Raw genomic sequence first — 72089 nt, forward strand, 5'->3', positions numbered from 1 at the left:
TTTTTTTAGTGTTTTTATCATAAATGGGTGTAGAATTTTGTCACATGCTTTCTCTACATCTATTGAGATGACTAAGTAATTTTGATCTTTGATTTTATTTATGTAATGTATTTACTAATTTGCATAGATTAAACTATCCTAGCATTCTTGGGATAAGACCAACTTGGTCATGATACACATTTGTCTTAATATGTTGTCAAATAAAACTCTCTAATATTTTATTAAGAATTTTCGCATCTAAGTTCATCAGGGATATTGTTTTGTAGTTTTTCTTTGAGGAACCCTTATCTCCTTTTGGTATAAGCATGATACTGACTTCATAGAATAAATTTGTGAAGTTCCATCCCCTTCTATTTCATAAAATATTTTGAGGAGTATTTGTATTAGTTCTTTGTTAAAGGTTTGGTAGAATTCAGCTGAGAATCCATTTGGTCCTGGGATTTTCTTTGTTGGAAGTCTTTTTAATTACTACTCTATCTCATTGCAAATTATTGAAGTATTTCTATGACTACTTAATTCAATTTTGTCAGTTATATGTGTCTAGAAATGTGTTCGTTTCTTCTATGTTTTCTAATTTAAAGAAATAAAAGTTTTCAAAATATGTCCCAATGATCCTATGAATTTCTGTGATGACTATGGTGATTTCTCCTTTTTCATCTCTAATTTTATTAATTAAGATATTCTCTCTTTTTCCTTTGCTTAGTTTGCCTAAAAGTTTATGAATTTTGTTTATGTTTTCAAAGAACCAATTCTTCATTTTATTGACCATTTTATTGTTTTGTAATTCTCAATTTTCTTGAATTCATCTGTGATCTTAATTATATTCCACCTTCTACTTGTTATGCAATTTTTTTCTTCTTCTACAAGGTCCTGGGGATGTATAATTATGTAGTTTATTTGAGATATTTCTTATTTTCTTTTGTGGGCATTCATAGCTAGAAATTTTCCTCTTAGAACCATGTCAATAGTATACCTGAGATTCCAATACATTATATCAATTTGTTTCTCATTTGATTCAAGAATTTTTAAATTTGTCCTCTGATTTCTCCTATCACACATTCATTATTCAAAAGTGAATCATTCAATCTCCACATATTTTTATAGTTTTCATAGGTTTTTTTTTTAATTTCTAATGTTATTATATTATGCTGAAATAAAGGGAAGGAATTATATCTTTTTTTTTTCTGCTTAGAGTTGCTTTATGGCCTAAAACATGGTCTGTTTTGGAGGAAGTTCCTCAAACTATGAAGCAACTATATTTGGATGTGCTAGAGGAAATATTCTTTAGATATCTGTTAAATCAGTTTGATTTATAATATTTGTCAGGTCCAAAGAGTCTTAACTGAGTCTATGTCTAGATGACTTATCTATTGGAGGAAGAGGTGTGTTGAAATCACCTAGTATCATTGTATTGTAGTCTATCCAAGATATTGTAGTCTACTTGAGGCTTTCTTTTGAGTAATGTCTCTTTTATGTAATTAAGTGCATCAATATTTGTGGTATAAATTTTTATATCTTGTTGAATTGTTCCCTTTACTACTATGAAGTGACATTATGTGTTTCTTTTGATTAATTTTAGCCCAAAGTCTGAATTGTTGGTATCAGTACCTACTTATACTTATTTTGGGACTCCATCCACATGGTATATTATTTTCCATCCTTTCAGTTTTAGTCTATGTCTGTCTTTGCATCTAAGATGAATATGTTGCAAACAACACATACTTAGGTCTTGTTTTTAAGTCCATTTTGCCAGCCTATGTGTTTTAAGTGGAGAATAAGACCATTTACTTTCAATTTTATTGTAGAGCAATATTTATAATTCCTGACATTTTAATTTTTTTCTAATGTTTAATTTGGTCCCGTTTATCATTTGCTTAGTATTAGTACTCTTCAAGTGAGATTTGTTAATTTGTAAGGTCGGGTGTTTGTTTTTGATTTCCTCTGGGTGAAGTATTTCATTAAATATTTTCTGTAATGCCAGTTTTGTAGTCATGAATTCTTGTAGTTTCTGCTTATCATAGAAAGTTTTTATTTCTTATTCAGTTTTGAAGGAGAGCTTTGCTGGATATAGAAATTTTGGTTAACAGATTTTTGTTCTTTCAGAACTTAGAACACATCATTCCAAGCCCCCTTGGCTTTTAGAATTATACTGAAAAGTTAGAAGTAATTCTGATTGTTTTGCCTCAAAATGTGAGCTAATACTTTTCCCTTGAGGTTTTTAAAACTCAATCTTTTCTGTATGATAGGCATTTTAATCACAATGTGTCATGAAAGTTTTTTTTTTTTTTTTATCTTGTCTCTTTGGGATACTGAATGCATCCTATATCTGGATGCTCATCTCTTTCTCAAGGTTTGAAACTTTTTCTGTTATTAGTCCCCTGAAGAATTTTTTATTCCATTACTCTGCATCTCACAACCCTCTTCAATTCCAATTATTCTTAAATTTGTTCTCCTAGAGTTAGTTATGTTGTCTAAGAGTTCTTATATATTATTGTCCTGATTACCTATTTTTTATTTAATATTGTCTCAATGTTCAAGGTCAGCCATTTATCTTTCAAATTCTTAAGTTCTGTCTTCAGCATACTCTACTTTATTAAATTTTTAATTAAACATTTTCTTTTATTTGCTGTGTCTTTGATTTCCAAGGTTTATATTTCATTCTTTTTCAATATATCTACCTGCTTTTTAAATTTTTCATTCATATCCTGTACTAACTTTCTTAATTTATTCAATTTTTTCTGTATCCTCTTGAAATTAATTAATAATTTTATAATCAATATTTTCAATTTTTTATCTGATATTATCCTCATCAATATCTTTGGATTCAGTTGCTGGTGAATTATGAACTTTAGCAGGCATGCTATTATCTCATTTTTTTCTTATTTCTTGTATTTCTATGTTGAGTTTTTTGCCTCTGTTGGAATGAATTTCTTTTATCCATATGTGTGCATCTTTATAGGGCACAATTTTTCTTGCAAAGTTTTACAGAGTGATTTAGATTGAGACTTCCTAATAGGTGTAGTAGCCACAGACTTTATGTTAATTCTTTGTTTTGCTGTAGGAGTGGATGTCCATGAGTGGCACCTGAGCGTCCACTGTTACCCATTCCTACTTCAGGCTTGGTCATTAGTTTGGAGTTTTTTCTCTTTTATTCTTTGAATTATATCTACAGAGAGGTTATCATAATTTCTATATGGAAGTGTCTTTGAATGGTTGAATATCAGGAGCAGAGTCTTTACCATTTTAGCTTCTCTTTAGATTTCCAGTTGTAAAGTAGTAGAAAAGCTGAAAACAAACAATAATAACAACTAATACAAACAAAATAGACAGCTTTAAAATAAAGCTGGTCCCTACTCCAAAATGAGTAGTAGGAATAAGCACAGAAATAGGAATGGTAAGATCAGCAATTGCCAAAAGAAATAATAATAAAACCATGAACTAGACCTGGCACTAAAGCAAGCAGCAGGGCCACATGTGATGGTGCACAACTGTAATACCAGCAGGTTGGGAGGTTGAGACAGGAGCATCATGAGTTCAAAGGTAGTCTCAGCAACTTTGTGAGGCCCCTAAGCAACTTGGTAAGACCCTGTCTTGAAATAAAATATATTTTAAGAAGGAGCTGGGGATTTGGCTGTGTTAAATCACCCCTGGGTTCAATCCCTGCTACCCAAAAAGGAACACAAAAGGAAACAACAGGTTAGAATTATGTCATCCACAGCACTAATAATCACAACAGCACAAATGGTCAGGGAAGGAGTTATATAAACCAAATAGTTCTAAAGGGGAATAAAAATACAGTTTATTAAGAGGAAAGAAAATTTGATAGAAAGGAAGAAGAGAATTTAGAATGTTCAGAATATGATCAGAGAGAATGCTGAGGAATTTAAGAATTGACAGCTATAAAGAAGGCAAAAGAATAAAAAGAAAGGGATAAGTAAAGGGAGAGAGAAAAAGAGAACTAAAGAATTTTACTTTAGTAGGAGAAGAAAACAGAAAGAGAAACAAACAAACAAACAAAGCCAAAACTAAATTATTCCAAAATAAACAAACCCCAAACCATAACCCTCAAAATACAAGACAAGGAAAGATAATGGTCAATATTAAGAAAGATAAATATGAGGAAAAAAAGAAAATATAGGTATATGTATATATTGCCATAAACCAGTCAGCACAACTAGAACACCTCAGTTAAATATTAAATAATTAATTAATTGAAGTAAAAAATAATTTTAATGAAAAATGAAAGAATCATTCTCATAAGGGTGGTGAGAACAGTTGATGAGAATGGTTGGTCACTGCCCATGCCCAATTTTCTTTTTTTTCTGTTTCTTCTTGATCTAGATACTGAGGATGGGGAGGTATGTACAAGAGCAGCAAGGGCTGGGGGTTGCTAACCCTAACCCCTTTCTTTTTTTTTTTTTTTTTGCTGATCACCAAGTTCCCAGCTGGAGTGGCCTAAATTTGAAGCTAGTTGAAACCTCTCTTAACTTTCACTCTATAGTACATGGTAGAATAAAATGAGAAATGCTATGGATTGGAGAGTTTTGATGGCAAAGACCAAATTGTTACACTCCCCACATGGGATTGCTACACAATTCTGTGAGGGGAGCTCCATTGACTGAGGCATAGGTCCAATCAAGCCTTGGGGATTTTTTTGCATGTTATCTGCTCTGGAGAATTTATATGAACACCTTCTAGAGACTGGAAAATGCCAATTCCTGCCGGAAGTTTGGATATTATGAACTTCCCCAAAATTCTACTCACAGGACCGGGAAGCCAATCCTACATACACTTTGCTGCACACAAATATGGCCTTTCCATATTAGTCCCTAAGTATCCACACCAGCCTGTTCAGTTTCCCAACCCTCTTCAGCTGGTCGTGTAAACCCCCAGATTCAAAGGTAAAGGAAGTTCGACTCCATTTTTCTGACTTGATTCTTCCAGGTACAATGTTCTTTGTTTCTGTTTCACTCATGTTCTTTTAGGTGCACCCTAGGTCACACTTTAGTCACTTTCCTGGACATTATGGCAATATTTGCCATGATCTCTCCTGCTTCCAGACCAGCAAGCTCTAGCATGGTCTCCTCAAGAAGACTCCTGTCTCAGCTTTCGATTTGTGAATTGAGAAGAGCACTTTTCCAAACACTAGTTCACTGTGCAGACCCTGAATCAGCTAAGTTCGGGCTACTTCTCTGATCTACAAGTTTTTCCATGCCAAATATGTCCTTTGTGTTTCTCCTTCTATGTTAAACCAGTTCTGCTGTGCTGTCACTGGCACAACCAGCTGGCTTTAGTGCAGTCCCTCTTTCTTTAATGTACCAGTACTGAGTCCCTAAGATATTTTGACTGTCCACTATTGAATTTTAATGAAATCTCACTTGCACCTTTCTTGCTGAGAATCCGTTCTCCTGCTGATTGAATCTCGAACCATGGAGCCACTGGAAATGCAGTCTTTCTCTAATATGCCATCTTGAATCTCCTAATGGCTACTTTAACAGGGTAACAATAAATGAGTCAGGACCATTCAGTGTTTACACATTTTTTTATCTCTAGCTAGCTCAGCTTTTATTTTTTTCTGTTTAATGTAGTTAGTAATTGTGAGTGCTGATTCATACAGTGGTTTTGATATTGTAGGGGTTATATGAGGAGATCCACATAATCTCTGAGAATGGTGTCTGGCACTTCATAACCACTCAATGAATGTCAGGCATGAGCTATTGTTTTCTGGTACTGTGTCCTCACTCAATGAATGTTAGGCATGAGCTATTGTTTTCTGGTACTGTGTCCTCATAGCTTCTCTTGTATTAAAAATCTCTCTCTGCTAACTCTTTTTGTTGTAAATTTACAACTATTCTCAGCCTCTTAAACTATGAAAGAAGGATGCATAATACTAATGTTGTCCTTTGTCTTGCCTTTCCCTCTTTAGTTACCTTGTTTTCTACTTTTCATCCTTTACATAATTGGTCTCCAGTAACTGCTTAATTTCCTCATGTTTTATTTGGTCTGCAAATTCAAATAAACCAGACAACAATTGTACCAACAAGATACATTTATTTATAATATAACTCAGAAAGAAAAATCAATATATATATATACACATATATATGTATATATACATATATATATGTATGTATATAAAATTATAAATAATGAACCTAGGCTCTCTCCCAAGTTTCAACCATTTGATTAGCACACACGCACACACACACGAGCACACACACAACACACCTTCAACAACAAAAACCCAACTATATGTCCAATTCAGTGTAAAGCTTTGTCTGATTTAATCCTTTAAATATTCCATTCAAGGAGGCATCATTTCATTTAGAGTCGCTGCTTTGGTTTGAACCTGTTCCACAAAAAGTACATGATAGGAAGTTAATTACTAACCACAGTGTTGGGAGGTGGGACCTCATGGGAGATGTTTTAGTCATGAGGACCCCACCATCATAAATGGATTTATGTCAACTATAAAAGGGTTTGAGGATGTATGTTCTATCACTTGCTTTATATCACCCTCCTTTCTTTCAATGTGGGATGACACAGCAAGAAGCCTTCACCAGCTGCCAGTACATGGATCTTGAACTTTTCAGTCTCCAAAACCATGAACCAAATTAATGTGTCCTTTATAAATTGCCCAGTCTTAGTTATTTGTCTACAACAGCACTAAGACACTCATTCCCCTTCACACTTAAAGGCCATTCCCATGAATGGAGTGAGGGACTTGCATTTTCTCTCATTAGCCAAAGATTTAGGATCCTTTCTTTATTCTTCCTCTGGTGGTCTTTGGCTCTTGATTCTCTGTCCAGTTGTGTATTGCTTACTCTATTGGAATCTGCATCTGAGGTAAGTTGTCATCTAATATCTTCTGGCCTGGCAGCCCTTCCCAGCAGGATCTTCCTAGTGTTTTTTGACCATAGATACTAGCCTCTGGATGACTGCAAAGGCCTCTGACTAGCCTTTGTCTCAGCCCCACTCTCCAAGTCACAGAATTTTACCAATGCTATTCTCAAATCCTGGTCCATCATTGTTACTGTTTGACCGTGTTTAACTATCTAGCATAGTTATCAAAAACTCTTTTGAACCCTCTAAATATATACTCAGAAAGGAGAAATCAGTAAATGTTGACTACTTTGCCTTCCTACTCTTTTTTTTTTTTATTCAAAGTGCCTTAGAAATGAAAAAGGGGTGGGGTTTTCTTTTTCTTTCCAACTGTAACTTATATACTCCAGTTAATGCATAAAGATCCTCTCTTTAAGACTAGGAAGTTCTCTATCAGTTAAATCCTGAAAGATCAGTTTTTGATATGCTAATATAAGATGATCTTAGCTAACGATGAGATAAAGTCTTTCATGATCTTACTTAAAGGTCAAATATTTTTCTTGAAATGGGTCAACTGGCTTAAGGGCTCTATAATTTATATTTTGTGTGTGTGTCATGGCAGGGGTTTGTGGTGGTAGACTGATAAATTGAGCTTACTTTAAATTGAGAATTAAAACTGAATCAGTTTAATGTTTTATAGCTGTAGGCACATGAAAATATTCACAGCTATTCAAAAATCCATTTATATTTCATATTCTGTTCTCTTAACCAAGAAAAGTTCTATTTTTATTTTCCAACTGTACACTTTTTCCTGTCCTTTAATCTAAAAATCAAGTGTCACCTTTTCTTTGAGGTACTCTTGGCTTCTCACCCTTGGATTTCCTGATTTCATATGTACCCCTAGTTCTAATTTATTGAATTGAGTCAATCCCCCTTGTTTGATTTAACTTTTTTTTTTTTTTTTTTCTGGAAAAGGTCCTTTGAAAACAAAACCATTTGTCTCCTTACACCTAGAATGATTTCTGCACAGCATAGACATGTGTTAAGTACATACTGACTTTGTAAATTTCTTTATGACATTATAATTGGGTTCAGGAAACACAGAATAACCATGCAGAGTGCTAAAAATAATTCAATTTATTTAATGTAACAACATAATAAAGATCACAAGACAGTATTTGATTAATAGTCAAGTGAGTAATACAAACAATAAGTACTTGTAAAGATTGAAGGAAGAAGAGAAGGCTGTAGTCCAGGATGACAAAAAATATAAATGGGATGTTGAGGTAAGCTTGAACTTGAAATTCTGGAGGTTAGTCCATTCTCATCCAATGTCTATTATTTCATATACCCTTCTTTATTAAAATTTCTGTGTCTTGTTTAAATATAGGCCTATAACTAATAACTTAGCTCTGTCATAATACAAAAATGTCTTGAATTGCAGCAGTTTGGTAGAAAAAATTGCTTAATCATAGATTTATGAGGCTTGATGATTCTACTTATTTAATATTTTTCCATAACTTTCTGTTATCAATTCATCTAATTTTCCACCACAATATCTATCCTTGCAACTGACGTCTTTACTATTGCTTCAATTTCACTACCATGACTTTTTTGCTACTCATTCTCTGCTTCCCTTTTTGTGTCTTTTGGAAACCAACACTATGTCAAATTCCTAAGCCCATCTTCTGCTCTCAGGCATTTCACTTTTCATTAGACTCTTTTCTCTTTCCATTCTGCATCATCCATTTTTCTTTTGCTGCAGTTTTTCTCATGGATATGCAAATATGATCAGCAGTAATATCTCTCTTATCTGGAAAACCTCTGGAGTTTACTGACCCTCATCACAACAACCCCATCCACTTCCTTTCTTTAAGATTAAAGCACAACAGAAGTCTCCTGTTTGTGCTTTCTTAAACTTCTCTCCTGCTACTCTTTTTTAGAAGCTTCTCTCAGATTTTAACTCATTTTAACTCAGATTTTAACCCATTCTCTCTAGCCAAACTAATAATGTCCATCATGCTAAATCACTGGTCAGTTCTCATCTCTTTTCCTACTTGACCTCCATCATTATTTAACATAACTGATCACTTCCTTCATGAAGTACTTCTTTCACTAGGCTTTCAAGACAATGCCTCTTCCAGATTCCCTCCTTAATCATTTATTCTTGTCAAGAAATTTGATGGTTCATCACTATCTCCCAAATCTCTATGAGGTACAATATTTTGGTATTTTTTTTTAAATCAAAATTCATTCCATTTGCAGTTTCATCTAGTTTCCTAGTCTTAGATGACACCAACACACTGACAAAACCAGGTTTATCTTTCAGGCTCTGACTCATTCTCTGAACTCCAGATTTACCTACCCAGCTTCCTACACAACTGTCCACCTTGTTACATAAGTTGCATCTTACACTTAACATGTTGGAAACTAAGCACACAGAACCTTTCTCTATTCCCATTATAAGTTTCTTCTCCTACCTTCTTTTCTATGTTAAGATATGGCAAACTTTGCTTAAAATTGCTCAGACTAAGTATCTGAGACTTGCTTCTTTTTCTCACTTGTTCTACATTTTTGTGAATCAACAAATTCTATAAGTTCTACATTTAAAATATACATAGATTTCAAACCCTTTTTAGAACCTCCACCACTACTGTGATGGCTTATGTCTCTAAAATCTCTCATATTATTTTTTCAAATTACTGCAGCATCCAGAGAGAGTCCTTTAAAGTATGTCACATAATATTCTTCTACTCAAATCACCTAATTGTCTCTGTGTCTCACTCAGAGTCAATTTGAGTAAATGGTCTTGTAGGTTCTACAAAATCTGCCTTTGGAATAATTACCTATCTGACTCATTCTATACATTGTCAAGTCCGTTCCAAAATGGTCAGTGCTTCGCCTTGTTCCTCAAGGTTTTTGCATTTTCTATTCCTACTGCATGGCAATATTACTCCCTCAAATATCTCCAGGGTTTGTTCCACCAAATTCTTCATATAACCTTGCATGGTCACCTGATTTTATAACTTTTCAGCAAACGTTTCTCTTCTGTAGCTTAATGTACAACTCACTTTTAGTGATCTTCAATTATTTATAACTAACATTTTATCTGTTTTATTAATTTGCTTATCATATGCTTCTCTTTAATATATAGGTTCTAGAAAGGTGAGAAATTTTGTCCATTTTTCCCATTAATGCATGTCCATTATCTTGAACATTAAATAAGTATGTTTGGGTAGAAATGAATGAATAATCACAAATGTAATATGAACCAGTCTTAATGTTTTCTATCCATATAAAGAAAAAGAAAAACAGGAAATATGTTTTCAGCTGTTTTGTTCATCTTTTTATATGAAATATCTGCATGTGTTAAAGATTTAAATTCATTAAAACCCTGCATTAACACAATGTAAAGTTTGTAAAAGTCTACTTATTTCCATGCTTGCTCTCCCCAAATTGTGAGTTGGGGAAATTAGATTTTCTTGTTCTAGATTTGGTCAAAAATCAAAGTGCTATTAATAGATTGAAAAGATTTATTAATTCTTGCCACTGTAATTTATGCGCAATCTGGTTATTGCTGCATTTAAGATTTTATACTTATAATTTAGGGTTGGCAATTAAAATATGCACTTCATAGTATTATTGTGAAAATTAAATGTTAATTTGTTTATATCTCTTCTCCCCTGCAACAATACATAGTACTTACACTCACATACATATATTCACACTTGCTTGACTTTTGTAAATGAAAAAATGTGATCAGGCTTACAGTGGTAAGAGTTGTATAATCCAAAAAATTTAGGTTTTGTTATCAGGACTGTTCCATACTAACTGGGTAATGCTTTATGAGTTTCTCACCTCCATGTACTCCATTCATACTTCTTATTTACCAAGGGATGGCAAAATGATCACCTCAAAGTTTAATTACAGATAAAGAGCTTACCACTATGAAGGCTCATATTTATATTCAGTAAATGTTACTGTATTTCTCTCTCTACTTCAAAATTAATCTTTTCTCTTCTTCACACCTAATCACCATGTTTTGGAAACCTCTGGCTGAGATTATGCAATGTAAGAGAACAAATTTCTAGAGTATCGGAACATGTATTTCTGTATAGTATTTTTGCCTACTTTAAAACAATACTGATTTTCTTCAAAAATAATTTGATGGCAAGATTTGGAAGACTGTCTAATCAACCAAGAGTGATGAATTTTGATACACATTAGATAGATCCTCAGCGCCCAACACTAACAGAAGTGACTAAGGAAAGTTAGAACCTGACCAAAGGATTGTTATACAGCAATTTGTAAAAGAGTCCCAACAGATTTTGGAGTAAATATTTAAATTATAACATAGAACATGTGAAACTGCATAGGGCATTTCATTGAGAAATGGCATAAAAGAAAGTGCTAAAATTGTCTTAAATCAAAAGATGCAGGTTTGAATCCTTACATGCCTGTCTGACTTTAGTTGAGACTGTTAACCTTTTTCTGTTCAGAATCTAAATTTATGATATCCAAATTGTGATACTTTTCAAAATTGTTATAGAAATGAAAAAAATAATTGTTCAGAATATGATTGGTAAAACCTAAGAAGTTACACAGATATTAGCTAAATGACATTATTACTAAATAAAATTGGTTATGTTGTGTGCATATTTGACCTAATCGTTAGTAATTCAAAATTATTTGAGAACTGATCCATTGAATTATTGACTTCATTTTGAAAAGTAATGTTTGATCACCAATTATCTATTCTAATTCTTAATATGAAATGCTTGCTTTCTAACAATAGTATTATAATTCAAAAGAATTCATTAGAACTACAAATATAGCCTCTACCCTCATAAGATAATTTGCATATTGCAGAAATTTGTTATTTTTTATTGAGGTGAAGATGAGGTAAAAGGCATAATTAGAACACCATTTTGCTCATAGGACAACTCTTTCCTGAGTGTCTACTTTGGCTTTGACACACTGAGTCTAATGTCAAGCTATTAATTATTGTTTAGAATGTCTGTAGGTATTTTCAATGATTACTTTTGGTTTCAAGAATGGTAGCCTCCTTGCTTTGTACACATTCTGAAATCATAGAGCCTTAGTTTTGGTTATGACATAACACTCATTGAGTCTCTTCTACCATTTGATGGGGCTTTCTTCTCTATTTGAAGAAACATTTACACTCATGGGATAATTCAATATTCAATTACTTGATATCAAATAGAAACATACGACATATTAGGCAAATAAAAGCTGTATTGACTTTTTGACACATGAGGAAAACCCTAAGATCAGCTACTTATGAAGAAGGAGGATTATTTAGCATACAGTTTTGGAAGGTCAAAGGCAGGTACCTGTATTGGCTCAGTTCTGGAGAGGGTGCTTTCTATGGCATGGCCTTGTGGCAGTGGGCAAAGGGAGGAGCAAGAGACATCTGGAAACAGGAACCCAGAGAGCTGTGAGGGGCTGGACTCAGGCTTTTATAGCAACCCTCTCACAGGAACTACTAGCAGGTTGCGCAAGAGAACTACCTTAAGCAGTTCCAAGGGACCTAGTGATCTCAGCAATTCCCACTAGGTCCTGTCTCCTAAGAATTCCATCAGTTTCTGTATCCACCACACTGACCACCAAGTTCCCAATGCGTGAATTCTTGGGGGACAAATTGCTACAAAAATCTAACTGATTTTTGCTATTTATGTTTTGTTGATTTATTTAGTTTTGTTTTGTTTGGGTAAATCTGGTATAGACTAGATTTTGCTAATCTTAGTAAAATTTACATGTACTTAAATATATTTTTAAAAACCCATGCAGTGATTTCAAGCTATTACCATGGCAACTATTTGCATCAGAGTACTATTTTTTTTCTCCCCTGGAGCTATTTCTGTATCATTAAATTCTTGATAATATTTTATTATTTGGTATCTGTTAAGCCCATATGAATTTTAGTGTCTGATTTACTTAACAAATTATCTAGGACAAAAGACAAAACTTATAGAACAATAAACAATACTATTAATTAACTCATGAAGCAGGAAATCACTATATTTTTCAGTAGTATTGTGTTTTCAATATACTACCATCAAGTAATTAAATATGAAGATATTCCATTATTGGGAAATGTATCCTTTTTCAAAGTTATTCATGATGGTGAAACAAAAAACAGAAACTGGGACTAGGAAAATTGAAAAGTTCCATTTATTGGAGAGGCTTTTATTCTATTAAAACAAAGTAAAAGAGAATGAAAAAAATATTGTCTAACAGTATGTAAAAGAAAAAGAAAGTTGCTGTGGCAACCACCTGCCATTTGTTTTATTTTCTTTATTAGACTAACAGAAGGTGATTACACAGAGAAAAAAATACCCTTTTGATTTAAGACAATCATTTGATGGGAATAAATATTTCTATTTTCTCCTCAAGTGCTTATGAAACATTATTTTTATTTGAGTACTACCTCTCTGCTTTAGGGATTGATGAGAATTTAAAGGAGACATGGGAATTCCAGAGACCCAAGATAATTTTGGTTGATTTTCACTTTTGCTCCTAGTCTAGAAGAAAAGGAAGGTATAAAGAGAAACAGGTAAGAAGGAACCATGAGTTGATTTTGCTTCCGTGGGTCTCATATGTTCTAAACTCTAGAACTTAGGTGAGTTGTCATCTATGCATATACTAGATCACTGTCACATCCCTGTCCAATGACATATTAGATGCACTGCTGAACTTTATGACTTAGATGTTGAACAGTATGCAGGTTCTCCTTAATGTTTTGTCCATATGCTCCTTTTGCCACTTCTACCTGCTGATTTAGTAAATAGAATCGGGCAATCATTATGCCATTATTCTATGTCTCAATTCCCTGCTTCTCCCTGCTTCTCATATAGTTACTGCACTGATAGCTTTATTAAATAAATGAGTATTCATAAGCCTATAGTTCTAATTTATTCTGGATGTGGTTTTAAATTCAAAAGCCCTAGCGTAGTAAAATATAAAGGTTGGAGGAGAATAATTTCTAGATTTTTAAATAAAATATTCAATTTACTGTTGTTTCAACTAATATTTAAATTCATTCACTTTTGCAAATCACTGCTTTTTTGAGGTTCTTGAGTAGAACTAGCTTTCATAGGTAAATGAGTTTAAAATCATCAGTATTAATTTAGACATGCAAATATCTGTTCTCCATATATTTAATTCATTTTGGATACTAGTAGTAGCTGGAAAAAACAATTTAAAACTGAAGACTTTCTCATTTTAAGTGACATTAAATTGTTTGAACAGTTTCGAGGTTATAAATTATTATAAAATACTGGACAGATAAAGGGATGTTTACCTATGAGGCGGTGATAACATCTCCCATAATATATAAATATCAAATATTCTCGTATGAACGCAATTTTCCCCTTAAAGCAAAACTATTTTTCTCTCTGGTGCTGTATGCAACAGAGTCATTTAGAATGCAGTGACTTTTCATGGGAGTTGCTGAAACATGTTCAGTTTATAGTATGCTAGTTGCTGAAGTTATCTTTGTCTCAGTCCAGTGGCTAATAAAATTACAGTGTTAAGCAGTATTAAAGAAAATAGCTCCAAAAATACAACTTTTAAATGGTACTTTTCCACTGCCTCTAACTTTATGCCTGACTGGAGATCATCAAAGCTCATCTTGTATTTCTTGAGCTTTCTTTTTTTGCCTTCAAGGGATCCCTAATTCCTAAGTCCCAAATATACATACCCGACCTGAAGTTCTTCTTATTAGTGATTATGTTTTTCTTCAAATCATTGTGGCCTTCCATCACTTGCCAAAATTCTTTGCTTACAAGAATGATTACTCCATGCCAGTTTCTGGACTTTATGGCTGCAGTTATTATATATTTACACTTCTTTTTACCAGAACTTTTTGAATTGTAAAGCTGTTTATTTTTGCAGTATTGGAAGCCCATGGGAGACTAGCCAAAATAATGTGAGTTTATGTGTATGTGTGATTTCAAAAAATAATTATAATACTTAAATTTTCAATTTGTAGGAAGCAGGAAGAAAGTGAGTCTGTAAAAGTTGTTGTACTTCTTCAATCTCTTTCTGTGCTATCTTTACATGTTGATGACAACAGTCTATGATCTACAATCTGAACAAATCTATAGATTGATATGAAATAGATGGACAGATATCAGGATGTGTGCAAAGATTTAAATATATCGATAGGAATCAAAAAGTAGTTCTATTTTTTCTAATTTCGTCAGCCTCCAGCTATGTACAAGATGACAGACAGCATGTATTTTTCTTGAGAAAGCAGTGACATTTGTTATTTAGTTAATGATCTCAAATGAATAATAATAATAGAATATTGTTCAGTTACTCAGTATAAGGATCCAGACATGGTAATGGTAGAGGTGATGTGTTTATTTTTAAAAGAGAAAAAAAATCAAGCTATTTTAATCAAGTTTAAATCAGAAGATGAGGGAGCTCTGAAGTCAGTCAAAATTATAGACTTGTGTAACTTGTAATGCATTTGAGCTGTGTGATTGTAGAGATGTTATTTATCTTTGAATCTCAGTTTTCTCATTTGTATTATGGGAATAGTAACAAAAACATTCTATTGTGGGAAGTAATGGACACATGAAGATCAGCACTCTAAATGCCTAATATAAATTTTAAAAAATACCATACTTGTATGTCTACCTCACATCACCTCCACCAGCAAAACCACCATCATCCCTCATCATTGTACGTTTAAATTGCATTAGTATTGTCGGTTTGACCATCGAATATTACATTTAAATGTTGACACAGGGCTGTTGCTGAGAGTGAGGACTAAAGTTAGACTCTGCTCTTAAACCAGTCTTCTGCCACAAATTGTATGACTTTATTGTTCTTCTCTTAATATCCCAAACCTCATCTGTCTTCACTGTGAAGCTGTATTCACAGACCCATTTTATGTGATTAAAGTGGAAATTTATAGATAAATTGAGTTCCTGCCACAGTGGGAACTTTGGTGTTAATTTTAATGACTATTATTATCTTCCTTATTTTTTAAGATGGTGTTTGCAATCTTCCTTCTTGCATCCTCTTGTTTCAGTTACTACATTTCATAGATAGGGCAGTGCTTCGGGTAATAACTGCTAATTAGGGTGCTCCTGAGAGAAAATGCTAAAGAAAGAAGCAAATGAGGAATTTTTTATTAAATTTTGCATTCTCTTATGTGTTTAAAAACATTATTAAACTATAATTTACATATACTCCCCTTTTATGAGTGTGTAGTTCCATGAGTTTTGCCAGATGTATGTATCGTTGAATTTACAGATTGCAGATGTTTTAGATTGACTTTTGAGGCTAATGATATAACAGTTTTGAGAAAAAAAGTAACTAAAAATTCAAAATTTTGAACCATTAGGATTTAAGTTCCCACACTCTGAAGGATTCAAAATAATTTTTATAACTTTTACTACATTATCTGTTATTATAGGTAAAGTAAGAACAAAACATGAACAAATTTTTTTTGTAAAAAAGTGTGCTTGACTTACATGTGCTTATTTTAAAATTCGTTCTTTTTAGGTATATATGACAGTATATTTTGACATATTTATACAAACATAGAGCACCTCTTATTCTAATTAGGATCCCAGTCTGTGCTTTCACCCGATGTGGAGATTCCCTGTGGTGTATTTATATAAGTACATAGAAAAGTTATGTCAGATTCAGTCCGTTGTCTTTCCTATTCCTGTCTTCCTTCCCTGCCCTTCATTCCCCTTTGTCCAATCTACTAAACTTCTATTCTTCTTCTCCATTTATTGTGTGTTAGCATTGACATATCAGAGAGAACATTCAACTTTTGTTTCTTGGGATTGGTTTATTTAGTTTAGCATAGTCATCAGATCTGTCCTTTTTTCTGGCAAATGTCCTAAAGTGATTCTTTTTTACGGCTTAGTAATATTCCAGTTAGTGTGTGTGTGTGTGTGTGTGTGTGTGTGTGTGTGTGTGTGTGTGTGCGTGTGTGTAAAACACATTTTCTTTATCCATTTATCTGTTGAAGGGCACTTTGATTGGTTCCATAGCTTAGGTATTGTGAGTTGAGCTGCTATAAACATTGATGTGGTTGTATCACTATAGTATTCTGGGTTTACATCCTTTAGGTATATACCAAGGATGGGATAACTGGGTTAAATGGTGATTTCATTTGAAGTTTTCAGAGGACTCTCCATACTGCTTTCCAGAGTGGTTGCACCAATTTCAAGTCTCATCTGAGAAGTATGAGTGTACCCTTTTTCCAACATCCTATCCAACATTTATTGTTACTTGTGTTCTTGATTGTTCCCATTCTGACCAGAGTGAGATGGAATTTCAGTGTAGTTTTAATTTGCATTTCCCTAATTGCTAGAGATGTTGAACATTTTCTCATATATTTGTTGACCATTAATATTTCTTCATCTGTGAAATGTCTGGTTCAGCTCCTGCCAACTTATTAATTGTTTTTTTTTTTTGGGGGGGGTTATGTGTGTGTTAAGTTTTCAGACAGTTATCTAATACTAGACAAAGGTGTCATAAACATACATTGGAGTAAAGATAGGCTCTTCAACAAAAGGTCCTGGGAAAACTGGAAATCCACATGTGGCAGAATGAAATTTAACACATATCTCTCACCATGCACAAAACTCAATTCAAAGTGGATCAAAGACCTAAGCATTAGATCAGATACCCTGTACCAACTAGAAGAAAATGTGGGCTCAACACTCCATCATGTGGGCTTAGGGACCAAGTTTCTCAACACTATTCCTAAAGTGCAAAAAGTAAAATCAAAAATCAATAAATGGGATGATATCAAACTAAAAAGCTTCTTCCCAGCAAAGAAAACAATTAACCCTGAAAAGAGAGAGCCCACAGAATGGGAGAAAATATTAGCCACCTGCACCTCAGATAGAGCATTAATCTCTAGGGTATTTATATCTTTAATAACAGATATCTAAGACATCTGACCCATTTTTTTTTTTTTTAAATTCATGCAAGGATAAGTAATGTAAGAAGTGAATCTCATGCCCCATTTTTCAATGAAGGCCGGATAGGAAGTACAAAGTGATGGCAGAAATTCCAAGTCAGTTTGCAGATTTTAAGAGAGAACCTGGTGGGAGGATGCATAAAAGTGGCCGGTCCTACAGAGTGCCCACCTGCACAGCTTGACTCAATAGCAGGAAGAAAGAGATGGACAATCTAGAAATACAGGCACTATATTGAGTGATAATACTTGGATATTCACTAGAAGCACTAAGCATCTAGGAGAAATCCAGGTTAAGGAACCTGAGACCAAGGGTCATTAATGTCTAATCATTAAAAAGAGATTTACATTGCCCAGTTATTTATGCAGACAGAATTTTGATTAAGAGACATTGCTCATCTCAGAATATATCAGTCTGAGTAGATGGCAGTGACTGAGGATCACATCTCTCTCCCACAATGCTTTAGCAATTAAATAGAACAAACAGACAAAAATCAAGGAAAAGAAGATGGGAAATTCTCTGGTTATTGAATTCTTGAACTGATCAAGCTTAAAATTTCAAGCTCTGCTGCATTTGGAGCTCAGAAAATAAGTTGTTTTATTATAGAAAATAATTTTATTTGCATACCTGTGTCGTGGTATGATATTTCTATTTGGTACATTATTAACAAAAATAGATCTTTGGAATAAGATGAGGAAGAAACAAGCATTTCTTTCAACCTTGGGAAATTTTCTTACATCCCAAAGGTTTGGAAGGAAGTTGGCATTAAAAAACATACAGAGCACAACAACGAACAAACAAAAAAAGCCCTACAACAACAACAACAACAAAGGAAGCAGAATACTTTGTTCTTTTGATTGCACAGTACTTTATTTTTGTGCCCGTCATCCAGTTATTGATATGTTGATAACATATCTAAAATTGCCTTCCCTTCGCTGGACTTCGTTGATTGCATTTCATGTACTCATCTCATGACAAGCTTTAATTTTCTGACCACTATTAACCCTGGGTTTTTTCCGGTTTTTTTCATTCCTTTTTTTCTTTTTTTTTTTTTTTCTCCAGTTCACATATTTTTCTATCTACTAAGCCAAAAATGTTGATGGCAGAATTTTAAACAAAGACAAGAATCATTTTTCCAGAATGTCTCCCTTGAGTGCTTGGGAAACGAGCACTTAGATTTAAATGTGAATTACAACAGAAATGAAACATTCAGAATATTAAAATCTTAAGCGAGAAGCATATTAAAAGGCAAAAATACTAATAAATGTTAATGGTCTCTTTATGTACTCAAGTGAATAAGGCAGACATATATTCCAACATTCAGAAAATAACAATAAGTCTCTTGATTATGTATCAAAGATATTAATTTGATTTCATGACTTACAAAGTGGGAAATAAAAGTAAGCCCCTATCTCTGTGAGTACTGAGGGTCTTTTTATTTTCTCTTTGAACATGTATATATCTGTTTTCTGGAAATGTTCCCACAATCTTTTGCTCACTTTTAAAACTCTGTTTCTCTTTTTATATTGAGTGGCATTTTTTAAAAATATTTGATTGCTGTGAATTCTTGATTGGATTTATCTAAGTACTTTCCACCAAGTTTCAATATTTTATCTACTAAAGGAAAATTACTTTAGCCTTAGAATTATATTTCTTTCAAGTGAAAAAACAAATGACATTTGAGAAGATAAGGATTAGTGAAATCTGCTACTCCTTTTCTCTCATAGAGGGCTTTATAATATGTATCTATTACCTACACCTCCATTCCCTTCTCATCTTTCCTGCAGTGGAGAAATAATAAGGAAGGAAACAGAAAACTCACCATTTAGTTTAGCTCATGAAAAGGAACAAGCTTACTAGAAAATATTTTTTTTTTTTCTGATTTATACTGTGATTTATGCTGTGAAGATAAATTATTTGGCAGTGAGTGAGTGGTTTATTTCGACAATAATTTGGTGGAATTAAAAGAAGAAATAAATGATTCAATAAACTATACATGGAAATTTCAATACTCCTTTTTCAGTTATTGATAGGACAATGAGACAGACACTCACTAAGAACACAGAAGACTTGCAAACTGCTATAAACCAAATGAACCTAACATAAATAGAATATTCCATACACAAGAGTGAAATATACATTTTTTTCAAGCATGCGTGAAATAGAATAAACAATATTTTAGTCATAAAGCAAATCCCTATCATTTAAAAACAATTGAAATAAAATAAAGTATGTTCTATAAAATCAGTGAAACTAATTCCCAAAAAAGAAAAATATGGAAATCCCCAAGTACATAGAAATTAAACTACACATTTATTAGTAACTCATGTATCAGGGGAAAGAATCCCAAGGGAAATTAGAAATTATTTTTAACTGACTGTAAACAAAAACAACATCTAAATTCATGGAATGCAAAATCAGTGATAAGTAGAAAGTTTGTTGTTTTAAACATATAGTTTGAAAAGCAGACCTACAGTTAATGATTTTAGTATTCACCTTATAAAACAAGGAAACAGAAAAATAAATCAAATCCAAAAATGCTTAGAAGGAAAGAAAAAATATAAACACAAAATCAATAGAAAATGGACAGAGAAAATCAATGAAATAAAAATTAGTTCTTCAAAATTATCAAATTGATAAACTGCATAATTTTAATTAAAAATAAGGTAAAATTAAGACAAATGTATTTATAGCATAACAAAATTATAGTAACTTAAAAAGAAACAAATACTGGGAAGTGATGATGGAAATAGGCCTGAGATTTCTTTATCAAAACTATAAAATATAGAGGATAACAATTCAATAAGACAAGTAAAAATATAATAGTCATGAATAATTTCCAAGATTTTACTGTGCAATGGTTCTTTGGTTTGGACAATATATACCATGCTATGTCAAGGCTTACTATAAAGAAGTATTAAGATGGCACAGTAATTATGTGGTAATAAACAAAAAGACTAAATGGAATAGAATCCAGATAAAGTTCTACACTATGTGATCACCTGATTTATGAAAAATATAGCTTTGAGATTAATAAAAAAAACTAAATAACTATAGTTCAAATTGGATATCCACACAGAAAAAGAACTAAGACTTAGTTCCTACCACACTGGTATATAAACATAAATTTAAGAATGATTGTAGGTGCAAATAAAAAATGAAATTATTCAAAAACATAGAAAAATATCTTCATGAGATTGGACAAAGTAAAACATTTACAAACTGGTCACAATAATAGGATTCAGAAAGGATTATTATTTAGCTTTTTAAGAATATATATCTTTCAAGAGACTATTAGGTCCTTCAACTGGTGTGTGGACATCAAGGTATTTGCACTGTTTATTGTGCAGTGAGAAAGAGGAGGCCAGAGATGTATGCAGGAGTCAAGAGCCAGACTCTGGAGAAAAGAATTGGTAGGATTTTCTGAGCTGAGATGAACCCTTGAAGTTTGATCATCTGGGTGATCAGAAGCCATTAAGACGTTTTGATCACGTTCACTCGAACTCTTTCTGGTATTGGAAATAGTTTTCAAAGGAACAAAATCTCAGAGAATGGGTCTCTGAATGCACTATATCATTCCAATCTCACTGGAGTTCTCCAGACTGTCATTAGAAAACTTCTTGATGAATTTTAGTTGTGGAAGATCATTTGGCTCCTTCTGAACTGAGGAACAGTACAAAGAATAAACCCAGGAGTTGTGTTCATAGCTTTGGGATTATCTCTGTTTTGCTTAGTAGGGGTGTTTCTCTTATGAACTCTTGTTCAGAGTGAATTTGGAGATGAAAACTAATGACTGGGCTTTGTTTACACAAGAAAGTTCAGAGCCCTGGACTAAGCATTCTTCCAGAAGCACCTTGAAATTACTAACAGCATTGCTCATCGTTTGTAAGGATTGTTCACCAGTCTCCTTAGAATTAATAAGTAAATGAAAGGAACAATGAAATTAAATGGCCATAAGATACACATGTGCCTATTTCCCAGTATATACTGAGTGAATCTGTATTGACATGTATACACTGTGAACTATAAAACCCACCCTGGTGAAGATGGATTCTTCTTGGAAATATATCTAACATATATGACTAGAATAAAATAAAACGACTCTATGTCCTTTAAAAGGTAGCATTGTGAGCATAAAAACAGGTAAGCCACAGAAGGAAAGATTTATTTGTTTTTCGTTTACTTAACAAGGGACTTCTTCCCAGCATAGATAAGAATTCTAAGAAGATGATGAGAAACAGACATAAAATCTAATATAAAGTGTGCCAAAATTTGAGCAGATATATCAATGGAAATGTTACTTAATAATCATATGAGAAAGCACTGAACATACTTAGTCATCTTTGAAATGTAAATTAAAACTATAAGAGAATATAGTAGGCCTTACATATTGTGGAATCTGCACCCAATTAATTCAACCAAATACAGATTAAAAAAAAAAACGATTTATTAGAAACTTGTATCTGTACTGAATATGTACACATTGACATTTTTTTCTTCTCATGATTCCTTAAACAATGCAACTAGTTGCTTAGCATTTACATTATTTTAGATATCTTTAGTAATCTTGAGATGACTTAAAGGATCTCTTATCCTATCAGAATGTATACATCACAATGCAAATACCACACAATAAGGAGTTTATAAGGAACTTGAACTTCCAATGAGATTTTGTATCCCTGCTGTGGTGGGAGGTGGTTCCTAAAACCAATTCCCCTGGGATACTCAAGGGCATTTCTGCTACATTGTCCATGACTAAAACTTAAAAATTGAGAATATCAAGTACTGGCATAGGTGTGCAGTGAATTCATGCATTGCGGAAGGTAATGTGTATGACTATAATTATTTTAGAGACCTGCCCATACTCCCTCAAATTAAGCATATGCTTATTTCATGGATAAAATATTAGTGTTTATATTTAAACATAATAGACAAACAAAACAGTGTAAAAGTAGTTTCACTCATGATAAATAAATAATGGGAATGATGTTGCTATACTCTAAATGGGTCCCTTCAACATTTAAATTGAAACCTAACTCTAATTCTGGTGATACAAAGAGGTGGAGCCAAGTGATTAAGCCATGCTGGCTTTGCCCATCTTAAGATTTTTATCATGTGGTTATAAAAGAGGTTGAAAGGATCACCTCTGCCTTCAGCTACCATATAAGGACACATTGTTTATTCCTTTTGCTATGGGAATACATGGCAATAAAGTGCTGTCTTTTAAACAAAGCGTGAGTCCTTACTGGACACAATCTGTTGGCCCCTGATACACATCTTCCCAGACTTTAGAACTGTGAGTAATACATTTCTGTTGTTTATAAATTACTCAGTCTAAGGGATTTTCTTACAGCAGCTCATCCATTGGAGTAAGATAAGCCCTAATGTTTAATAATATTAAAATATACAAATAAATATTAGTATATTTTTATGAAATAATAATACGATGCTTCTCAGTGGTAAATGGGGTTACATACCAATTAAGTTATTTTAAGTAAAAATTCAATAAATATGCCTAATTTCCAAACTTCACACCTTTGCAACACAGTGCATTGGAAGATAACAGTTTTTTACTCTCTTCATTGCATAATTGACTGGGACCTGCAGCTTCGTGTCATGGGTCAGCATCATGAGAGAGTAGCACATCACATATTGCTAGCCCAGGAGAAGATCCCAATTTAAAATTTGAAGAACTGGTTCTACTAAATATACATCTCATTTTAATCATAGTAAAGTTAAAAAAACTTGTGTCAGGCAATCATACATAAAATGCAAAAATGAAAAAATTTCTGGTACATATAAAAACATGTATGAAACTCAGAATCTAATGAGACAAGAATGCAATATACAAAGAGATCCTTGCAAGATTATACTGTTTACATGGAGTTCAAGAAAAGTGAAATTGATCTCTCTGAAGTCAAATCAGTAACTAATTTTGAGGGAACATGAGTACAGAGGGCCTAGAAGCAAATTTTATGTGGTTGAGAAACTATAACTTAGAATTATCTGGACACATAGATGAGCTATACACTTAAAATCCATGCAATTTAATTATACTGTTAATCAATAGAAGGAAACATTTTGAAAGAAAGTATCTATGATATATATCCATATCCACTCTTATTAGAAGGAACTCTAAGATAACACATTAAATATTTTTATGTTTTTCATGTAAAAATAATATTTTGTTTTGTCAACTAAAGGATTCTATTCATGCATATACACAATATTTAAATATATATTTTATTTTTGAGTATGAGTGGGCATGCTTTGTATAATATTATATGTTTTTTATTAAAGAATAAACAAAAATATTGGTGATATTTTTAGCACAGAGGTGCTGGGGAGGGGTAGAGGGAGCAATGTATTTATGTTTTATTTTGTGTTTTTTACTTTAGTGTGCTTTTAAAAATAATCTGAACGAATTTCTGATATTAATTTTGAACAACCACAACCTCCAAAATTGAGAAGGGCATTTTTTAAACCTCTAATAAAAGTTATGTTTCCATTTAAAAGTAATTTTACTATTGTTGTTATTAAAAGAGGACAATATATTGATTACTTTTCTTTGCACGCGGTTAGACAACCATTTGCCAGATAGTTGCGAAGAAAATCCATAAGATTATTCTTCTAATGACTAAGTTGATGTATTATGTGGGTTTTCCCTTATCATTCTGGTCTATTAATTGTTTAACCTTCTTCCTTTTACAATTAAATTGTTTTATTTATTGCATGGACACAATATCTAGCAAATTCTTAGAGTGTACACTTTCCATTTGTGACCAAACTGAACAAGATATTCTCTCATCTGATTCCATTGTCCAGTATCTCTCATCACCTGAATGTTAGGGTAACATAATAATTAACTCTCTTGTAAAAAATGAATATGCATTGTTTTCAGCACATGTCATTATATCCACAAAATATTAGTAAAATGTATTTATAAGCTTGTTTATCAAATAACTAAAATAATTTTAATATATAATTTCTATGATTGGAATTTTATATTTAAGCATATAAGCAGTAAAACTGATGTATTGTTTCCTTGTTTTGTGAAATTTGAAGAATAGACTAATTTTTTATCCTTTTAATTGTATACTCAGTGGGAAAATCTAAGTATGGTTACGGTGAGAAGATTGTATTCAAGGTTGTGTTATATTTAAGGAGTTAAATTTTGTGAATGCATGATGAGGAATATCTTTCCAGAAGAAAATATTAAAACAGTATTTTTGTCTACCTATAGAAGTTTAGTTATTAACAGATTAAAATTATAAGATTCAATATCTGAAATTTTAAACAAAAATTTTATAGAATGAGTTAGTTTTATATTTACTTTCATAGACATATCTATATAACATGTTTTGAAGCAACTTTTCTGATTTATGCTCAAATGTAATAAATGAAATATGTATATGTGTGGTATGCATGTGTGTGTGTTTTCTAGTGTGCTTCAGTGTGTCTTTGATCATATGTATATAAAAAGTCTAGAAACATCAAACTGATTAATGGATACCATTGAAAAGGACAGTCGGAGAAATCAATGTGAAACAGAAAATCTACATTAAAATCTGTGAACTTACCTAGTGTTTGAATTATTTCATAATTAGCAAGAGTCTTGCAGTATATTTCTTATGACAATGAATATAAATTAAATCTTACAGGTGCTTTGCGATTTCCTAAACCATAAATGCAAAGAAATTAGAACAGACCTGTATTGAAATAAAACCTTAAACTGACAATGTCTTTATCAGTCACATACTGTCAAGATGGTCTCCACCACTGGAACTTAAAAATCCATTTTTGAAAACACACTATGATGCTCTGTTTTAAAAAAATAAATATGTAATTTTCCCCAGTTTGAGAGAAATGATCTACAAAATCCCCCAAATCAGAGATGTAGTTGGTGTTGTGCAGAGTGCTAATTTATCTCTGAAGGCCCTCCTTCCTGTGTCACATGTAGGTCACTTGCACTGAATATTTTGACAAGTGTTTACTTACTGTGCATGCCTGAAATGGAGATTTTTGGTGAAGTGGTTGGAGAAAATGTGCAATTGAGAAATGACAAGAATGGTTCTGTATCTAATGACCATTTCCTTGAGCTGACTGAAAACAGAGGACTTGAACTTTCTGATAAGAGCAGCCACTTGGAAAAAACCAGTTCTTTAGCTGGTGAAAAGCTTAACAGTTGCTCTCTTAAATGATCTATCTTTCATTCTCTGAAATACATCGACTGAATCAAGCAACAGCAATCAAATACCTGTTTCCAAGGAAGTTTAACAGAATTGCAGTATGGCATCTCACAGTGGAAAATTAAATAGAAGATATAATGTCTTCCAAAAGGGAGGATACAGTAGAAGGAAGTTATATAAAGGAAGAAAAAGAAATCCTTGACATCAAAATCAATTTTTATTTCTACTCCTCTAAATTATTAATTGAGGCCAATCATAAATTTAATACTGTTTTGCACTCAGGTATTAAAACTATGTTATTCCTTGCTTCATATAATTTTGTTCTCAAGGCCGTACAGGGCACAGAAGAATGATTAAGTTTAGCAATTAATTCACAACCCTGCATTCAGTTTTCATTGAAAGAGTAACACTTCAATTCAATACCGCTGTAAACATGGCCTGCATCATCTGACTTCTGTTTATTTTCCATCCTTTTCTTCTACCTTGTTCCTCCCGTCACTAGATTCTGGTCACTCTGTCTTCTTTTCTATTCCTACTACATACCCAGCTCAATCCTCTCTTAGCATATTTAGATCTGCTCTTATGCAGACCAGAGAGCTCACACTCTGGATTTTTGCATATTTAACTATTTCCAGTCTTTCCCGTCATTTGTCAAATATTATCTCCCCAGAGAGTCTGGGTCAGCCATCCTATTTAATGATGTTTAACACAATTTTTCTTTCAACTATCAGTTTTAAAGTTCTATGGATCCTTTTCTGAAAATAAGTAATTTAATCAACTTTTTCTTTTTTTTGCTTATTTGCTTATTCTTCCCATGTAGTCTTACAGTTGATATAACAAGATTCCCTGTTGTTCACTACTTCATGAATATATATTATGATATTGGTTAATAGTTTTTAAAATTTGATTAAAGAATAGGTTAATAAATAGGAAATGTTTAAGTATGATGAAAATGGAATTAATTGAGTGTCATAGACATTAGAAGATGAAATGGATATAGTGACAGGAAGCTAAGGAATGAGGGACATAAAACTGAAGACTGCAGGAAGAAAAAAATGTCCATAATTTGTTATAATAAAGCATTTTAATTCTGACTTACACATTGAGGATTGAGATATGCTCTGTCCTATTATATAATATCTCAGAATTGACAAATCTTCCAGCTGAAGAAAAGAATAAATAAAATACTAGGCAAAATTGTTCTTTCTATCTTTTGAGAATCTGTCCCTGTTCTATTTTTTCTTGTTTTTCTTCCACATTTTTATTTCAACTAAATTTCACGCAAATGAAATTAACGATTCTTGAGTATAATTCAGTGGCATTTTGTTCATTCACAGTGTTATGCAACTCCATTTTACCCACTTTCTAAACACATTTGTCAATACAAAAGAAACTTCATAACTCTTACTATTTCATATTTCCCTTTCCCCTGGCAACAACCAATGATGGTTTCTATCCTCACAGATATATCTATTTGCTATGATCTGAAAGTTTTTGGTTGTCTCAGACTCAGATTTTGGAATCTTAGCTCTCAATGTGACAGATTATGAAATGGGGTCTTTGGAAGTTGATTAGGTCATAAGGGGAGAACCCTGAGGATAGGGATTATTGCTTTTATGAAGGAAACCGGAGAGAACCAACTTGTTTTATTCCACTACATGAGGACCCAGAAGAAAGGCAAAATCAGTGAACCTGGAAACCAATCCTAATCAAACACCAAATCTGCCAGTTCAATTAAATTATATGATATACAGCCTTTAGAGTTTGATTTCTTTTTAACAGATTGAAGTTTAGAGCTTCATCCACATTGTAGCATTCATCAATACCACATTTGTTTTTAAGACGGAGCAAAGTTCTATTACATGCAAGTACCACGACTTATCTGTCCATCCATTGAGGGATACTTATATCAATTCCAGTTTTTAGATAGAGTGTACCTTCAAACTAAGGTGTAGCTTTAAAGGGATGAGAAATATATACCCAAATCCACAAAAACATAAATATTGAGAGTCAATGATAAGCAAACTGCATCAAGAACTGCAACTTTTTTATTGTTATCTATCTTTTCAGAGAAAGCAAGAAGATGGTTTTATATTGGACAGTTGATTGATTGATTGGAGTCTTGCACTGGGGTTAAACTCAAAAGGAAAACAAACTGACAAACTGCAAATCCTTATTTCAAAACCTTGGCAAACCATTTCTCATATTTAATTTTCTTGCGCATATATTATTGTGTGTGTGTGTGTGTGTGTGTGTGTGTGTGTATCCTTTTTTGTCTTCTGAACATTTATGTCCAAGCTTGAAATCTAAAAGATGTTTGACAAATAACATGATATGAATGAATAAATGTACATGTGCTTGCATAACTGAGAAAGGGAAAATTTGATGAGAGTGTAACTCTGAGATTTGAGTCAATTGTGGTAATTTTCAAAGAAGAGGAAAGTGTAATGAGGCTTTGTAACTGCATGCTAGGCAGGTTCTAAAAGGAACCCTTGTAATCCCTACTTCCTGATAATCACTGCCTTATATAAAGCTGTCGCCCTTAAGTATAGGTGAGCTGGGTCAAGTTACCTGCTTTTAATCAATATAATAGTATGGGACATCATTGCCTAGATTACATTACACAGTATTATGACATTTATCTTCCTCCTTCTTCTTCTTCTTCTTCTTCTTCTTCTTCTCTCTCTCTCTCTCTCTCTCTCTCTCTCTCTCTCTCTCTCTCTCTCTATGTTTCCCTATTTCTTTTAGCACTCATTCAGTCTGATGAACCACCTGCCATATTTTAAGCTACCTATAGAGAGGACCACACAGGACATGAAGTAGTATAACCTCTCTCTAATTTTCACTAAGTAACTGAAGCCTTCAGTTCAACACCTCACAGGAATTGATCCTGCTAACAGCTACATGAGGTTGCTTGGAAACAAAACCTTCCCTTGGTGAGTCTTGAGATGTTTGCACTTCTGGCCAAAAATTTCACTGCAGCTTGAGAGGATGTGGTCCAGAGGGTGCAGCTTAGCCATACCTGAAGCACAGAAACTATGCAATAATGAATGCTTTTGTTTATCCTCCTAACTTTGGAATAAGTTGTTACAGAGAAATGAATAACTATGTAGAGATGATATATAGATGAAAGAAAAAATTGGCTTCTGTGTGGGGCAATCACAAAATCCATGTAAGATTTGAGCACAATCTATGTCTCTGCAGTCATTTGTGAATAACTGACCTCTTTGAACATTGAGAATTATATCTATATGATTTAAGCTCTACTCTAGATCTTAACAGCAAATTCTATATAAACCATACATCAAAGGATGTTTAAAAGATTAAGTTGTACTAGGAAAAGAATTCAGTGATTTGACTTGTATAAACTAGGGGAGAGAGATTTGGGAGGGAAGGAAGCATCTACAGTGAATTATGAAGTCCTCTTTAATATTCTGAAAAAAATAATAGAGAATAAAATTTCATTACTTGAAAAATTATCTGGCCATTAATATACAGGTGGATATAAGAGATCATGTTGGGAGACATATATATATATATATATATATATATATATATATATTTTTTTTTTTTTGGCCCCCAAATAGGAAGACTGATTTGAGCATCTTTCCCCATATGTTTCAAAATGAAGTATGTGAGCAGCAACACTTGTCCTTGGAAGAGCCTAAGATGTCATTTTTCCTTTATTTCTATGATTCTGCTTTGTTCCTCTCCTTGGCCATCTATTGAGGGGATATTCTAATTAAACAATAAACCTGGGATATTTTGGGAAGGAGAGGACTGATATGCAACCCGATTTTTTCCATGAGATGCAATATTCGAGAAACCTTAGAATGTGGACCCTGGTGGGCATGACCAAGATCTTCCTTTTTGAAATAATATGCGTTGCAGATATTTAAAATAACCCTCAGATACAATGACCTATTAGGCCTCAGAACTCAAAGGGGTTATACTCCTTTGAGGTTATGTTTTATGACAGGATCAAGATGCAGATTAAGTTTAGCAAAGAACCAAGAGTGCCTTGACCAAAAGAAAATGAGTAAAATCTTCTAGAAGTTGTCTCTGATAGAATCACAATGGATCATCTGAATTACTCACATTGGCTACTCAGTCTTGAGATCCCTCTGTGGTTAATCTGGAGTAGCATGGCCCAGGCCTCCCAGCAGAAAAAAGAGACATACCAATATTCGCAACATTAGAATCAACTGTACATTATGACTTCGATCTCTAGGTCCATAGATATTCTTTTCAGTCAGGATTCTATGGCTTAGTTTATCTCCCAAGATCTAGTCAAGGATTGCTCCTGAGTGTTGCAGAGACAGTGACCAATTCTGGAGACTCTGCAGGAAAAATTCAGTGGAATCCCTCAAAGGAACAGGCAGTTTATTAGAGATGAGTTAGATACCTCTCTGCAGAGAGCATCAGTGCTTTTACATAGTCTAGGTTTTTTAAGGGATTTGGGTTTCTTGGTTCTTGCCCCAGATTTTGCATATTCCTTCATGTGGTTATTATCCTTTGAATAGCCCTCAACAAACTTTCTTTCTGGGGGTCGTGATGACTTAGTACCATCAGAGTGTCTTGATAACCTGGTTGCAAGTAATAAGGTCTTGAAGTAATAGTTTTCTCAAGGAGTCACAATTAACTGTAGCTGGGAAGGCTGACATATTAGGCCCGTTTTCCCATTATTTTTCTCTATTGATAAGGTTTCCTTGTTATCTCCAAGTCCTGTGACTTACTGATTCCCTTTGTTGTGTATGTATGATGTACTTCATGTGAGTTTCTACCCTACATTGTCCTTTCCTACTCACTTGCTCGTGACTGCCTGTCCACCTACCACAGAAGACTTTTGGAATATTCTGGAAATCTCTGGTCTATTAACTTAACCCTTTACTGTATTAGCACATTGGTAGCTACCAAATAAAAAGAGGATTCTGGACTAGGAAGTACACTTCTATGACAAGACCCTTGGGGTTTAGAGAAGAAAAGCAGGACCAGTTTACTGAGTTTGAGTCCTCAGGATTTGTTTTAGTTCCATGTGGTACATTCTGGAACATTTACATGTGAATTAAAATAGTTTTGCAATGGATCATTTATATTATGAAGCTCTCGTGGGATTTTTCTTCATGCTAACCAATTATTTGACTCTCTGGACACAAACTTGTCCTACAATTCAATTAATTTCTGGCACACTCTGTCTGACATTAGCATCAGATCTGAGGTTAAATGGCTCAATCCCAAGAGATTGCTCCAGTTTCAGATACTAATTGAGTAGGCTTCCTCCTTCCTGTATTTCTGACCTACCAGTTATACATCAGGGGTTCCATGACCCCCAAATTCAGTAACTTGCAAGAACAATTCAAAAAATCCAAGAAGTCATTTTAGTATTACTGATTAAAAAACTGGTGTTGGGAGAGGAAAGAAACTCAGGAGTAAACAAATGGAAGAGATACATAGGGCAAAGAAGATGGGTAAAATGTTTCCATGTCTTCTCCAGCATGCCATCCTTCCAACAGATGAATGCATTTATCAGCCCAGAAATGCTCTGAGGCACATTATTTGGGAATTTGTATAACAACATCCTTACCGAGGCATGAGTCATTAAATCATAGGTCATTGGCAATTATTCCCAGCTTCTCTTGAAAACTGAGAGCACAGTCCAACCTCTAATCAAGACTTCCTCTTCTGAATCTACATAACAACCCAGCCACCAGTCAGCTCATTAGGTTTCAAAAAAACTGTTACCACAGTCTCTTCCAATAGACTTAAAAGCTCAAGTGTCAGTATTCTGGATTGAGAACAAATAGTCATGAAAAGATGCTTCTATCTTCCTATCATTCAGGCAGTTACTAGTATTTTAGGAACTGTGTACCAGGATGTGGGAATGAAACCTATGTATATATTTCTAATTATATCACACCATCGTGAGCACCTAATCTTTCTAGAATGCATTCCAGAATCAATCCTCTAGTATATTCCTTTATTTCCAAAAATAAAACATATAATGCCAGTATTTGTATCTGTTAGGCAATGAAGAAAAGGACAGATTTTTAATTCTAGAGAGATCCTAAAGTCTACTATGCCAAGTACAGTGCTTAGCACAGAGCTTCACTTCCACTTAGAAATACAAAAGAAAGCCCTGCTCTTGAAACAAGAAAAACTACAATTTGAGTAAATTTGATGAAGCTGTCATGCTCTAAAAGTCACAGTCTACCCCAGAGATCCAGGTAATATTATGGATAAGGCCAATTCTTCACTGGAAAAGAAAGAATTCAGTCTCTTCGACAAGTAAAATAGGAGAATAACTGTTAAAATAATTCCATGAACAAACTAACCCCTGGATATTGCTTGTCACCCCAACCACAACCAAAATTGCCTCTATAGAGGCCTAATCATTACTTCCTAATTGTCACTGAAAGGGAGACAACTAATGCTTAGAGTTTTATGATAATTACCATATTTCCAGGAAAAACAAATCTTGATGTTAATTGCATTCAATTTAACACAGGGCTCCTGGTTTATTTCATAGCATCAGTTCCATGAGAAATGATACTCTTAGTCAAAATATATCACTCTGTGATTGAAAAGACACAATTGGCTTAATTATTGTGGGCACAGTATTGATATTGAGTAAGAGCCTGAGGTGCACAGAAGTCAATACCACAGTACTAGTTTTTGCAAAACAACCACAAAGAGTTTTATTGCATGGTTAACTGACAAGGAAGCCCAGAAGTACATGCTCAGATTTCTCTCCCTGAACATTTGTCTTCAGAGGAAATTTATGGGAAGGGAGAGGGGAGAAGCTGCTTTTTGATTGAGTGGTGAGAAGGATCTCTAAAGCTGACATAGATGCTCATCATGTGTGTTCACAGGTTGAAAGGTTTTTCACAGGCTGTTATCACGTTCAGCCTGATTTTGGGATTGTGACATCACAAAATCATCCACTGGATAAGTTGATTTGTGTACATGTTCATTCTTGAGAAACCAGTTTCAAACTCTCCTTCAATGAATTTGGAGAGTTTTTCTGGGAAACACCATAAGCACTAATATTTATGAAATTTATGTATACCTGTGTCAAGGCCTTAATCAATTTCAGTATATTCATTTAAAAATTATTGATTCTACATAACACATGTCCACTCAGATATCATAGCCACACAAATGACACATTTACTCAGCCATTACTAGGCAGTGTTGGCACACATGGGTGCCTCAGCTACTGTATTTTTAACTTCCAGTGGAGCTAACTTCCTGTTGCAGGAAACTACTGTTTCTCCCTTCTTCTATGGTTAGTAAAAACTCATTTGTCTTCAGTGGTACTTTCTCCTTTCTTGGTGTCAGTTCTCACATTTCTGTCTCATGACAGTTTTATTTATTTTTCTTTAACTTCTATAGATATCCATTAGGAACTAAGTTTAAAACCTAGAAGTAGATTAGTGTAGCATATACAAGAAATGCTTGACAATCTTCTTTCAGTTTTTGGATATAGTTTAAGGTTATTTTGATCTCATGCATTTTCCACCCATTTTCTGGACTGGGGATGCTCAGTAATAGAACATTTGCTTGGCATGCAGGATCCCCAGTGCTGCATAAAACAAATAATCACAAGAAAAATTCCTCACTAATCTTCTTTTGCCTGATTTCTGTTCTCTAACTTTGGCACTATTTCTCTGCTTCTTTCTCTCTTTCCTGCCCCTATTCCATTGTCTTTCTCTCTCTTTCTGTCTCCTTCATATTTACAAATCACATACACTCTCTTGCTTTCTGTCTTCAGATCCAAGTTATTAGCATTTCATACCCTAAAAGGCAAATTAGTTATAGTTTTTTCTATGTTGTGAAGATTCTTATTGGTCATGACATGCACCTGCGCTCTCAGCCTGAATATAAGTTTCTTATCGAAAACCCCAATGTAAATGACACTGGTGTCTCTTCCAAGAGGCTCATTTATTTATTTACTCAGAGTGACTCTGAGTGGAAGAGACAATTTTGTTACTAGGTTCTATGTCTGAACAGCAGGAACATCCGTCCCCGCTGCTGCCAGTCAGGTGCTGTCCATTAGATCCTTATCCAATTAGCATTCCTTTTAAAATTAAAGTTATTATGTATGCAAGGATCTTTCACCCTTCTGCATTCTTAAAGTCAGGTGCCAGCATATTGTTTGTACCTTCACCATATGTTTCAGTCCCTTAGACAGTGATCCCCCATTCTACAAGCAAGCCTTTGTAGAAAAAATGCACATACATGCCAACATTTAAAGTGGTTTAAGAGACTAATTACCAACGTCATTTTTTTGTGTGTTGGAAGTAGCATATCTGTTATTTTGTTAGCTGGCTTCAATATCAGTGCACTCCCACATGGAAGGCACATCTCTGAAGTATTATTCTGACATTTCAGGTTGTTTTCTGACAGGAAGGCAGACTTAATCTGTCAAGTTTTACAGTCAGATATCAAGAATTAGGCTCTTTAAATGTTTGAATTGGCCAAAGGTTCTGCTTTTGAGGGTAAATCTTATCTGTTTATGATGATTATTTTCTGATTGAGGAAAATAAATGTTATTTTGCCAAATGTAATCAAGGTATATGGTATATATTCATAGAAAACTTAAGTTTCAGATGTCCCAAGGCACATAAATGAATTCATTCTAGAATTTGACATTTTTGTCGTTTGGAAAATAAACTGGCCTTTGAAAGACAATACTCTCAGACAAATGTGCATATTACTCAGAGTCCATAAAAATGGGAAACAATATGATGAATGCAAAAGATTTTTATCTAAATGACCTTAGTGAAATGGTCAAATGTAAATCATGTTTTGTTTTCATATATAAAATCTCTACCAATTCTCTTGGAATGGTCCTATATTCTGTTATAAATATTTTAACCTTCCATGATTTTCAAGTAAAATATTTTGTTCACTGGTGTAGGATTTAGACTCAGATATCATGAGATTTTATATGAATAAGGTTTTATTCGTAGTTTTTAAGAATGTCTGCATTAATATTTTCTTGCCACCAATGGATCAGTTATTATTAGTAAAGTGTAGTCAGCCAGCTAGGAATGCTCTGGGAGGATCATTGCTTCTCCTCATGAAGGATTAAACATTATAATCATAAGCAGAACAGAAGTAGATAAGATCAGTCGTGAATCCAGGAGACACATGCAAGATGAAGATGTGCAAGTTGTGAGGCAGCAGTCATAAATCTCTAAGAATGTGGAAGGGACTTGACCTAGACACTAATCCAGCAGAACATTTCATGCTCTATGTGAAATTTCAAGCCTCAGAGAGAAACAGTGTATATTACCCTAAAAAGACTTTGAAAACAAGGGAAACCACAAACAATTTCTTCGGACCTGCATTTTATGCTAAGTTTCTCTGATAATAACATTCTCTAGCTTTCGAGAACAGATTTTATGAAGATAAAACTGGAATGTTTTGTGATTTCATCTCAAGGTGCCAACAGCCACCACCACCTCCCCCACCGAAATCTTGAAATATAATAATCACCAGAAAACTCTAACCATTACTTTTCACTTTCAATAACAATTAGACAGTAATGACTGTGACTCTTTTAGATGCAATTTTGGTTGTTAGTAAAGGTAACAAGAAACAGTATTTTCCAAAATTTATAATAGATTAGTAAGCCTAGAAAAAGCCCTTTACGTTATTTTCTGAACATTGAATAGTATAATAGTCTACTCTTATCTACAAGGAATGTACTCTAACATTTCCAGTGCATACCTGAAATTGTGGATAACACCAAACTCTATATTTACAACTATGGTTTCTCCTGTGATAAAGTTTAATTTACAAATTGGACATGGCAACAGGTTAATAACAATAACTAATAATAAAATAAAATACAGTCATTATAACAATATACTGTATTAAAATTTATGTAAGTGATTTTATTTTCCATCTTTTGCAAAGTACCTTATTAAGGTTTACCTATTAATTTAAAATATATAATGGCTTCACTTTGGCATGACCAAATTGGAAGCATTATTCTTGCACTTTGGGATCATCATCAAATAAAATAAGATTTACTTGAACATGAGAAGTGGTATTGCAATAGCTAATCTGGTGATTAAGAGCTTAATGTGTGCATAGTCGGCAGTTAGTTTATATAGTGTGGACAGTCTGGATGCAGACAGGATCTAAATCCCAGTCCTGGGTAGAATGGAGCTATATGGTGTGAGATTTCATCACTCTACTCAAAACCATGTGTGATTTAAAACTTATGAATTATTTCTGGAATTTTCCATTTAATATTTTTGGACTATAATTGTGGATAACTGAATCCAAGGGAAGTGAGACTATGGATAAGGGAGGCTACTACATCTGGACTTAAAGGCTGTGCCAGCTTTTGAGCTCTCTCATCTAACTAACTCTTACTTTTCATAACAGACATGGCTACTTATAGGAAGAGAAAGTAATTTAAGAAAAAAATTCATTTCCAAGTCAAGTCAGATGACTGGATATTATCTTTCAATTCAAAATCCTACTGAAATACAGCAAAAATTTGCAAAAAGAAAGAGAACTTTAAGGATATGATTAGAGAATGGAACCACAGAATATCAGAGATATTGGTGACTTCTGGAAACAAAAGCAGATGGAATATATAAAAGATTAAACAGAGAATACTGCTAGCCAGCATCTACATAATATATGTGCCACATGGCTTTTTAACTGCACTCGCTATTTTCACCTCTTTAATTCACTGTCAGCATTTAACATCAGTTTAAAATTAGCAATTTAAAAATGGAACGATGAGCTTGGTCCAGGATCACAGCTTCTAGTATGGATTTTAGTTCCTTAGGATAAAATTACTCATATTTCAGTACCCATAAAGTTTACATCACTCTTGTTCATCATGAAGTTACAACAGCTAATTAAGTATCTTCAACAAAAGATCTACAGAACACTACAGAACAATATAGAAAACCCACAGGAGCAACCAGGGGAGGGGTGTGTTCCCTTTCTGTTGCTTCTGCTGAATTTACCCCAAACACAGTGGTTTAAAAGTAAAGAATTCTATTATCATCAAACAGTTCTAGGGGTCATAATGGACCTAGACCAAAATGGGTCTCATTGGACCAAAATCAAGGTTTTATGTCAGCAGAATTAACTAAGCTACATTCTTGCTAGAGGTTCTAAGATAATAACTAAGATAGTAACTAGTATTTCCTTGATTTTTTCACTTAGTGATGTTGCTTTTCTTCCCAGTCCCAGCAATGACTTACAGATGTTGCTAGTATTCCTTTCAGCTTCAGAGTCAACAATGGAAAGCTACATCTTCCTCACACTGCATTACTCTGGCAATCTTCTACTTCCCTCTTCCCTTATAGTTACATGGGACCCACCTGATAATTTAGCAATCTCTCTCTATTTTAAAACTCAGTTGATTAGCAATCTTCACTCTTTTTGGTACTTTAATTTTTATTTGTTATTTTATATAACATATTCAATATTTCTTGGAATAGTACCTGGACATCTTTCAGAAGTCATTCTACTTTATCAAGAGGTAACTGGGTGAATCAGCCTAATATTTTCTTCCAAAACATGAATTAACAAGATATTTGTGGAAATGAAAACAAAAATGTTAGGATCAAAATCAACAAATACTAGGGTCAAACAATGTATCCTTGAGAAAACAGTGATAATACAGTAAGTTTTCTTTATTCAAAAAAAATTACCAAACCAATTTTGAGGCAATATTTTAGTTATAAAATATAAAGATGATGACCATAAAAGAAATCTCAGAATTACAAATTAAAAATGTGTTCTTGATAATTAAAAATATAATTATCAATAATATTGGAAATTGAACCCAAGGATGCTTTACCACTGAGCTACATCCTCAGCCTCTTTTACTTTTTATTTTAAGACAAGTTCTCCCTAAGTTGCTTAGAGCTTTACTAACTTACTGAGGATGGTCTTAAACTTGTAATCCTCCTGCCTCAGTCACTGGGATTACAAGCATGTGCCACCATGCTAGGCATTGATTGCAGTTATTACAGAGTCAATATTTGAAACTCTTGACACCCTACATTATTATTTTAAGCACAAGTGAATGAGAAAGCATTGCCATAATTAGACTATGAAAGAAAATCCTATCACTTGTAATTATTTTATTCTTTTTTAAACTTAATTATTTTTAAATTTTTTACAGACTGCATTTTAAAACAGTTGTTTTAGTTACTTATATATGTTTATCATCATTCACATTTATAGATACATAAAAAGAAAAGACTGAGAGAAGTAAGTTGATTAATGCAATTTTATATACATTTTCCTTAATTTTTTTCCAGCTCTATTGAGATTTGATTGACAAAAATTGCACATATTTTGGATGCATGTGATGCTCTGATAAATGTATGTATACATTGTGAAATGATGCCACCACCAAATTCATTAAAATATCCATCACTTCACATAGTTACCATTTGTTTCCATTTGTGGTGAAAACACTTAAAACATGCTCTAATCAAATTTCAAGTATAAGGTCTATATTTTACTTAGTATAGACATCATGTCCCCAGTAATTACTGGTCTTATAACTGAAGTTTATATCCTTTGATCAATATCTAAACTTTTCTCTAACTCCTTGGCCTCTAATAACCCCCACTCTACTGTGTTATAATGAGTGTGACTTTTTTATTTTTAAAGATTTCTCATATAAGAGAGATCATAAAATACAGTGTTTTTTATTTATGTTCTTGGCTTATCTGACTTAACATATTGTTCTCAAGCTTATCAACATTGTTGCAAATGGCTGAACATCATTTTACACTATTTACAAACACACACACATACCCATACATATATATATTCCTCCATTCTCTGAAAGTATTTATGTTGTCTATATATCTTGACTGTTGTAATGTTGCAGTGAACATGAAAGTACAAACATTTCTTCAGAATAGTGATTTTGTACCCTGTGTGTAGAAGTGAGATGGCTGAGTTCTACTTTTATTTTTTGAGGAACCTCCAAAACTGTTTTCTGCCAAGGCCTCATGCCTGGGTCGTTAATTCAGAAACTGGATGGGGGTGACCGGAGATGAAGAAAAGACAAACAGACACACATAGAGAGAAAAAGGTGGGTCCAGGTAGTTCAGCCAGTCCCTGATGGGGAAAGACTGATGCCAGAGCTAGCTCAGCATGTTCATTATATAAGTTTCATCAGAAGGTTATTTGTGGGAAAGTTTCAGCAAAGCAGCCAATCTGAAGGACACAGGACTGGCAGGACATTAAGGTCATCTTGTTTTGCTCAGAAATCTCTATCACTGGAAGTTGGTATCTGAACTCAAGGCCCTGAGTGATAACAGCTCTGCACTTTTGAATGGAGCCTTCTCAGGCCAGGCTCACCACAGCAACTGGGGCATCTTGACCTCACCTTTGCACAGGATACTCCCGGTGCAAGCAACCTCAAGAGAGTCAGAGGCCATGGCTCAGGTCACCGCTGTCCACAGTTGTCTATCATGGCTACACCAATTTTACAAGCCCGCTAACAGTGAACAAGGGCTCCCTTTTCATTCACATCCTCAGTAATATCTGTTATAACCTGTATTTTTTAGTAGCCATCCTAAGAGATGTGAGGTGATATCTCATTATAGTTTTGATTTGCGTTTACTCGATGATAAATGAAGTTGAACGTCTTCTCATATACTTTTTGGTAATTTGTATATCTTCTTTGGAAGAAATATCCATTCAATTCCTTTGTCTAAACTTATATGAGACTATTTTGTTGTTGTTTTGTTTTGTTTTGTTCTGTTGTTGTGTTGGTGGTGGTGGTGCTGGTTGATTTGTATAGATTCCTTACATATTTTGCATATTAAATCTTACAAGATATATAATTACAACATTCCTAAAGAGTCACAAAAGATCCCAGATAACTAAAGCAATCTTGAGAAAGAAGAGAAAACTAGGAGGTACCACACCTCATGACTTCAAACTGTAGTATAAAGCTACAGTAACAAAAGGGTGTGGAAATGGGAAAACAAAAATAAACCAGATTTATGGATAGTAGAACCTTGAAATAAACCCACACCGATGAAGTGGGCTAATTTTTGCAAGGTTGCCAAGAATGCACTGTAAAAGGGAAGAGTCTTCAATGAATGTTGCTGAGAAAATTGCATAACCATATGCAAAACAACAACAACAACAACAATTGACACCCCTTACCCCTTGCCTAAAAATTAGTGAATATTCTAAAGACTCTAATTTGAGGACTAAAGCAATAAATACCTAGAAGAAATCACAGGGGAGGTGATTCTTTTCCCAAGTTTAGGCAATAACTTTTTGGATTTGGCCTAAAACATGGGAAAAAAGCAAAATAAATACATGAAACAACATTGAGCTAAAAAGTTTCTGCACAACAGAGAAAATAATCAACAAAGCCAAATGTTTAATGCAGTCTCAAATTCCTCCACACTGATATATTTGAATGGATGTCAAATAAGTTAAAATGTAAATAATATGACTCATATTTGAAGAAAAGTGTCCCTGAACTCCTAGATGTGTTCCCCCACTTCCCAAAAAGGTGTGTTACACTCTGACCTCCAGAGTTCCTTTAACTTTTAAGGTTGAAAGAAGCAATAGTGTGTACAGGGCTTACATTTTTTTTTCATTTTAATTGTTATATGTAATAAGAATCTGAAGAGGTTTTTCCAGACCTAAAAGAGATTTGAATCATCAAAATGATTTTGAATATTTTTCTCTCTTCTTTTCCATAAAACACTTTAAAACAATTTCTTCCTTTCTTTTCTTCTCCGGAAATGCGTAAGTACCATTTCAAGGTACAGATTTCTTTTTGTTTTGTTTTGTTTTGTTTTGGGGGGAGCACAGGTATTGAACTCAGCAGCACTTAACTTCTGAGCCACATCCCTGGCCTTTTTTTTAATTTTAATTTTAATTTTGAGACAGGGTCTCACTGTTTCTTAGGGCCTTGCTAAATTGCTAAGGCTGGCTTTGAACTTGTGATCTTCCTGCCTCAGATTTCAGAGCTGCTAAGATTGCAGGTATGCACCACCCCCTCTGGCCAGATTTAATTATTTGAAGAATCCTGAATAAACTCTCTCAGTCTTAGTTTGATACTGAAGTCATACTTATTGATAACAACTCCACTGAAGAATCAGTGAGACTTGCCTGTTCAATATTTCGTCACTGACAGCAGTGCTCTAAGGGAACATGATTTGCTTGCAAGTCAGAAATGATCCAAAGATGTGTATTTAAAAAAATTATAAAAATGGGGTTGCATTTAGAAGAATGTACATTTATGACTGGATGGATATCTTTTTCACAATTGTGTGCTTTTTTGAAATATGAATTTATTTTTGAGCATTTTGTTTTATAGCTATATTACTTAGTAGTTTTAATGGAAATAGCCAACAGGTAGAGAGAAAGTTGAAAGTTTAAGATCAAGTTTGTGTCCATTTGCAGTCACTATTATTTTTTGCACAGGAAGAATAATCTGGAATATTGAGAAGAAACTACATACAAATCCACTGCATATTTGGCAAAACATGATAAGCTTTTTCTGCCTGGGTATTGAAAGCATACCAGATAACTTTTTAAACAACATTACAGCAATACATATAAAAATGAGGAAAACATGAAGTACAATTTGCAAGATTTTTTTTCTACTACAAGTGATTTCTTTAAAATTTAGTGTGGGTGTTTCCCTCTCTTGGAGGGAAGTCAGATTTTTATGTTCAAAATGTGTAATTTATTTTGGAAGCACAAATACAAATACATGTTCTTCCATAGAAAGATTACTTACTGATCCAAAGAAATGGTTGGGCAGGAAACCATGGATATGACTTGATACCTCTGCTTAGAAGTAAACGGGACATAGAAAATGTAATGTCAAGGAAGCCAGCAGTGAAGGGGGCAGGAAGCCATGAGAACATAATAAAATACAGCTTCCTTTAATTGGAACTCAAAACAGAGTATTGAGTGAAGCAGCTACTGCATAAAGAAATAAGAATATACCATGAAGGGTAGAAAAATTCCATTTGAGCAAAAAATATTATTTATGACAAAAAAGAATTCAAATGCTTGATGATTTATAGCCAGGGCAACATTCCATAGATAATAACAATAGAATAAATGCAGAATATGCTGTCACATTCTTAGCACAAGAAAGGACAAAAAATTCACAGACTGAGTTTAAAAGGATATGAGTGCAGGGTGCAAAACCAAGTCAGTCAACCAATCCGTCACTATAAGATGACCAGAAAAGACAGATTTTTGTTTTATTTTGCATTGTTTGCTATGTCAGTCCTTGCATAGAAACCAATTCTTTCTCTTCTGAAGTAGACACATTTTGGTAATTCACGTCCATTTTGTCCTCTTGTCCAAGATGTGGGACACCTATAAAAAATTAAAATAAAAAAAAATATTAACCTGTTGTAATGCATCTGGTGTGGTTGAAATATTTGTTGAACTGAAAAGTTAGTGTGTTATTAATGTGTGTTAGTATGTTGTTGTTAATTTCATCTAGCTTCAATCCCAGAAAAGGTCACTAGATGTAGTACAAAACAACTTAAACACTCTATGTTCCTGGCTGTGTTCCAGGGTCAGAGATTTCAGAAGGTCTATGCCTGAACTATTTTTAAAATGACAGCTTTTTTCATTTTTCTCTCCATGTTCCTCCAGTTAGTAGAATGTTTGACTACTTGAAGAGTACTGTGTGTGAGCAGTTTTGGAACAGAAAGAGTTCTGGTGACATTATTTGTGGCCCTGTATTCATAGGGGAAGCTAGTTTCCTCAGAATTCAGATATGTGAGACAACCTCTTCTTTCTTACTCAACTTGAGATTATATGGACTCATTTCTTGAATTTTTAGTGGAAGTGTACTGGCTCAATCAAGAATGATTTGGTAATTAATAAGTCTAACATATTGATGTAAAAATTAGGTTCATTTTACCAAAATCTCACTGTTTAATGGCTGTTTCAGTCTCATTTTCTCCTTAGAGTTCATATTTTCTATTTTAGTGTCCACCATTTAACAAAAATTCCCCTTGAAACCTCTATCTGGACCCATTTCCTCTGATTTGTTTCTGTTTACCTGGATCCTCTTCTCTCACACACACACTCCCCTTCACAACAAAATTGTCTTCACAAAGTATCTTCAGTTGGTACCCTCTAATTCATTCTTTAACCCACTCTAATTTGATTCCCAACTTTACAGTTCATGGACAACCATCTCATTAATGCAAGTACAACCACCATGTTGGCAAAACTAATAGTTTAGAAATTAGACCCTCCTCTAAATTTCTCAGGAGCAACTAAAGGAGCTTATCATGGTTCTTTAGGAGTAGAACCTCATATCACATTTCCTCCATATCACACATGCTCTAGATGATTTAAGCATAGCAGTTCATTAAATTTTCACCACAAAACTCTGCAGCTGGTAATAGTATTATCACAATGTCACAGAAAAAAGTTGAGTACCACAAAGAGAGTAACTTCCCCATGATCGTGCATCTGGTTTATGGTGGAGCTTTGCTTAGAATCCAGGTGCGTGAGTTGCAGTCTATCATCTTAAACTCTATATTGTACTTTTTCATTTGCTTTATCCAAACTTTCTAGAAACACTTCTGTTTATCTTATTTGATCTGTTTTGTCTCTGTACTCTTTTTCTTTATTTGATGCCTACGATTTAGAATCCCCCAGGGTTCCATCATGTGATTTTTTTTGTATAAACTCCTTAATTTTATCTTCTTCCATAATTTATAATATTAGCAATCTACTTACTACTGACTCTCAAATGTAAGTCACCATTCTTTAGGTCACCCGCAATGCAATATTTAACTTCTCTTTGAAATATAACACCACGAATATAGTTTGTCAATGTCTTCACCACCCCCATCTTTCACTAAAACTAAATATAAAAAGCAAAACATATCCTTTCCACCAGTTTCTTCATCTTAGTCAATGGTATCATCATCTCGACTAAAAACTAAAGAAACTTGAGTCATCTTTGTTTCCTTTTTCTAATCTCACATGCAATCATCCATTCCTGTTGAGTCTACCTCCAGAATATAGATTGTCTCCTTTTATTTTTCTTCATATCTAGTGCTGCTACATGAATGTTTAGTATCTGAATCCCAGACTCCCTGCTTCTGTGTTTTTTAACAATACATTCTCCTTATAATAACTAGTGATTTTTTTTAAATTAGCAAACTGTTTTTAGAACAGATTTAGGATCACGGCAGGTTTCCATGTTCCTGCTGTATATACAAAGGTAAAACCTTGCCTCATTCTACACAAGAGTGGTAAAATTGTCACAATCAGTGATCCTACAATGGCATATCATTATCCACAATTTACAGTAGTGTTGTTCATTCTGAGGTTTAAAAAATATAAAGAATTCTATATGTTCACCATTGCAGTAGCATACACAACAGCCTCACTGCCCTAAATGTTTGTTCTTGGTCTTTTTCCTGTTCACATGTCCCTCCCCTCCAATTCTGGACAGACACTGATCTTTTTATTATCTTTTAAGGTTTGCATTTTCTAGACTATCACATGTCTAGATAATATGAATCATTCCATATTGACTTATGTATCTTAGTAATATAAATTTAAGTTTTCTCCATATATTTTCATGGATGGATAACTCATTTCATATTAGTACTGAAAATTTTCTGTTGTCTGGCTATACAATATTTATTCATGCAGTCACCTACTGAAGAACATCCTTTTTGCTTTACATGTGTTGACAATTATGAGTAAAGCTGCTGTTTATGTCCATGTTCAGGATTCTGTGTGGACTTTACATTTTTCAAGTTCATTGGGGTAAACACCAAGGACCATGATTGCTGGACTGTATATGAATATGTTCAATTTTTAAAGAACTGTGAAGCTCTTTTCCAAAATGCCTACACCAGCATGCCCTTTCACTATTAATGAATGAGGGTTGATGTTGCACTATAAGCTCACCAATATTTCATGTTTTTACTGTACTGATGGTGAGCATTTTCACAGGTGAGGTTGTGTGCTGTTGTTTTGACTTGCAATTCCCTATTGTTATCTAGTGTTGGGCATATTTCCTTATGCTTTCTTTCCATATACATCTTCTTTGGTGAGAGGTGTGTGCTCAGTTCTGTGGCCCATTTTTTTATCAGATTGTTCCTTTACTTATTTTTGTGTTTTAAGCATTTTTTGTTCATCTTGATAGCAATTGTCTTTCACAAACCAGGAGTTTTTCATTTTAATGAAATCAAGCTTAGCAGTACTTCTTTCATGAATCATGCCTTGATTTTGTCTCTACAATAGCCTAGCAATACCCTAATTCACCTACATTATTTCCTATGCTTCTAGGAGTTTCAGAATTTTATTTTTCATATTTATGTCTTTGATCTATTTTGAGTTAATTTCAGTGAAGAGTGTAAGCCTTTGTACAGATTCATCTTTTTGCATATGGATGTTCAAACATCCCAGTACAATTTGTAATGATTTTGCTTCATTATGTTTGCTCCATTGCTTTGCCTTGTTAATTTTCCAAAGATCAGTTAACTATATACAGGTTTATTTCTAGACTCTATTATATGCATAGATCTATCCTTCTACTGTATTTCAGTACCATATCATCTTCATTACTGCAACTTTATAATAATCCTTGAAAGTAGGTAATGTCAATACTCTTTGTTCAGCTTCTTCAATGTTGAGTGGTCATTTGGGGTCTTTTGGCTTTCTGTACAAACTTTGACATCATTTTTTGATATCGTCAAATAACTTGCAGTGATTTTAATTGGAATTATGTTGAATTTATAGAACAAATTGGACATAATTGGTATCTTGACAATACTGAGTTTTTCTATCCATGAACATGGAATATCTATTTATTTAGTTGTTTCTGGATATCAAAACTCTTATCAAAGTTTTATAGTTTTGACATAAATATTTTACATATTTGAATAGATTCATAACTATTTCGTTTTTAGAGTGCTAATGTAATAGTAATAAATTTTTAATTTCAAATTTCATTTATCATTACTTGTTTACAAGAAAGTAATTATATTTTTATATTAATATCGTATCAGAAAATTGCTCCAATTTCTTATTAGTTCAAGACTTCATTTGATTCTTTCAGATTTTCTACATAGATTATCTTACTATCAGAAAAACAAAGACAGCTATATTTCTCCCTTCTGTATTGATATCTTTAGTTTCTTGTCTTACATTAGTTAGGACTTCCAGAAAAAGTTTAAAATAGTATTTGCCATGTCTCTGATCTTATTTGCAAAATCAAGTTTCCACTGTTAAGTACAATGTTAAATGTAGGATATCTGAAGATACTCTCCATCAAGTGGAAGAAGTACCCCACTATTCCTAACCTGCTGAGAGTTTTTATCATGAATGGACCTTGAAATCCACCAAATGCTTTTTCTGCATCTCTTAGTATTATCTTATAATTTTCTTCTTTAGTCTTTTGATGTGGTAGGTTATATTAACTGACTTTGAAATCTTCTTTTTTTTACATTATTTCCTTTTTATTGATTCTTTTAGTTTTGCATGACAATAGAATTCATTTTGACATAATTATAAAAGCACGGAATATAATTTTTTTCTAATTCAGACCCCAGTGCTTCACTTTTCCCTATCCTCCCCCCTCCTCCTGTTCCTTTCCCTCTGTTCTCCTGATCTTTCTGCTATGGACTTATACTTCTTTTTTTTTTTTTTTTTAATTAGTGTCTTTGGATGTGGTGAGATTCATTGTGGTATATTTGTATATGTATATATATATATATATATTCCTAGGAAATTTAGGTCAGATTCATTCCACTGTCTTAACCTAGCCTTTCAAATGTGATAAATCTCATTTGGTCATATGACCAAATTATGCATTATTAGATATGATTTGTTAGTATTTTCTTGAGAATTTCTACATCCAAGTTTCTGAGGGACTTTAGACCTGAAGTTTTCTTTTCTTGTAAAATGAGTGTTTTGTCATTTGTACAATGCTAACCTTATAGAATGAATTGTAAAGTATTCACTCTGCCATCCACCGAAAGATTGTAAGAACTGATAAAAATTATTTTTACATGTTTAGTAGAATTCACCAGTGAATTCATCTGGGTGTCTACATTTTATTTGGAAATGCTATTAAATATGAATTTTCTTTATTTAAAATATATGGGCCTATTCATATTATCTAGTTCTTGTGTGAGTTTTGTCAGATCATGTCTCTAAAGAAATTGGTTCACTTACCTAGGTAATCAAATTAGTTGGCACCAAATTGTTCAAAATATTCTTTTATTATGTTTTTAGTGTCTTTAGAATCTACAGTGATAGCCTTTAATCTCTGTAATTTGTCTTCTTCCTTTTTTTTTATTTTCTTGGTTTGCCTGCTTAGTTTGATGACCCTTTCCTAAAAAGTCAACTTTTGGTTTTGTTTGATTTTTTTATTGATTTCCTCTTTTCAATTCCTTTTATTTCAGTTCTATGTTTTATTATATTTTTTCTCCTGAATGCTTAGGATTTAATTTATTCTCCTTCAATATAATGATCTTACTAAGCATTATTTTTTGCTGTATCCCATAATTTTTAAGTTACATTTTATATAATGTTCAAAAACTTTTTAAAATTTCACTTAATTTTTTTCTTTTACCCTTGTGATATTTAAAGGTTTCTTTCCCAGTGATTCTTAAAAATTATCAAATATCTTTTCTACTGCTGCTCTCATTAAGCCCTTTGGTGACTCCCCTTTGAATTTAGACTGTCAAACAGTATACGAATCTCCTATCTGATCTATTTTCTTTCTACATTTATCACTCCTCCTGTGTTATTTCCTTAACTTTATCAATAATTATTTCACTGTAGATACTCAAATATGTCAATTTCTTCCCATATTCAAAGTTTTTGCACTTTCTGATTTTCTCCCTGGGTATTATCTTCTCCACCTTCAAGTTTCAGCTTGAATATGCACCTCCTTAGAGATAGGAAACTTTTGAAATACTTTTTAGCAGAAAACTGTGCTTGATTTTCTTCTTAACATCAACATCATCACACTTAGTAATTACTTTATTAATTTATTCTTGCTTATTTTTTCTCTATTTTGTCCATGTTAGAATGCAAGTATAAGGGGCAGATAATGTCTACATTGTTTACAATTTAATCTCCAATACCTAAATTAATACCCACCATAAACATGATTGACTTTTAATAATAACTAATGAATGGATGAATATGATTTCATAAATCAATCTAACTAGTTTTCATGGTAGGCTCATGAAAAAGAAACTTGAGGTTTCAAGAATTTATTTACATATTTTCACAAGGCTCAAATGCCTTATGTGGTAAAGTTATGGTTACAATTTTAACTTTGGTATTTTTCTTATTCCTTTTAAACTTTTATTACCAATGAGATACATATTTGACATTTGTTTAAGTGGAAAATTGAGAATTTGGCAGGTACAATTTGTGATACTCTATGCTATGTATAATGTGTTTTTAAGTTTTCCAATTTTACATGGTAACCCTTTTCTTGAATATATAAAAAACATAGCACAAATCCATCAAATTAGGAATGATTTATATTTTATAATAGCAATTATAAAATTAGTTTAAATGGTAGCTTGCACATGGATACTGTTTTATACATGTCAGTCACTACTGCAATAACTATGTGAGGTTAGCCCCTCTCAAACACAGTCTAAGTTTTCATGAAAAGTTTCCATGTGTCTTTTCTGTTGTCATTTCCTTAAAACATTGGTATAAGATTGAAAGGATTTCATAAATTTCACAAATAATACAGACTACTTGAAATATAGTAGAGAGGAAGGAAAGAAAATAAAACATTAATTACATATCACCATTCCAAACCCCATTAAACTTAGTAAAAGACACTTTGCTTTAGGAAGTATCACAAGGAGGCATTGAACAGAAATCCTGAGGTCATACATACCTGTCTTCAAATTATTTCTCCTCATCCTAAATGCTATGGGATTTGAATACGTTACTGATCTTTTTTACCTTTTACTTTCCTTTCCTGTAAAATAATTGTTGTACATATAATACAGTAATGTGTTAATTCAATGATGCTAAAAGTTCTTGCCTAATATAGATAAAATGTTTACTGTTACTCATACTCTTAATGTGGAATGGCCTCAGGGGTTACTAGCTTGTGGGAAGGGAAAATATTGGGGTTAATTTTGGTGAATGACTATGCTCTCAAGCAGTATCTCTCTGAGAGAATTCCTCAGGGAAGCCTGCCAAACACTAACTTTGGGGCACTCTCCACCCTGCTTACGGTTTCTGCCTTGATTCAAGCTCTTGTGTGTGCTTGATTTGCTTTCCTGCTCTTCTAGCATTCCTCATTTCTGATGCATGTCACACTGCCAATGCACTTGACTGCTGAGCCCTATACATCAGAAGGATTATTTATTATGATTGTTTATTTTTTTCAGTGCATCTGAAGCCACAGGTCCACACATGTCAATATACTAATAGATCAGCATTGAAAAAAGAAGATAATTTAGCAAATCTAGGATTTTCTATGTTTGACCTTATATTTTAATCATGTGGAATGTGAAGGGTTCTTTTCATAAACGTTATCTAGAAAATAACTTCAGTAGATGCTAACACTGACAATAGATGGAATCCGGATATCCAATATGTTTTAATTTTTAGAATAAATTTGAGAATTTCTCCTATTTATTTCTCTGATAATGCCTAATCTCTAAATACTAACATTAAAAATGCTGAAGTTTAATTATGAAATAGTTTTTAAATGAGAATTCATTTAATGTACTTTACATTGCTATTTACTTAAGATTTCTTATCATCAAAACATAGAACATTTATTCAGCTCTACAAAAGGACAATTAGCTATAGACATATCATTTTACATAGTGTTTAAGACATGCTGAATTAATTGTTGAGTTATCTGATTATTATGATTAGACCAAGGATTTTTCCCTAAAGTAAGTTGGTTTAAACTGACTTGTTGACGTCATTTAAAACCAAAATGAACTAAAAGACAAAATATATCACCATTTTAAGTTTATTAATTCCTACTAAATAACATCTAAATACATTCAGGCCCTTATCTACATCTATTGCCAAACACAAAGACAATATTATCCCCAAGTAATGTATAAAGAAGAAAAAAAATGGTAGATTCTTTAACAAAAGTGACTTAGATTTGATAAATGCTCCTATCATTAATAGGATATTAATGATGCCTTTACGCCATGTACAAACAGAGAAACAACATGTATCCCATTTGTTTACAATAAAAAATAAATAAATAAATAAAAACAAACAAACAACAACAACAACAAAAAATAGGATATTAATGATATATTTTTAGAATCTTACCACTATATGTTAAATTTGAAAATATTTGCTTCATGTGACCTTCTATCAGGGTCTCTTACTGTTGAAGCAACTCCTCAAGAAGAGATTATCAAATAGTCTTAAAATTATGACATCAATAAAAGGATAATAAAGCTTCCTCTTCTATTATTTTTTTATTACTTTCCTATTCCTTTCTCCTGTGGTCGTCAATTGGCATTTGGATTTTTCACATGCCACCCAGCTCTTTAATTTATCTTTTGCAAATGTGTACCATAAAAGTATAATTATAGTTAACTGAATATAAAACCAAACTGAGTATTAGGGAAAGTCAAATACAGGTAGGTTACTGTCCCTCCCCTAGGAAAAAGCATGATATCAAAATGCATAAATGCATTCTACTTTCATGTACAACTAATGAGAACAAATAAAAAAATATTTAAAATAAATAAATAAATAAATAAACACTACTTTTTATTCTACTCTCAAAATATGTTGCAGTGTATTGGTTACAAATCAGAGTATTAATAATAAATGTTGATTGTTTTATATATCAGTTCAGAGTCTTATATTCTTTTTGGAATGTTTATTTAAATAAGCTCCCTACAATAATCAAATTTTTTTTCTAACACTTTACTGCACCCAAAATTTATATTTCAATTTGAGCTTCACAAAATCTGAGCTTCTTTGTCATTGAGAAGACAAAATTCCAAGTTGGATATAAGAGTTAGGAGGAATATTAGGAGCTTTAAAGATCTGTTTTTCATCTGTATCTCAAACCACAAAGCTAATTATCTGTTTAGTTAATTCATTGTGCATTGATTACATGTCATTTGTAGTCATTAGTAAATGAGACTAGGCTTATATATTACAGATATGAATTCATTTCATGTGTTGCTTGAGTCTAACAATAATCAAACTCAGATTTTTTTTATTAAGCAATTAGCCCACGGTTTAAAGCAAAAGAAAACACTTGGGCAACTTGCAATTTAATCTAAAAGCTACTTCATGACTTATTTCTTCATAGCTTAATTAGCATTGAAAGAGCTAAATATGTACAACTCAAAGTGACAATCCAAAAATTTTTATTCAGTTCATGTTTCTGTTCTCTTTGTCTTTTAACAGATTCAAGCATTATGTTTTTTAAATTTAACTTATTAGGGACATTGTGAAATAAAATATGTCACTGGACATTAATACCCAATTAAATTATTTTCTAGATTTATATCTTTACAACTTCTACTTAATTGCTCTATTACTATCATTTGGTTTAATATCTATTGAAGCAACAAGGGCATAACACAAAAGAGAAAGAATATTAACAAAAATCCTAAACTAAATATTAACTCTCCAATTGTCAATACACATGACTCTTATATACTTGAACATCAAGGCATTATTTAGCAGTTTTAGTGTCGTTTCATTATCATGTACGCTGGAAAATGAGTTAGCCAACTACTAGTATGAGATCTGAGGATAGAAAGAAACAGTGAACAACCAAATAAGCACATAAAATAGTTATCTTAGAAAAGAGCCTGTTTTCTGACTTCTAATCTTCATTACAATGAAATAAAGACTCCCAGTTCAATTTTTGAGATTTAATCTGAAGATCTGCAATTAGATAATCCATAAAGAACACTCTGACCATCTTCCTGAATGATGCCCTCTATACCATCACAATTTAAATAAATGGGAATGCATTATGGTTGAAATAAATACATTTGTGAGAATTCTTTGTAGAATGTATGCCAGTTTCCGCCTCTCATGTTTATAAATAAACATTAAATTGCATTTACAATATTTCAACACTGAGTGACATTTATTCCAACTTGAAATCTCAAACAAGCTCAAGGAATGGCTTTAGAATCAAGCCACACCATATAAATATAAGCTCTGAGACAAACAGATGCATTTTCTTTCCCTGTCACAGGATTACATATTTTGCCATTGTCAACAAGAAGAGTTGGTATGTGACAGTAGAATCTTCTTTTCTAATGGTGACCTTGTGTGCTTTTGACATTCTCCTTCCATTTGATGAAGAGAGACATTCAAGTTTGCTTTGGGAAAAAAAGCCTCATGAATAATAGCTTGACACAAGATCTTCAGATTCAGCATATTATTCTGTGATAATCAAATCACCCTGTTTGCATTTTCCTTTGATTTAAAGGTAAGCCTACACACTAGAGAGAAGACCAAACTCTGACCCTTGTTATTCACCAAGTTTTTGGTTTTCACAGGATTCTTTAATACAGTGACTATTTCTTTGCTATCAAAATTTTTTAAATATCTCATTTTTCCATCAACTGAAACAGACTCCGGGAAATGATATGCCACATTTTGTATTGAGTGTGTTTGCTGTTAGCATTATCTACAAGGTTCATCATTGTTGAAAGCCTGATTTTACTGACTAGGGGAAAAAAAACCCAGTTTTCATCCTTTTTCTCATCATATATCTGATATCCCTTTTGGACAACTCATTTAATGTAATCCTGATCCAGAGAAGTGTGGGGGATTCTGTGTCTTTCACACCACTGGCTTCAAAAATCCCATGGGCAACTGGTGCAATATCCCTGGGAGATTTGATCAGCTGTGGCTGCTGCTGCAGTGCTGCTGGGTCCACTAGATTGTTAAGATATTTGTGTAGCACAGGTCTTCCAGTCTCACTTTGTGTTCCTCTTAAGTATTTAGATTTTTTTATTGTCTTGTCTATTCAAGACAAATCAGAGTCAGTTTTTGTTAACTGACCAACAACATCACCTGGGCAAAGCTAAGCATCTACATCTGCTAGAATTATATCTGAAATCCATGGTTGGTAATGACAAAACCAAATTATGCACTTAGATCAGTTCTGATCCTGAGACCAGTTATTTTTCCTCTACTCAAAAACTTTATTCCTCAGATAGCTGGATTTACTGTAAACATTTTAATAACTTCCTAATTCCTTAACAGAGAAGAATGTCTCCTCATGAGAATATGGAATACTTGTCTTTGTTCCAAGATTTTCAGAAACAAAACAAACAAAATTGATTCACAAAGTATACTTTATTAATCTTCTGTTTTATTTTGGGGGAAAATCATAGCTGATGATTTTGAGGCTGGTTAACATAAGTCTGAGACAAATTTTATCACAAACTTAAGTGTAAGTTTAGAAATGGATAAGTGGGTTTTAGCATTGGAGATACATCAACAAATTCATTAACATACAAATTATAGTATATGTCTCTCTTTTATTTAGTGTACTCAGGGCTGGGGAGATAGCTCAGTCAGTAGAGTGGCTTGCCTTGCAAGCATGAGGCCCTGGGTTTGATCCCCAGCACTGCCAAAAAAAAAAAAAAAAAAAAAAAAATTAGCAAGCTTTTATTTAGTGTGCATTAATATGCATAACATAAACTAGCATTTTTTTTATCTTCTCACAGGAAATATGGAAGTACTTTCTATGTTCTCATAATTTTGTTTATATCTTTAGGATGTGTAAGTCTATTTTCCTGAAATATTTTGAGTTAAAAACACTTATACCATAAGGAATACAAAAGAGATTGCTTGTTTACATAGATAAATAAAAAAAGGTATACATATATCTCATAAATTTTAATGTAAAATTAGATATAAATTTTTTTTCATTTTAAGTTCTATGCTACTTTCAGTCCAGGTCGACTTAATTTGAGATATTTAATTGGCAAGCTACTAGATAAAGCATTAGATAAAGCATTAGATAAAGACTTCAGCTGTTCTAATGCTTGCATGCAGACAAATTTTAAACATATTCCATTCCCTATCCAGTAATTATTAATCAGATCATATCACAAAACTACTTCATTAGAGGATTTTTCACTCATTCTAATTCAGTTAGATTGCTCCATCCCTATCACACTTTGTCATTTAAATAAATTCCTTGAAGGTTAAGGATTACCAAGTCTTTGATCTTTCACAAAAGAAACATGGAGACTTAATCTAGAATACACATGGGAGAGATTTTGAAAGAATGAATGATAGAATCAAAACAGTATATACTTGTACTTCAAAGATCTTTGAAAATAAATCAGGATTAATATTTAAAAAATGCAATATTCATACTTATAGTCAATTTTTTATTTGTTGGTTATACGATTGCAAAGAAAATACTAAATTTTAAAGACTTGAAAAGGAATTAAATGTAATCTAAAATAAGCTATAAATTAAGATAATGGAAGAGTAATTTCAAATTATTATAAAAATATCCCTAATAGTAACTAAACACAATAAATCAATAGAAATGTATGAATATATATATACAAACATATACATATATGTATTATATATATATATAATACATATATATCAGATTTTTTTAAGAAGGTTACATATTTGCCAACTGACATGATAACAAGGAAAACTAGTTTAACTTTAAAGGAACTACTAATATGATGTTATTAACAGTAGGCTTCCTAGCTTATTTTCATTATTTTAAAAACAATTCATTTTCTTTTATTCTAAAATCCACTTTTACACAAAATTTGACTCCATAATATAATGACAATTTCTTCAAACATAAATTCATAAATATTTATTAGAGTCACTCTGGGTAGAAGACTATTTGTATTACCTATCTGTCTAGTTGCTGTCTTAAACTATGGCGACTGTAAGTTAAAAGTGGATTTGTGGATGTGTGTGGATGGAGGGAGGTGTGTGTTTGCATGAAGAATTGAAGGATTTCAAGAGTAAGTACTGAAATTCCTCATCACTTCTTTTCTCCTTAATGTGTCAAAACTTTATTAGTACCCAAGTTAAATATTATAGAATATAAATATTTAAATAGTTAAATATTGAAGAAGGTTAATCAATGTAACGTTTGAAATAATTCTTATTTTATTCTTGGCATATAAACAGTAAAGTTTGCATGATTTCTTCATAGCTTTCATTCTTTGTCTTTCTTTTTTCTTTTTCTTTTTTTTTGAGCTGCTATCTCACTTTATTTTACTCTGTGCAGAATAAAACACCAAACCTTTGTAACATTTTGGATTAGTTTATGTCAATACAAACAAATTTTGGTGTATCCATTAATTGTTCCAAAATATCTTTTCTTGTCCTAGAATGCTGTTTCTTGATATGCTCAGGATATGATGGAGGATGATGTAAATTGTGAAGTAAAATAATTTGCAGAGACATAAATTTACGCTTAATAAGACTATGTCCTTAAGGAGTACTGGACTAGCAATGATTTCTGGTTCATAAATTAAATCAAGATCTTTTGTTGAATGAAAAATAAAGGAATGGAAGGTCAAAAACTACTCAAATTTTGTGTATACTGATTTGTTTCAAGTTGCTCAATCTTATACTTTTTCATTAACCTTAAACTTAACAGAAGTCATATGCATGACATGTGGATTAGAAATATACTTTACTTAGTCTCCTCTAAAACATCAGAGAACTCTTAAGGCAAGCATATCTTTGCTATTCAGATATCCATATTTTGTTACTACCTTACCAAAAACAAGATATGCAGATCCATACAACTGAAATTTCTTCCTCACCATGCTAAACAGATCATCTACCCACAAGACTGGAATCTCATAATGAAAGTAATGGAAAGGAGAAGCCCAGACATCTTTTTCTTTCTTTACCCTGCCTTTTTTCCATCCTTTCTTCCTTCCTTTTCTTCTTCCATTTTTTTTCTTTCTCCTACCACTAACTGTGAACATGAAATAAGTGGTTGATCACAATTCTTATGCAATTGCCTTAGTTTCAATATCTATTGCAGATTAGCTCTGAAAACTGAAATGAGTAGAGATGTCATCTTACATATGTATGTATTGTGGTTGTTTTGCTTTTTAAGTGTAGTTGTTACAGTAAAATTAATGTCTAGTTACAGTGAAATTCTTCATCAATACACTTTTTAAAGTTCTATTTTTTGTGTTTCAGTTTTATTGCAGTGATAAGGTATGTCAGAGTCATGCTCACTAACTTATGATCTGGTCCTTAAAATTTGAAGCCGTTGATAGATGAAAAAACATGAGGCACATTGTCTAGACATTGGTAACTTAGAGATCACAATAGATTATATGTTTAACTTCCTCAAATTTCTGTATTTTTCTTTGTAAGGGAGATACACCTTCTAATATCCATCCCAGGCAAACTAACCAAGTATAGTTTGAACCTAGATATGGCTTATGGATGTTTCCAAAATTAACTTCCATCTAATTTTCCAGAAAGGTAAAAACAAAGTATTACCCAGTGAGCTAAATTCTCAGCAGGGGAAAAATTTTTAAGTTGGTTGCCATGGTAATTCCATTCCTGTATCCGATTCCCACTCTACTTAGCATGATGGCATTTGGGCTGAGTAATGAAATGGAAGGAAAGGACTGACGATCTTGCTTGCTTTGAAAATACAATTGGAAGCATGTATATTTAACTCATTCCATTTATTCTCTTCTTGTTTTTCCCCCTTTGTCCCAAAATCTATTGCTTTCAAAAATAGTGTAAAAATTAAGTGGATTTGTGTACTTATGCCTTCATACAACATTTCAGAATGATGTTATGGCAGGATTAAATTGAGCATGAACCTACTACTTGTTAGTTTGCCACATCTTTGCACTTTGGGTTATTTGTGGTCAGTTATAACATAGAAAAGCTGTATTTCATGTCAAAATTAAAAAAAATTCATCCAATCTCAAACTGAAGTATTTGGCCTCACAAATTTCCCACTAATACTCACATTGAATACTGTCCTCAGTTCTTTCCCAGAGAATCAGCATGAATGGATGACCCTTGGAACTACATGTACTCCCATATTTGAATCATATTCACCACAGGATGATTACTGAAATATATATTAGAAAAATACCACAGATGGATTTAGTATGAAGTAAAATACAAGAAAATCAAGAGTCCCCTTAAACACATTTCAAAGGACGAAGAAACAAAAGTTTAGGTTATTACCTGTGCAGAGCCTTTGGGGAGGTCTTCTCTTCTTTTTTATGAAATACAAAAACAGTAATTCCATACAAGTCCATGATGTTGGTGCAAGATTGATTGAAACATTCCTGTGAAAGATAACAAACTCAACAAACACATTTTCTTATTGTTATAGATTCCTATTGTGATTGTCACAATGATATTTTTTGCTATTCCTAACATTCAAAGTCCCAAGCTCTCTTCACAGAATAATCTTTATGTCATTGAGTAGGTGAATGATAAGAAAGGACTGTGCCAACTCAACATACAGGATACAGAGAAGGAAAAGATTCTCAATAAACTGCTCTTGGTGCCACTTTTCTGGTTTCCATCCTGAATAGGATGTCTACACCAAAATTGCCAGTTTGGGTTTATCTATTTCATCAAGATATATTTTGCTGGGGAAAAAAAAAAAAAAAAAAAAAAAAAAAAAGGTTTCTTTAATTTTTAACTGTATAAAGTAACTAAAAGCTTAAGTGATGACAGCTGAATCTATACCAGGGGTGAGAATGACACAAATCTAATTCTAGAATTCATTCTAAATATATTTAAGAAACTATAAATATCACATTATTTTATTATCAATTTCTGATCCCTTTTCTTTGGTAAACTGATAAGAAGATAACCAAAGTAGTTAAAGAGAAATTGAGAAATTTTCTAGTCCTTGCTATTGAGGTTAGGTGTTGCTTTTCTGGTTCAATTTCTATTTTTTCCCTTATTCTACTAATTTGTATTCCAGATTGTTCTTGCACAATTTACTCCACAATGAAATAGATTGTTCCTTTTTTTTCAGGGACATTATTCTATTTGAGGAACTCTTTTCCTCTTTTGTTTATTGTGAATTTCCATGAAGATCATCTCTCTTCCATATGCCCTATAAAATATCTGTTAGATTTTCTGCTAAATCTGGAAAGATATTATTCTCTTCTTCCAATGTTCTGTGCTTCATCTTCATACCATTTCAGTGCACGAGAAAGAGCACGTTCTTTTCCCTAGGTTAAGAGAAATTATCTACTCATTTGGAGCTAAAATTTTTAGAGAAGTGGAACTTGCATTATTTAATACCACAATATTAACTCGAGAGAAAAAAAAAAAAAGTCTTAGATTGATTCTCAGGTTTAAGTGTTTTATGTCCACTAAGGTGTAAGTTATTCCAGCTTCTAGAAACAAGTTGAGGGAACAAATCCTTTCTTAGCAACTCCCAGAGCTATAACAAAAAACAAACAAACAAACAAACAAAAAAAAAAAAAAACAGAAAAGCAAACTATTTTTGATAGTCCATTTCTTTTTTGAGTTCTATTTTTCAGCTCAAATAAAAGTCCACTGGATGGGTCCACAAGAGCGGCCTGCTGAAACATTTAATGAAATATACTCACTTTTCTGTTTCTCCATATAGATCTTTAATTCTATGTTCTCTACTTTGACTACCATTCGTTAGCTTGTAACCAAAGGTCTGGGTCTCAATCAACTTTGATTTTCTTGATACCATTATTTATTTGGTATGTAATTCTATTGTTGCAATATTTGTCATATTTGCTCACCCCTTTCATTTCTTTCTAAATTGTTGTCTTGCTTCCAAAATGTATCTATTTTATATTGCCTTATTTTTTCTACAATATAAAATTCTCATACACTAGTATGATTTTGCTTTACTCTCTCTGAAAAATAATAAGTGGTTTTCCATTTCTCATAGCAGAGACTAGTGGGTATTTTCTGTGAAGTGGTAGGAAGTAGCAATTTTTACTTAATGATCTCTGGGGTCTCTGATACAGATGCTCAGATTTGCCATTGTTGTCCAAAATCAGCTACAAGTAACATCTAAATTAAACCGACATATTATTTAAAAAACAGAATAGGCTAGATTTGACCTGTGGGCATTATTTTGCTGACTGTCATTAAATAATTATTTTTTTATTCATCAGAGATCCTGTCAATCAAAGAATATAGGTTTTCCACATTGGAAAACACTGGCCTACAGACTAAAGTCTACCTTTTATTCTGACCTTCAATGACATTCATGTTTTCCTGTATCCAAGTCTTGTTCAGAGCTGCTATGCCTGACTGACCCTCAGGTGTCCTGTTTTCTTTTTCTGGATCATGTCTCCGATCATCTTTCCATTGTATTGATGTCTATCTTTGAAACTTATGGAAGTTTCATGGGACGGACCTCTTTGCTTCCTCCAAACATCACGAGATTCACTCACTTCACAAATTTCATGGACTTGATCCGTATTTCTTTTTTAATATATTATGTTATAGACATTTATTAACCCATCTCATCTTCTCAATTTACTAGAGTATTCTAATGAAATGCAGGATCTGTGGATGATGTGTTTTGAAGTTTCACAGTGATTTTTGCAGTAAAGGACTCCTTAACTATTTATTTTAAGAACAATTATAATTGACTTTTCTAAGAGAAATGATATCAGCAATGTGTGCTTCTTTCCCACAAATTGTATGTTATCACAAAAAGTCCATTTTTATAAGATTTTATCATTTTTTCACTTAGAAAATGTTTGTAAATGCTTTGTGGTAGGCAAACTTCTAAATTATATATGAGAATTATATGTGAGCAGGCTGATGAGTTCTCTATTCTTATAGATGACATTGTGGTGACAGGGGGTTCATGGGGAAGCTAAGATACATGCCTACATAATGTCAGGCAATATTGTTATACTGAGAAAGATTTAATATGTTTTTAAAAAGTGACTCTATACCTTTAGATTGAGTGATTCTATAAGGTTTCTCTGAGGAAATAATAGCTGAACTAAAACCTGAAGAATAGGCAGGAATGATATTCAATTGTTTGTAAAAGGAGGTGCTAGGAGGAGGAAACAAATGAGAGTAAACATAATTTGTTTGAAGCAAAATAAAAGTATAACATATATGGTAGTAGTTACTAACTTGCCTCTGTATTAGGGAGATAAACCTGTGTAATCTATTCTTCTATCTATCATCCTTTCTTCAATATAAATATAAATATAAAGCTGGAACAGGAGAAATGCTGCTACAATTTCAGTATTGCAGACAAAATATGCAAAGTAAAGGGAAGTGTAATATTTCTAGGCAGTAATCTAGGAGACAAATGTCTTATTTCAGGAAGTTGGTGGACATCACTAGGAAGATCTTCAGGGGAAGGGACTCATTTAGTAGTCAAATGTCTTTAGTGATACGGAGAAGTAGGATACAGACAATTTAGAAGCAATGGTATCATGGAAAACATGGTTTTGTAAATGTGGTGTGTTAACTCTAAAAGGGCATTTAGACTGTTAGTATCCTAGTTTATTAGTCAAGATCAGAACTCTCCAGTGTACCTGCTTAACTGTTATACAGCATGGACAAAGTTTCATCAAATCCTTAGTAGACACCACAGCAGATCGTCTAGAGTGTAGAGGACCTGCTAATTTAGTTGTGCGTGTGGTTTTTTTTGTTTTCCTTCTCTTCATCTTTGATATTGATGATTCAGAAACATTCTGAAAGCTATCAAAGCTCTCTGTTGGTGTTCAACACACATCAAATAATAATGAGAGCAAGCTTGAAGGTGACATCCTTTTAATTCAGTTTATAGGGACAAGTTTGTTCTTGCAATAACACACCATGAAACTTTAATAATTTAATAACTTTGCAAAAGAAAGAATTTGCCTGTCTCTGCAGTGTAACTTTCTCTTTTCTTGACATCTTCTGTGAGATTCTCAGAGACTCTATGCTTATTTTAAAGTTAAAATGTGTTGAGAAGAGTAGTGTGTTTGCTGTGATTATCTACTTCCCAGAAGGAACTTGACTGAAAGACACATGATGACCTTTCTTCTACCAGGAATATATACATTTCTTGTTGCTCTTGAGGTCAGCACAGAAAGTATGGACAACAATAAACTACTGTTGTAAGTGGATCAAAGGAGTGAGAATTATTCCCAATATCCTCTACAAGAAAGCATATTTTGTCAGGATTTTATGATTTTACTTGAGAATTTATGAGGCCTGATTATCTTGGTACTGAAGGTTATGCTTTTCTACCTGTGGGAACACATAGGTATAGGAGGTGGTAAAGCAGGAATTTTTTCTATGCATTTGCTCATGTGGGAGTATTCACCATCATGTTTATTTGTTTAAGGAGATTGAATACCATAGAGGTAAATGGCTGTGTAATAAAGGGTGCTATAATAGTTTTAAAACCATGAATGCTGAAATCTATGGTTGAAAGGGAATTTTTGCATTTTCCATAAAGGGAAACTAACACCCTGACTTGATTCCACTGAGGTTCCTTGGTGATGATGATGATGATGATGAAGGAGAAGAAGGAGGAGGAGCAGGAGGAGGAGGAGGAGAAGAGGAAGGAGAAGAGGAAGGAGAAGGAGAAAGATAGGGAGAGAGAGAAAGGTATAAACAAGTTCCAGGTAAATGAATGAACAAATAAATTACTGAACATATACACACATATTTTATTATGGTTCAATGCTCTGTAGTGACAACAATAAAACAAATTGAGACAAGTTTAGTCTATTGGGTTTTTAGGATCATTTGCTAATTATTTATAAAGTGATGGACCATATATTAGATGGCAAAATGCCAAGATGTCTAATGGATTGTTTCTGTGCTAAGGGCTCTTGTACTTGAGCAAAATAGAAAGTTTCATTAGAACTATAATATAGAATAAAATGAGCTTGGTTGGATCTCAGGAGAAAGTTCCCCAAAAGAAATCATAAATCTATTAACACCTGGACTATAGGCTTTCTCCTAGTACATTAGTTTTTATGGATTGTGCATGTCATAAGTAATCTTTGCCTAGTTTAAAGATATAAGGATTTTCTCCAGTGTTTTTCACAAGAAGTTATATCATTGTGGCTCATAAATTTGAATAAAAGATCTGTTTCATTAGAATATACATAAATAATGAGGAATAGGTTAAGGCTTATTTTTGTAAAGAAGGATATCCAATTATATTTACACCATTTATTGGATGGACTACTTTGTCCCCATTAAATTACTTTGATACCTTATAAAAAAACTCAAGTGATGCTATAGAGGAACACTAAAATTTGGTATACTTCTGTGGGTGTCAATAACTTGAATTTTCTACTGAAGCTCATAAGTTTTTGTTTATCTGCCTGTCTATGTCCTGGATGTCATTTTTCTCATTTAGGATATGTAATGAAGCATCTTATACCTGAGACAGGCAAGATTTTAGACCTGAGCAATACGAGTGGTAGAATTTATTTATCTCAGTGGAGGAAAGGTAGGGGGCAGAGGAAGTAATTGTTTGTACTTTTAGAAATATAATGGAATCTGTTGCTATTATATCTTGAATTTCTAAGGTTAAAAGACTTTAAATTATGTTTGATCACCCAGCAAATTGTCACTTGTTCATCACCATGGGGTGTAGAGAATGCTGGGTGGCCATCTGGCTCTTATTTCCAATGCCAGGAAGCAGGCACTTGACAGGGTAGAAGCCATGAACATTTAGCTATATTTAAAGGCAAACTGGACATTTCCTTCTCAGTTTGAAGGCATGAATTATACAGTTTAACTTCAGAACTCAGACTGAGAAAATAAGGAAATATTTTATTTTTTTATGTCAACTTTGACTTCTTGGCTGATATACTTAAAGCATTTAGAGCTTACATATTGAAATGCAAACTGAACTGAGGTCAATTTTTTTGTTGTTTTTTTTTTTCCTCCTAAAGTTTTAGATATCCGTTCTTTGAAAGTTGCAAATGTATGATATCAACTTCCATTTGATGCCAATGACAATAAGTCCTACTGTATCTAGAGATATTACCTTAGTATCAACTTTTATTAAGGTCTTACGGTAAAAAAAAAAAAAATTCTCATAGTGGAGTTCTACAATTCCAGGTCAACTCAATTGTAATTTCATCCAAAAAGTATTAGTCAAGCCATAACAATTCTGTTGAAAATTTGTTATATTGAGCTCTTTATATTCTAAACCACCCTAGTTTTGAGGAGATCAAGATCAGTAGCTTGAAAATAAATTGGAGCACATAAATTTACTGACTGTCTCAAGACACCACCACCTCAGAAAACCTGATAAGATTGTATCTGGTTTTCTTCATATCTGTATTTTCCAGTGGAACTTTAGGAAATCTTAGATCCTTATATTTTCCTCTATTATGAAAACTCTTTCATGCTTTCCACTGTTAAAGAAGTCAAATTTGAACCTCTGAGTTTCAAATCATTCAGATCTCTATCTGATGTGACTTTTACTGTCTCATCTGATCATCTTATTCTGTAAGTCCAAGCTTCACCTATGTCACAAACCAGAAACAATAAGTACTTGGATCCTATTATAGGCCTTAAATCAGTATGAACATTTATCTACAGTACCATTCTTGAAAATGACTAAAATACTGAATTTAAAATAGCAATTGATCCAAGAAATGTTATATTGTTAGCCGCAAGAGTCTATTTTCCCCATAGTAATTATTTTATTTATTCTTACAGAGTCATGAATTTTATCTAGACTCCCATCAGCATAATTAATTTGGCTATGATTGTTACCTATCACAGGAGAGATGACAGTACTTGGTTGAAGTAGGTTCCCCCTGCAAATTTGGTAATTTTTTTTGTTAAAATGGTAACTTTTCCACTGTAAAAATCCATGCAAGAAATATTTTAGATACTTCTTCAAACCTGTCTCATAAATATGTCCAAGTCCAGCCATCAATCATTTCTGAAACTGACAGTCACCCATTTTAATAACTCAATATTAAGTTCTGCTAAATGAAGTGTACACATTAATCAGCATCTAATATGAATAACATCTGGCATGGTTTCATGAGTCATTCAATTTCACTGTTCAAGTTCAAACACTCTAGAGTCTTACTACAAAAAAAATTACTCTTGTAAACACTTCACTGGGTTATGGTTGGTAGATTACATAACATCTCCAATCAAGTGTTCCTTTCACTGAAATATGTAAATGCAAACAAACGTTTTCCTCCTTTCTCTATGTCAATGTGAGAGCCAAATACAACTTTATAGATATATTTTAGGTAGAATTTCTATATTACCATTTTTAAAAGTTATAGGAATTCAAAATTTCTAGACTTTCAATAATTATTCATTCAATGGCAGAGATAGATTGATAGCATAATGCCGATCACTGTCAAATTAACCATGTGTGGTGGGTTACAAACATTCAAAGGGAGAGTTTAGATTTTTTATATTATTATTTGCATCATTGAAATTTTCAGCATTGAGATAAAAATATGCACTAACAGGTGTCTGCACAAATATTATTGGAATCAATTCCTAAATTCAAACACTGAACATTCTAAACAAAAAGGAAAAAGATAAAAGACCAAAGAAATTAAAGGGATACAAATAGGAAAAGAAGAACTCAAACTATCCCTATTTGCTGATGATATGATTATATACTTAGAGGAACCAGGAAATTCCACCAGAAAACTTTTAAAACTTTTATAAGTGAATTCAGTAAAGTAGTGGGATATAAGATCAATGCACATAAATCTAATGCATTTTTATACATAAGTGATGAATCTTTGGAAAGAATAATTAGGAAAACTACCCCATTCACAATAGCCTTGAAAAAAATAAAATACTTGGGAATCAATCTCACAAAAGAGGTGAAAGAACTTTACAATGAGAACTACAGAACACTAAAGAAAGAAATTAATGAAAACCTTAGAAGATGGCAAGATCTCCCATGTTCTTGGATAGGAAGAATTAATATTGTCAAAATGGCCATACTACCTAAAGTGCTATACAGATTCAATGCAATCCCAATTAAAATCCCAATGATGTACCTTACAGAAATACAGCAAGCAATTATGAAATTCAACTGGAAGAATAAGAAACCCAGAACAGCTAAAGCAATCCTTAGCAGGAAGAGTGAAGCAGGGGGTATCACAATACCAGATCTTCAACTCTACTACAAAGCAATAGTAACAAAAACGGCATGGTATTGGTACCAAAATAGAAAGGTAGATCAATGGTACAGAATAGAGGACATGGACACAAACCCGAATAAATAAAATTTTCTCATACTAGACAAAGGGGCCAAAAATATGCAATGGAGAAAAGATAGCCTCTTCAACAAATGGTGCTGGGAGAATTGGAATTCCATATGCAACAGAATGAAACTAAACCCATATCTCTCACCATGCACGACACTAAACTCAAAATGGATTAAGGACCTCGGAATCGGACCAGACACCCTGCAGATTATACAAGAAAAAGTAGGTCCAGACCTTCAACATTTCGGCTTAGGACCAGACTTCCTCAACAGGACTCCCATAGCACAAGAAATAAAAGCAAGAATCAATAACTGGGATATATTCAAACTAAAAAGCTATCTCTCAGCAAAGGAAACTATCAGCAATGGGAAGAGAGAGCCTACAGAGTGGGAGAAAATCTTTGCCAACCATACTTCAGATAGAGCACTAATTTCCAGAATCTATAAAGAACTCAAAAAACTCTACACCAAGAATACAAATAAACCAATCGACAAATGAGCTAAGGAAATGAATAGACACTTCACAGAAGAAGATCTACAAGCAATCAACAAACATATGGAAAAATGTTCAACATCTCTAGTAATAAGAGAAATGCAAATCAAAACCACCCTAAGATTCCATCTCACCCCAATTAGAATGGCGATTATCAAGAATACAAGCAACAATAGGTGTTGGTGAGGATGTGGGGAAAAAGTTACACTCATACATTGCTGTTGCAACTGCAAGTTAGTGCAGCCACTCTGGAAAGCAGTGTGGAGATTCCTTAGAAAACTTGGAATGGACCCACCATTTGACCCAGCTATCCCACTCCTTGGCCTGTACCCAAAGGACTTAAAATCAGCATACTATAGAGATACAGCCACATCAATGTTCATAGCTGCTCAATTCACAATAGCCAGATTGTGGAACCAACCTAGATGTCCTTCAATTGATGGATAAAGAAACTGTGGTGTATATATATACAATGGAATATTATTCAGCCATAAAGAATGATAAAATTATGGCATTTGCAGGCAAATGGATGAAATCGGAGAATATCATGCTAAGTGAGATAAGCCAATCTCAAAAAACCAAAGGACAAATGATATTGCTAATAAGTGGATGATAACAACACGTAATGGGGGGAGGGAGGGGTTAGTGTTAGGGTTAGAGTTAGGGTTAGGGAGGGCAGCAAGAATGAAGGAAGGAAGGACTGTATACAGGGAAAAGAGGGGCGGGAGTGGTGGGGGGAAGGGGAAAATAAAACAGAATGAATCAAACAACATTACTCTATGTAAATTTATGATTACACAAATGGTATGCCTTTACGCCATGTGCAAACAGAGCAACAACATGTATCCCATTTGTTTACAATAAAAAAAAGAAAAAGAAAGAGAAGGACATGAAAAGAAAATTAGAAAAGGGATGGCTTTCAGTATATCGTTATTTAGAACATTTGAAGATAAGTTCTGTATCACAGAACAAGTGTGAATACATATATGAAAAACACATAGAAATGATATCATTCAGTTATATTCATAAGTGATAATATCCTGAAAAACCTACTCAGAGTATAGTGTGAAAATAATTTTCTTTTTGGAGATAAGTAAACTGACCTTTTCTAAATTAGATTGTGTATTTATTTGCTACTAAATTTTTCGAGTGTTTTATATATTCTGGATGTCAATCCCTTATCAGATAGATAGTTCTCTGTTGTTTTCTCCACTCTGAAAGTTGTTCCTGCACTCTGTTGGTTATTTGCCTTGCTGTGTAGAATGCTTGGCATGTATAAGAAAGAGCTAGTTCAAAATGTAAGGAATATCTTTAACTTAAGTCACAGAAATTATGTTTATTTCTAGATCTAATTATTTAGAGAGAGGAAATTCCAATTAGAAGAATTTCTGGGTTCCTAGTTCTTTCATTTTATTACAAATATAAAATTTTGGTTTTGAAAAACCAATAAGTATTATAATTATCCAGTGTGGACTTGGAAATCAAGTGTTTGTAATACATAAATTATTAAGTGTTTTTATTGGTGATGTGAAAAATAGAACATAAAGATTGTTAAGTTGCCCTGAACTGGCAAAAGTACATTGTCTACCCTAAACTACAACTAAAGTAAATTACTTTAAGGCAAACTTGTAACTACAGGGATATTGTAATGGGTAATTAAATATTGGATCTAAGATTAAATCTTGAGAAGAGTAGTAAGAGAAAGAGCATCATGTGCGTGCATTAAGATATCTTGGGTAGTAGTCTGTATCAGGTAGATCTTGAATGAATCACAATTTGCCTGAGCCAGGAATTTTCTTACTCACTGCCTTGATGAGAACCATCTGGGGGAAGTATAAAAACATCTTTGTACCTATGTCAGTGAATACATACTGCACGTTCTTCAAGATAAATTCCTAGAAATTAAGTGATTAGGTCAAGAGTTTGCAATATTTAGTCATCAATTTTAATATGATGACTTTATTTTTCCTGAGGTCAAGCAGAAGTCACAGAATCTGAGGTGAATTTCTTCTGGCTTCTGAAAAGCACTTCAGAACCTGGGAAGAATCATTTATTTTACAGTATTTCCACACTGACAAGTCAGACTGCCAGAGTGCCATGGTTGCTTGTGAAAGACATGAGTCTCCTGTGTCAGAGACAATGGACTTTATTATTCACAGTGAGGCAGGAAGCATAAGCTTCATGTTCACACTAATTCCCTTTGGTCCTAAGTTCCTTGAGGTGGATGTGGAGAGACCCAGAGGGATGCTGTAAACACAGCATGTAACAACACCGAATTTAGATGAACCCATCTTGGAAAAGGACTGCTCTCTAACCTATCAGCTATTTGAGTTGGACAGTAATATCATCTTTATTATGCTGCTTAGGATACATATTTCCCTGTGACTGAAGAGACATAGGTTTTCTATCTTCCACTGCTTTTGTTATTCAAATATCATTGAAAAAAAAGCTCACATAAATGACTTGGAAAGATGTGAAAGACCCCTTGAGGGTTGTCTTTTAACAGCTCACTGCTTTTAGATGATGATTTATTATTTTAATATAATTTGAATATTTGGAATGACTAGTGTTGTAGGTCCAAACTTGATTTGGAGACATTTATTGTTTTTAAACCAATGTATAAATAACAGTAATCATAAAATCCAACTCATGGGATATTGGTAAGAAAAGAAAAAGATATGAGTACTTTTGCAATGTGTTAAGAGTTTACCAATACATGTCATTTAATGGTAGCAAAAAAAAATCACTTCTTTTGCTTTAAAACTGCCAAATAAGACAATATAAACATAAGGAAATTCAGGGAAAAAATGGGTGTTTTGGAGATACCTATAGAAATATCTATATCTACATCTATATAATTTCCTGACATGGAAACTTATTTCTGTAAAGAAGAGGTCTCACTTTTCCATTTTTAAAATATATATTATCCCATGATAGTCTCACAATATAATTCCAAAATATTTGATAAAATAACACATTTTGTTCACTCATGGATCATTTTTTGCATTTATAGTTCTCTTTGTATTTAGTGAATAAGAATAACTTATCAGTAGAATACCTTAGCCTTTATTATTATCTTGAAGATTGTTGAATGATTAATAGGTTCTGTATGTTCTCCTCTGTAACTAGCATTTTGGGGATAGTCGACTAATAATAGACACAAAAATAACTCAGAAAAATGATTTAAATGTAGGATAGATTATACTTTTATATATGTTTCTATATTTCAAAAGCAATAAAGGTTAATGTGGTTAAAAACAACGCAGAAAAATAAAATTCACTCATCTATTTTAAATAATATATTTTATTTTTCAACCATTAAATCTTGTCTTGATATTGTTTTTAGGAAACTCTTTGGTAACTGGTTATGGCATTTGGTATTCTTTGGCTTGCAACAACATATGTCTAATTTCTTCCTCTATTGCCACATTATGTTCTATCACTATGTTTTTATATTATCTCTGCATAATGACAACAGTCATATTGAAATAAGGTTTGTCTTAATAATTCAATATGGTACAATAGAATATCATAAATGGTGACTCAAACAACAAACATTAATTTTTCACAGTTCTGGAGATTGAATTGGAATGTCCAAAATGAAATTTCCAGGAGATCTGGGATCTGTGGAAGGCACTCCTACTGGTTTGCAGAATCACATTGTCATATGATCAAGAGAGAAATCATCTCTAATATCTCATTTTAAAAAGGCACTAATCCCCTTTAAAGACGGCTCCATTCTTATAAACTAATTATATCCTGAAGATCTGGTCTCCTATTTATTATCGCATTGGGAGTTAGGATTTCAATATAAAATTTTGGAGGTACACAAACATTCACAATAGAAGCTTACCCATTCCAATAGGACCTCATCATCCATAACAAACCCATTTCCAAATAAATTCAAAGGCAGACACATTGGCAGAAGTCATTCAGCACATCTATTTGGAGGATTCAATTCACCCTATAACAAGAGCAAAAGGATGAAAAAGATATAAGTGAATGTTAATCTTAAAGTTTCATTAGAAGTTGTGATTTCTTCCCAATATCCATTACACTTCTCCACTATTCAGACTTAGTAGAGTGGTATCAAATAACCACCATACAGAATCAGGCATTCCTTTTGGTTCACACAGATGTTGTAGATGTTAGTCTTAAAATGCAGTCTACTAGTGATATGTCTTATCTGCACCATTATAGGCAACACCATATATTGAAGCTTCAAATCTCATTTCATGCAACTGAAGTACAATATTCACTCTTACAGATGTGCCTATTTTCAGAAAAATATTCTCTCACTCTCTCTTTCCCGCTCCTCCCCCTCCTCCTCTTCCTCTTTGCCACCCATGCCTTTCTATTTAGTAGATCCTCTGTATCCATAGATTCCATATTCACAGATTCAACCAAGCGTGGATTTAAACTGTATGGGATAAATGAATTAATGCCAAACATATACAGATTTCAGTAACTATTTGCAGAATATTTCCATTGTATTAAATATCATAAGTAATCTGTAAATGAATTAAAGTATATGGGAGTATATACATATGGTATATTCAAATACTATCATGTCACGTAAGAAACTTGAGTATTCAAGGATTCTGGTTTACACACACATACAAACACAAATACATACACACACACACACACACACACATACAGACACACATATAGTGGGATTGGAATGAACTGGATTCATCTACCTAATAATAAAATTTAAATCAAACCTGGATATGCCCTTCCTAAATTGTCAACTTCAAATTAATGGAACATGAATTGCTTGTTCCTTTTCGCCTTACAGTCTCCTTTGTGATTAATAAAAGTTAGTAGAAATACAGTCTTTACTTCCCCATTGTTTGTCAGCTAGGATTTATACATCACCACTGACAAGACATCAACAACTCCGAAATTCACCTGAATATTTACAAGGCTAATCTAGAGGCTACAAGACCTCAAAAGATTATTTTAAAAAATTACATATGTTGGTGAGATATATAAAGAGAAGTGTGTTCTTCTGTCCCTTCCCCTAATCCAAGAAGTTCTCACTGCTTGGTATAAGTCCTTGATTTTTATGGTGCCTGCAGTGGATGAAATTGAAATATATTAGAGAAGATGCTTCATAGATGAAAAGAAATCAGCTATGCAACATCCAATGACAAGTGAAAGTACATGAACTGAACTTGGTTTGGAATGATTATAATAATTGTGTTTATTATGTTGGGAGATTAGGTTATGCTATGGTAATACACCCAACTCTCCAAGTCTTAGAGGAGCTTTAATATGTTTCAAATCATTTCTAATGGTTTATTGTAGTTTCTTGAAGATGTATAATGACTTCACCTACTTATTTTATTGCCACCTCATTAGAAATTTTCTTATTTATGATGGTGGAGAAATAGCACAGAGAAACACACCTCAGATCTTAAATGCTTCCCTTAGAAATGGTACTAGTTATTATTGCTCCTACTTCACTGGTCAAACTAAATTACATATTCAGAAAATGCAAACATCTTATGTGTCTCAATGAAGAAAATAATTGTAAATAGTTGAGAACCCTGTATATCTACTACAGTTTGTGTGAACCTAACTTTTGTTTGCTCTCTAGTTACCCAAATTTTAGTAGACATTTTCTCTTGATTATTTTTATTGCTTTTAAATATGATCTCTTTTAATTAACAATGTTCTATCTATTTATTGCTGGCATATAAGAATGTAATTTACACTTATTTATTAATCTTTTTTCCAATCTCCTTATTAAAACCTCTTTACCATCCTGGAGTGTATCTGAATGAGCAGTGTTTGGCAGCTGCCTCTGTTGAAATGATACTGTGTTTTGATTGTGGTCTGGGGCTTCGGAGTGCTGCTTGGCCTCTCCTTTCTTCCAAGGAGCGTTCACCATTCAAACAGGACAGATTTGGCAAAATGCTGATTAGGTTGAGTCTTGCTTGCTTCCACTTGAATCCAATGGTTTTGTTTTGCTTTTTGTTTTTTTGTTTTTTTCCTGGCCTTTTAAAAAAAAAAAAAAAAATATATATATATGTATATGTATATATATATGTATAACATATATGTGTATATATATGTATATGTATATATATGTTTAACATATATGTGTATATATAACAGTTTTTAGCTGATGTTCATGAAGAGAGTGAGTACTTGGAACTGTGCCGCCAATAAAAGGAAATCCTAAGGAAGTACATTTCTTTACAGAGCTATGTCATGCCATCTTTTGGGCCCTCTGCTGAAAAAGTAGAATCAAGTCTCAAATAATTGCCTTTTTAATTGTATCCTCTAGTATTATAGATGTAGGACAGTACTGTATCATACTCTGTGAATGTAAAACCTCTTGTACCTGCTTTATGATATGTAGTAGTGACTGTGCTTTA

This window comes from Sciurus vulgaris (genome assembly GCF_902686455.1).
Source record: "Sciurus vulgaris genome assembly, chromosome: 11".
NCBI classification, from domain to species: Eukaryota; Metazoa; Chordata; class Mammalia; order Rodentia; family Sciuridae; genus Sciurus; species Sciurus vulgaris.